At 35.3% G+C, this 72,089-nt stretch overlaps 1 protein-coding gene across 1 annotated transcript; it reads right to left on the bottom strand.

The window, feature by feature from the left end:
- Positions 1 to 41,145: 41,145 nt before the first annotated feature.
- Positions 41,146 to 71,455, bottom strand: LOC149558416 (uncharacterized). Its single transcript, XM_089832658.1, has 18 exons — positions 71,249 to 71,455; positions 68,914 to 68,956; positions 68,652 to 68,731; positions 57,501 to 57,566; positions 57,246 to 57,317; positions 57,016 to 57,088; positions 56,720 to 56,757; positions 56,510 to 56,620; positions 54,578 to 54,697; positions 54,358 to 54,438; positions 54,195 to 54,263; positions 53,875 to 53,952; positions 53,444 to 53,623; positions 53,185 to 53,286; positions 43,515 to 43,583; positions 43,345 to 43,410; positions 42,284 to 42,447; positions 41,146 to 41,658 (listed from the first exon to the last, which is right to left on the bottom strand). The coding sequence occupies exons 1-18, from the start codon at positions 71,255 to 71,257 to the stop codon at positions 41,346 to 41,348; spliced, it is 1,734 nt and encodes a 577-aa protein (XP_089688784.1). The 5' UTR covers positions 71,258 to 71,455; the 3' UTR covers positions 41,146 to 41,345.
- Between the last annotated feature and the right edge of the window lie 634 nt (positions 71,456 to 72,089).

The raw sequence follows: 72,089 nt of genomic DNA, 5'->3' as shown, positions 1-72,089 counted from the left end.
TTTCCTTCATGATTATCTACCTTAGGAAGTATTAAAGATTCATCATAGCTCTCAAAATCATTGTAGGCCAAAACCTCAAATTTGACTTCTCCTCGGTAGGTTTTGAACCCATGAAGTTTTTTTTCTGCAAAATGCAATTATAAAGGAAAGGAAACAAAAGGTGGGTCCCTAATGAAGCTCCACACTCCTTATGGACATCTCTAAACCCAAAGGAAGGAATAAGTCAAAAGGAAAAGTTAAAAGGAAAGCCTAAGTGTAGAAATGAAAATTGTCTTCTCCTTGGTGGGTTTTCAACCCATGAGGACAATTTTCCACATTTTAAAGAAAATCAAGAATGTAAGTGGATGGGACCAACGCATTGTACATGAAACATCTTTAGATAATAATGAAAACAATCTAACCATTGTGGGAAAGATTTATTAAGCAAAATTTGATTTGGTAGATATTTCCTTACAGAGTACTCTGTTCATAATTTCCCAAAACATAATGGGAAATGGGAAAGTAAATATAAGAGAATAGAAAGTTACCATTGGAAAAATGGAATAGTGAAAAGACACATAGAGATATGTAAAACCTTGCATTTACTATTTCAAAAAACATCTCCTTCAATTCATTCATGTGACATGAATTTTGAAGATCAAAGGATGAATTGAAGTTCCTATATAGATGGAAACATGAACAGTTACAAAAACTACCGCTCTTTCTTGAACTGCTATTCTATTAAAATTACATAACTTTTTTAAAAGCTAGTATTTGTGCATTTGCTATTCCTTTTGCTTCCTACATTTGAAATTCATCTCTAAACAGAATGCCAATCAGATTTGAGAGTTTTGATGGGTTGAATGGAATCAAGTCTGCCTTACAAAATTTCATGGACACCTCTCTCCATTTCTATGATATGCAATATTTTCAAAAGAGAGTGAGATCAAAGAAAATTCATCCCATATCTGAGAAGCTCTAAGGATGTGGGCTAGTTGAGGTAGTTGGTTTCCCAATCGTGGCCCAAGCTCCATAATTGATCTATGAATGCATAAATCATTACAACCCAAATACTAGACAGATTGTATTGCCAGATGACATAGTCTGGATCTCCATTAATAGGCAAACTATGGTAAATTGTCTCAGAGTTCCTAAATGAGAGGATTTTTCAGATTTAACAATTGGAGGAGCTATTTCTAAATTCTCCGCCAAGAAGATGACTTGGAGAAAGGAGATCATGCAATCATGGTTTCAAAATCCATGAGGCATCAAGAGTAAGGTCCCTATGACTCTATTTGTTACTAATCTCAAGCCTTAGATCGTCAACATATTGGTCCTTTTGCACAGGTTGAAAGGTCAAGTAGAAGGTTTGAATTTTGTTGAACAATATTTCTTCCTATGCAAGTTATTTGTTCTGATAACCAATACATTGATTGGGCCTACAAGGTAAGTGAGAATCTGTCAAATGTCCTTTATGATGCAAAGTTCTACAACGCATTCTATATGTCCTCCTTTCTCATTTACATGTTAGCTTCTCTATAGTTGTGGCTAGGCCTCCCAAGGGTAGAAAATTTCCTTGATGATGTAAAGTCTTATGAGTTCTACCCATTTTTACAACTGGAAAATAGTTATGTAGAATATATAAGAGTTAATTGTGTATTTACAATGAGAATTTATAGGGAGCTCCAAGGATTCCCAGAGATGAGATTCAGTCTAGAAGCAATAGCAGTTATTAGTCAGTTTGGAAGCTAATTCATCCAATTCTCATCTTTCTCATATTTGTGTCTTGTAGCTTTTGATGGGTTCCCCTTGACACTATCGATTTATCCAAGTGATATGATTGTGTTGACCAGGATCATGAGGCAAGCAATCCAAGTGAACATGCTAGGTGGGAGTTTGAAGAAGAAGGGATATGAGTTCCCTATGAACATGGGAGCTTTCAGTTGTGAGTCTCGTTCTAATGCAATGAACATGCTAAAGGCATTTGAGATGAAATAAAAATTGGAGATGTATGACATGTTAAGACCTATGTTTGACCCAAATGGAATGCAAGGGAAGTATTGTAGATTGGGGGCATGATCAAACACATCACCATAGTTGAAGACTACTGGGTAGATTGCAAAGATAAATTTGAGAGTCGAGACCATGATTTTTCCATATTCAAAGTGGATCAAGTGAAATTGTATTAAAATAATATTGATGTTGAAGGGGTAGAAGATGATGGGAAAAATATGTACAGTAATACATATATGACAAACTTAAGAGGCACTCCTATCAACTCTGAGCCTTATGAAGATGTTGGAGAAGAGCTAGACATCATGATGGCTAGAATCATAAAAAGGATTGAGAAGTGGGACAAATGGACCATAGCAAGAAGAATTACAAGTAAGAGCACATCCACTCAAGCTTCTCCAGTAGCTACAACTCCTTCTTCCTCCCAAGGTGGCACATCAAGTGTAACCTTGGCTATAAGTCAAGGACCAACTCAACCATCAGATGGAGGTGATCAACCTCTAGACAATAAGATTCCTATGGATAAGACTTTCCAAGATGGCTCTCTTCCAATGATTAGTGCCCAACCAAAAGTAGAGAAGAAGGTGGATGAACCAAAAGATAGTGTTTTTACTCTAGTTCCCTCACCTCATAGTTGTCTAGTTCCATCTGCAAGCATTGCACTTCTCCTACCCAGTAGCCCTCATGTGCAAGTAATAAATTTAGGAGATGGAGGAAGTAGTGATAGCAAGTCCACTAAGTTAGACGAAGTAACTAAAAAGAATACAGAAGCAAAGAAAGAACAAGACTCTTTGAAGCTTGTTTCAAAAACTCTAAAGAATCCCTTCTCTTTACCAGAGAGAGTAGCTAATCTAATCAAGAAGAAGATGTTCAGCATAGATTCTCTCAAGAGGGCTTCCAAGGTGATAGGCACTAATTCTTGGTTGGAGGACACTCTCGAGAAGAAGAGAAAAAGAAAGGATGAAGAGACTCCCAACAAGGATACCTTATCTCTTGCGGTCCACTCTAGATCCGCATTGAGTAAGGTCAAGAAGCAAAAAGCCTTGTCTATCCTTGGGAAAGACCTTGAAACAAGGCATTTAACAATGGAGATAGCCAAATGTACTAAAGAAGGAAGGATTGAGGATATGACTATAGATGATTTTGCCATGCATTCAGTAGGTCTCAGGGAAGCCAGACATGATACCAAGGTTGGCTTGTGGAAGTCAACAAACAAGGTAATTGAAGGACAACTAGAGAACCTAAAATTGTCAAAGATTAGGATGAAGGAAAAGATACAAGAATTGAATAGGTATATTAGAAAATTGGTCACTCCATTGGCAAGCCTCTGTGGGATGCCCATGACTATTAATCCTACTGCTATAGATGTTCAAGCACTTATCTCCCAACTTCAAGAAGATAAGCATTTTGATGAGATTGGTAAAGAATGGAGTCACAAGCCTAAGTCAGAAGGGCTCTCCATTATTGAGCAAATTAGAAATGTTATCTTAATACTAGAAACTGAGAAAGATAACATTTCATCTAATAGGAATACCCTGGCCATAGAGAGAACTAAGAGCAATGATTGTGTATCTCTATTGAAGATGATCATCCACATGAAACCAAAGGAGGCTGTTGAAGCTAAAATTATGCCCAAAGGAGATGAGCCTTTGTTTGAGTGGCTACAAAGCATGCAGTTTAGTCTAAAATGATCTTGGTGGCAGAAAAAGGCCTAAAGGAGACTAAAGATAAGGTAAAGAAAGATCAAGATAGAGATTACAAACTCTTGAAGGGACTACATACATATTCACAGAATAGTGGGCAAGGAAAAGGAGTGATTGGAATAACTGTCATGCAAACAAATTTCTCTAATTTTATAGATAGTCTGACAAGCATACCTTCAAGACACCAGAACAGAGTTTCTGAGCTCCAAAAACTTGGTGGATGCATACACGTGGCCATGGAGGGATTGCAAGATAGATTGAATTCTATCAAAGATTTGTCTAGAGAACGTTCCAGATGGCTCTTGAGATATACTAATGTGCATGTACAAAGACATGAAGAGTTAATTCCAATTATCATCACTGCTAAGGCCTATAGAGAAAAAGCAAAAAAAGGAAAGAAGGCAAAGTGATTCATATTCCACCTCTTTCACATTTTGATATAATCATTGTAATATGACAAACTTATTCCTTGCTATTTTCCATTCTTTTGAGGAGATGAATCAATTAAACTTCCATTGTAATGGTCATCTTGAAATCCTATATGTATTGAAATGAAAGATTAATAAAAGGTCAGCTAATTTTTGGTGTGAAGTACTTGATGTTGTTAAGTCAATTGAATGGTATTTCATATCAATTATTTTTTGTTCCATTCTATTAGTAATTAATGGTTAGCTTTCTCTTTTATCTGGATTAAAACAAGGAGTGAACAGAGCTTCATTCCCCTATTTTGAGACAGCGAGTTGAATGTGATAAGTATTGTCATCTTAGGTTCAAAGAGGTCCTTTAAGTGTTTTTCCTCCAAGTTAAGCTTAGTTTCTCTGCATTTTATGTTTCTAATTAGTTCATTTTAGCATCAATTGGTATGCACCATTGAATAATTAAATTTTATGAGGTCATAATATGTGTGAGTCCATAAAACTTAATTAACTTTCTAAATCATTTCTAGCCTCATTTGAACCTTGTATAGGTTTAGCTTGGTTTATCTCTCTTGTTCTCCAGTTAAGAACATACCATATTTAGATTTAGAAATAAACAAAATTCATTGCAAATCTGTAATAGGGAGCTATACCTAATATTTTAGAGGGAAGTTAGTCCTTTCAGAAGCAACTTTCTAATTGTTTTAATTAGTTATTTTTCACAAGTTAGGGCATCTAAGAGTTAAAATCATAAAGAACAATCTATTTACCAACAGATTTTTGGTGACTCCGCTAGGGAGATAAACAATCGCTTGACTAATAAGCTTATATCATAAGGAAAAATGTTACTACCTCATGAGAATAAATTTCCAATGCTCCAACCTAATCTTGGTTTTCAAGACAACCAAGAAGACATAATCTCATCTCTTGATACGTTTGTTTGAAGAAATAGGAGGAACATCAAACACTACAAAAATGCTAGCCAAGTATTTGAAGAAGAGGAATCTATGGCTGAAGCATAAGAAAGAGTTGTTTAGAGGAGAGAAATATAAAGGGCTAAAAGGTAGTTAAGATGTGAAGCTCAAAGATAAAATTAATCTAGCACCCTAGAAAAAATAAGGTTTATCAGAAGTACCAAAGAATAGGGTGGGCAAGACCCTATTTTGGATAAACTCACAAAACTTGGTTTTCCCATCTTAGATCTTCCTAAGCATAAAGGTGAAAAGAAAATTCAAAGTAGACCATCTTAACCTATTAGAAATTAAAGCTCTTCACATACTACTTGCCAGGTATTGGCCTTGCACGGAGTTATTGCCCCCCCAATTGTCAATTTTCCACCATACCTTGCTAGAACAATTATGGGTGCTCCTTGGGCTGCAGCAATAGGTCCATTAGCACTAACAGCCTATCACCCACTCCCAGCTAGTTCAAGGAATAATTTTCCTAAATTTTTAGGTGATAGGAAGGTTACCATAGATGAACATATTAAGGCCTTCTTCACAGCTACTCGCATCTTAGGAGTTGCACATGAAGATGTTGTTGTAAGATTATTTGTAGAGACCTTGAAAAAAAGTGTAGTAGATTGGTTTTATCATCTGGATGATGGATCAATCACCAATTGTGATACAATGAGAATAGCCTTTGAGACAATATTCAAAACTATGGAAGATGAACATGTCTTGTTAACATAGTTGACATCCATTAAAAAACAACTCACCATGATTATGAGGGATTTTGTTGCAACTTTCAATAAGATCACTAATAGAATCCCCATTGTTGGTAATCTGAAAACATTCTTCATAAGTGTGATGCCCCCAGATATCAATTATGGCTTAAGAAGGGCACATCCCATAGATTTGGCAGATGCACAAAAGAAGGCAGTTGAATTTGAAGATGACTTGATCTCTGTCGGAAAATGGACATGAGAACTTCAAACTAAAGGAAGTTTTGGTACTACCACATCATCTGATGAAATGATTCAAAAGCTATCAAATGAGTTGGTAGTAGTGAAGAGACAATTACCTGGATTTAATCAATCTTACCAACAGAACTATCAAAATTCACCGGGAAGGAATAACGATGGGAAATTTCTGCAAGGTTCACAACCAAGGTTGGCAATTGAGGTTGCATCAAAGAAAGGAAACATGTGTGTGTTTCGTTTGATGACAACTCATGATAGTGAGAGTTGTTCAAAAAATGCTTGTATGATGCAGTTGTTATCCACCAATGAATTGAATACTACAACTCCATGTTTAGATTCAGATTCATACTCAAATGGTGACTCTGGAAATTTATTTTTGGAGTATGACTTAGATTCTGAATCTTAGGGAAAATGCTATGCAACTATTGATGGAACATCATACATGGTACTAACCCGAGGTCCAAAACATAAGAAGTCATACTCTAGTCATGTTCCAAGAAATTACCCCAATTCTTCATCATAAGGAAAAAATTCCTTTTGATTTCATCCAATTCTGTGAAGAGTCAAAAATCCAAATTTCCCCTATAGATTATTTGAAATCTCATCCCTCTGAGTTGAAAAGATTGGTAGATCGTTGTAAAGGGAATGCTTTAGATTTGAATCACAATGTAACCATTGAAGAAGGGGATGAAACTTTAACATCTAACCTATTTAACTAAGAGGATTCCACTATCTTAGCAACTTCTCCCAAGGAAAAACCTGACCCATTCTATATTTCACTATATATTAATAGATGCAAATTGAGCAATTACATAATAGATTTAGGTGCGTCAAACAATTTGATGCCTTATTTTGTAGCTAAAACCTTGGGTCTCAATCTTACTAAATTTCATGGAAGGTGATACTCTATGGACACCAAACAAGTCCCCTTTCTTGGACAAATCAAATATTCTCAAGTAGCCTTAGCTTCTCATCTAGAAAAGAAACTATGACTGACTATTATGGTTGTAGATATTTTGGCAAGCTATGGAATGCTCTTAAGCAGAAGTTTTTGTAGAGATCTAGGGGGTGAGATAAAGTTAGATTTCTCTCAAGAAATAATACCTATAGGGAGTAAGAAAGTCAATTTGGAACCAAAGGAAAAGGAAAAATTTATGGTCTTGAAGTCAGATAACCCTAAGTCCCAAATTCTCTATCAAGAACTAGAGTTTGGAAACTACATGCTATTTACTGAAGATACCCTGAATGAGCAGGAAACTGAAGATTTAGAAATAAAAGCCCCCAGTAAGGAAAAAGAGTCATCATCCATATGGACATTGGAATTTGATGGAAGTTGTTCCTCATCAGAATCCAGCATCGGTGTGGTGTTAATACCTCCTGAGGGAGAACCCAAACCCATGGCCTTCAAATTGAAGTTTGGAAATACAACTAACATTGTAGAGTATGAGGCCCTACTATTCGGGATAATAGTAACAAAGGATAAAGGAATAAAGATCCTAAAGGCCCGAGGTGATGCAGAGCTCATTGTAAGACAAATTAAAAGGTAATACTCTGTAAAGAATCACAAGTTGAAAAACTATAAAAATAGAGTTTGGGATGAAATAGGAGCATTTGATGCTTTTTCTATTGAATTAGTACCAAGAGAGATGAATTCCAAAGAAGATTCATTAGTTGTTTCTAATTCCTTGTTGTTACCTCATCCGAAATTCAAAGATAAGAATTATCAGGTTGAAATCATTTATCGAGCCTCTGTTCTTGACAATGTAGAATCTTGGCAAGTCTTTGAAGATGACAAGAGTTTGCAGTTGTTCTTAGAAAATGGGAAGGATACTTGAAAACATCAATCTAACAAAGACAATAATGGAGACTTTGATCATGAGCCGAAATAGGATCAAATTGGTGAAGTCCAATTATGAGGTAATATCATTCTCGCATATTTTGTATTTTTGGAAAATTTGTTTAATAGACACGATGCCCACATAAAGAAAAAGAGGGAAAAAAAGGGTCCTACTACTAGTGAGTATGAAGGAGTGAATATTGAAGATGTTTATCATCCTAAAATGATCAATATTGGAAAGTGTTGTTCACCATAGGAGAAAGAAGCTGCTAGACAGCTTTTCATAGAATACCAAGATGTATTCGCCTAGAGCTATGAGTGCTTGAAAATTTATAGAGGTGGGAAGGTAAAACATCTAATTCCCCTAAAGTCTGACGCAGTCCCCTTCTAACAGAAATAGAGGAATTATAATCCTAAAGTAGTTGATGTTATATTCAGGGAGATAGAAAAGATGTTAAAAGCAAGGATAATCAATCTTATTCATCATTCCACCTAAGTAGCCAATATATTTCCAGTTAGGAAGAAGAATGGAGAAATACATATCTGTGTTGATTTCTAGAATTTGAACCAGGCATCTTTGAAAGACAATTTTTCCCTTCCCAATATGGATTACCTATTGCAAATAGTAGGTGGAGCTGAAATGATGTCCATGCTCGATAGTTTCTCAAGGTACAATCAAATAGAAGTAGAGGAGAAGGATCAACACAAAATGGCCTTCACTACTCCATGGGGTACATTTGCATACCATAGAATTCCTTTCAAACTCATTAATGTTGGAACTACATTTCGAAGATGCATAAGTAAAACATTTGCAGATTTAAAGGATCAGATTATAGTCATATACTTGGATGACCTCACCATGTTTTCAAAGAAAAGGAAAAATCACATAGAAGATTTGAAGAAAGTTTTACAAAGGTGTCGAGAACATGGAATCTCACTTAATCCCAAAAAGTCCATTTTTTGCGTTAGAGAAGGAAAGCTTATGGGTCATATAGTTTCCCAAGAAGGTATCAGAATTGATCCAAAGAGGGTGGAGGCCATTCAAAGGTTAATCCTACCAGTAAACAAAATAGGAGTTAAATCATTCTTTGGACAGGTAAATTTCCTCAGAAGATTCATCCCAAATTTTGTAGAAAATACTAAATGTATTGTAGATATAATGAAAGGGAATTCAAGTTTTAAATGGAATGAAGCTGGGAAACAAGCTTTCCAGAACATTAAGATTGCCATGGCTAATGCTCTAGTATTATGTCATCTAGATTAAAAACTAGATTTCATCATTTACTGTTATGCCTCTTAAGATACTTTATTAGCAATACTTATGCAAGATAACAAAAAAAGAATACAAGCCCCTATAGCTTTCATGAGCATACCTCTAAAAAATCATGAGTTGAAATACTCACAAATTGAAAAACATGCCTTTGCAGTAGTCAAAGCGCTGAAGAATTTTAGATTAGATATATCTTGAACTCGCATTTTTTGGTCTACGTTTCAGATGTAGTAGTAAAAAGTGTGTTGACACAACAAGATGTAGGGTGCAATGCCAAAGGGACATGGATGGGAAAAACACAAGAGTATGACATTGAAATCAAGCCTACTAAGCTAGTGAGAGGCAATGCTTTGTGCAAAGCAATTGCAAAAAATAGGATTGTTGAAGAAATAGAGGAATCAAGAGAAAGGTAGCTAGTATTAGTAGTAGGCATGCAAGATTCTTGGTTCAAAAATATTGCTTATTTGCTAATATATGAAGAATGTCCAAAAGGTATGACAGCAATACAAAGGAGAGATCTCAAATTGAAATTAGCTAAATATGTAATTTGGGATGAAAAATGTTTAAAAGGGCTATAGGCGGTACTTTTCTCTAATGCGTTGATAAGAAATAGCAAGAAAAGTTGTTAAGAACCTTCCATGATGAAGCATGTGGTGGAAATTTCTCATCTTCAATCACAACTTTCAAAATACTGAGACAGTATTACTACTAGTTGGGAATGTTTAAAGATGCCTACTCCTAGGTGGAAAAATGTGAGAAACGTAAAATGTTCATCGAGTGACCTCAATTAGTTGCTTTGCCTCTCAGCCTATCATCATTGGAGGTCCTTTTCAACAATGGGGTCTCAATTTCATTGGGCCTATCAACCTAGCATCAAGTGCTAGTCACCAATATGTTATAACTATGACTAATTATTTCACTAAGTGGGTGGAGGCCAAAGCAACTAAGAAAACTACTTCCGAAGTGGTATGAAAATTCCTTAAAGAAATATGCTAGTTAGATTTGGTGTTCCTATCAAATTGGTAATGGATAATGCGGCATATTTCTCTTCAGTTGAGATTACTCCATTTTGTTTTGAACATGGAATTATAGTTAGCCACTCATCTAACTATTTCTCGCAAGCAAATGGTCAAGCAGAATCTAGCAATAAGAATTTGATGAATATTGTCAAGAAATTGGTGTTGAATAATCAAAAGACTTGGCACAAGAAAATTCACAAAGCACTATGGGTAGATAGGGTGACACCTAAAAGGGAAATTGGCATATCCCCTTTCAAATTGGTTTATGGGACTGAAGCTAATCTCCCATTACCATTGGAATCAGCTACAAATCAATTGAGAACAATAATTGAAGATGATATCTATAGGGATGGCATAGAGAAGAGGATTTTGTACTTAAGCAAACTTGAAGAGGAAAAGGAAGCAATGGTGAATCATATCACGCAACATCAGATGCGTGTGAAGAACTTATTTGATAAAAAGGCAAGGATGTGGAAATTCATGATAAGAGATAGTGTCTTACTATGGGATAAGTGAAGAGCTCCAAAAGGTATGCATAATAAATTTTATACTTTGTGGAAAGGCCCTTTCACTATTCATTAGCCGTTCAAAAACAACTCACTTAAATTGGCATATCTAGATGGTGAGGTACTACCTCTGACCTACAATGGTCAAGATTTGAAGCTTTATCAAATTTCAAATTGAAAACATGTAACCCCTGTACTGTACTATAGTTACATTTTTTTTCTTGTTTGTGTTTTCCTAGTTAAGTTCCCCTTGCTTTCCTCTTTTCCTTGTTTTTCCTCACTTTAGTTTTTTCATGTGCCCCCTTTTATTTTTGCAAAACTAGAGATTTTGGATTCCTTGCTTGGATATAGTTTACCCAAGTCCCTAGTCAAAGCCAGCTATTGCTCCACTTTTAACCCTCTAATTAATTTGTAAAGTGGAAATTTGTGCTTTATCAAATTCCTAGGTATAGTCTAAGTCTAAATCCTCTTAAGTGAAGGGAGTCTTCATTGGATTTTTCATCTCCCCCTTCTCCACATTTCATAGCCAGATGGTTGTTCCTATGTGTTGAGGGATGTTAAGAGTAGTCTAGTACCTAATATAATGGAGATTCATGAAACATGCAAAGATCATTCACAAGAGTTATATCTTCTTGTGGCCTATTTTTTTCTCCATGGAAAGAGAAGCTTGCAAAAATATGGAATTCGCCTTCTCCTCGGCAAGTTTTCAACCCATGAAGGTGATTTCTTGCAAAGAGCACCAAATGATGCATACGAGCCACAATAAGAAGATGATGGCATACCTTATGATAAATTCTAGTTTCCCTTATGATTATCTACCTCAAGAAGTATTAAATATTCATTACAGCTGTCAAAATCATCCTAGGTGGAAAACTCAAAATTGACTTCTCCTCGGCAAGTTTTCAACCCATGAAGTCTATTTTTTGCAAAAGGAAATTCTAAAGGAAAGGAAGTGAAAGGCGGGTCCCTAAAGAAGCTTTGTACTCCTTATGGACATCTCTAAACCCAAAGGAAGGAATAAGTCAAAAAGAAAACTTAAAAGAAAAGCCTGAGTGAAGAAATGAAAATTGTCTTCACCTTGACGAGATTTCAACCCATGAGGACAATTTTATGCATTTTAAAGAAAATCAAGTATGTAAGTAGATAGGACCAAAAAATTGTATCTGAAACATCTTGAGATAATAATGGAAACAATCTAACCATTACAGGAAAGATTTATTAAGAAGAATCAGATTTGGCAGATATTTCCTTACGAAGTACTCTATTCATAACTTCCCAAAACTTAATGGGAAATGGGAAAGTAAATATGAGAGGATAGAAAGTTACCATTGGACCAACGAAATAGTGAAAAGACACCGAGATATTCGTTAAAACCTTGCATTTACTATTTCAATTGATCTCTCCTTCAATTCATTTGTGTGGCATGAATTATAGAGATCAACAGATGAATTGGAGTTCTTATATAGATGGAAACATGAACAGTTACAAAAACTACCGCTCTTTTTTGAACTATTATTCTGTTAAAATTGCATAACTTTTTCAAAAGCTAGTATTTGTGTATTTGTTATTCCTTTTGCTTCTTACATTTGAAATCCATCTCTAAACAGAATGGCAACTAGATTTGTAGGTTTTGATGGGTTGAATGGAATCAAGTCCACATTGCACAATTTCATGGACACCTCTCTCCATTTCTATGATATGCAAGATTTTTAGAAGAAAGTGAGATTGGAGTCAATTCATCCCATAACTAAGAAGCTCCAAGGATGTGGGCTAGTTGAGGCAGTTGGTTTCCTAGTGGCAATCCGACCTCCAGAATCAATCTACAAATGCATAAATCATTACAACCTGGACAACAAACAGAATGTATTGCCAGATGACATAGTCTTGATCTCCATTGATAGGCAAGCTATGGTAAATTGCCTCAAAGTCCTGAATGGGAGGAGTTTTCAGATTTAATAGTCAGAGGAGCTATTTCTAAATTCTCTGCCAAGAAGATGACTTGGAGAAAGGAGATCATGCAATCATGGTTTCAAAATCCATGAGGTGCCAAGAGTAAGGTCCCTAAGACTCTATTTGGTACTAATCTCAAGCTTGAGATCATCAACATATTGGTCCTTTTGCACAGGTTGAAAGGTGAGGTAGAAGCTTTGAATTTTGTTGAACAATATTTCCTCCTAGTGCAAGTTATTTGTTCTGATACCCAATAAATTGATTGGGCCTACAAGGTAAGTGATAATTTGTCCAATATCCTTCGTGCCACAAAATTCTACAACACATTTTATATGTCCTCCTTTCTCATTTACATGTTATCTTCTCTACAGTTGTAGCCAGGCCTCCCAACGATAGAAAATTTCCCTAATAATGTAAACTCTTATGAGTTCTACCCATGTTTGCAATTGGAAAACAGTTATGTGGAATATATAAGAGTTAATGATGCATTTACAATGAGAATTTGCAGGGAGCTCCAAGGATGCCCAGATAGGAGATTCGGTCTAGAAGCAATAGTGGTTATTAGTCAATTCAAAACCTATTTCATCCAATTTTCATCTTTTTCATAGTTACATCTTGCAGATTTTGACGAGTTCCCCTTGAAGCTGCCGATGTATCCAAGTGATATGATTGTGGTGATCAAGATTGTGAGGCAAGCAATCCAAGTGAACATGTTAAGTGGGAGTTTGAAGAAGAAGGGATACAAGTTCCCTATGAAGGTGGGAGCTTTCAATTGTGAGTCTTGTTCTAATGCAAAGAACATGCTAAAGGCGTTTGAGATGAAATAAAAATTGGAGATGTATAAGGTCTTAAGACCTATGTTTGACCTGAATGGGTATGCAAGGGTAGTGTTGCAGATTGGGAGTGTGATCAAACACATCACCAGGGTTGAAGACTATTAGATAGATTGCAAAGATGAATTTGAGAGCTAAGACCGTGCTATTTCCAAATTCACAGTGGATCAAATGAAATTGTCTCAAATGAATATTGATGTTGAAGGAGTAGAAGATGATGGGAAAAATATGTACAGTAATACATATCTAACAAAGTTAAGAGGCACTCCTATCATCTTTGAGCCTTATGAAGATGTCGGAGAAGAACTAGACATCATGATGGCCAGAATCATCAAAAGGACTAGGAAGTGGGTCAAATGGACCACAGCAAGAAGTTGAAGTAAGAGCACATTCTCTCAAGCTTCTCTAGTAGCTATAGCTCCTTCTTCCTCCCAAGGTGGCACATCAGGTGTAACCTTGGCCATAACTCAAGGACCGGCTCAACCATAGATGGAGGTGATCAACCTCCAAACAAAAACATTCCTATGGATAAGACTTGCCAAGATGGCTCTCTCCCATTGATTGGTGCCCAACCAAAAGCAAATAAGAAGGTGGATGAACCAAAAGATAGTGTTTTTACTCCAGTTCCTCACCTCATAGTAGTCCAATTCCATCTGCAAGCACTACACTTCTCCTGTTCAGTAGCCCTCATGTGTAGGTAGTGGATTTACGAGATGGAGGAAGTAGTGATAGCAAGTCCATTGAGTCAAATGAAACAACCAAAAGGAATACAGAAGTAGAGAAAGGCCAAGACTCTTTGAAGCTTGTTTCACAAACTCTGAAGAATCCCTTCTCTTTAACAGAGAGAGAAGCTACTCTGGTCAAGAAGAAGATGTTTAGCATAGATTCTCTTGGGATGGCTCCCAAGGTGATAGGCATTGATTCTTGGTTGGAGGACACTCTGGAGAAGAAGAGAAAAAGAAAGGATGAAGGGGCTTCCAAAAATGATACCTTATTTCTTGCGATCCAGTCCAGATCTACATTGAGTAAGGTCAAGAAGCAGAAAGCCTTGTCTATCCTCGAGCAAGACCTTGCAACAAGACATTTAACAATGGAGATAGCCAAACCTACTAAAGAAGGAAGGATTGAGGATATGACTATGAATTATTTCACCATACATTCAATAGATCTCAGGGAAGCCAGACATGATACCAAGGTTGGCTTGTGGAAGTCAACAAATGACGTAATTGAAGGACAACTAGAGAACCTCAAATTGTCAAAGATTAGGATGAAGGGGGAGATACAAGAATTAAATGGGTGTATTAGACAATTGGTCACTCTATTAGCAAGCATCTTCGGGATGTCCATGACTAATAATCCTACTGCTACAGATGTTTAAGCACTTATCTCCCAGCTTCAAGAAGATAAGCATTTTGGTCAGATTGGTAAAGAATGAAGTGACAAGCTTAAGTCAGAAGGGCTCTCCATTATTGAGTAAATTGGAAGTGTTATCTTAAGACTAGAAACAAAGAAAGATAACATTTCATCTAATAGGAATACCCTAGCCACAGAGAGAACTAAGAGCGATGATTGTGTATCTCTATTGAAGATGATCATCCACATGAAACCAAAGGAGGTTGTTGAAGCTAAAATTCTACCCAAAGGAAATGAGCCTTTGTTTGAGTGGCTACAAAGCATGCAATTCAAGTCTGAAATAATCTTGGGAAAAAAAAAAGGCCTAAATGAGACTGAAGATAAGGTAAAGAAAGATCAAGACAAAGATTACAAAATCTTGAGGGGACTGCATACAGAATCATAGAATAGTTGGCAAGGAAAAGGAGTGATTGGGATAACTGTCATGCAAACAATTTCTCTAATTTTATAGATAGTCTGACAAGCATATCTTCAGGTCACCATAATAGAGTTTTCAAGCTCAAAAAACTTAGTGGATGCATACACATGGCTATGAAGGAATTGCAAGATAGATTGAATGTCATGAAATATTTGGCTAGAGAACATTCTAGATGGGTTTTGAGATATACTAATGTGCATGTACAAAGACATGAAGAATTAATTCCAATTATCATTTTCGCTAAGGCCTAAAGAGAAAAAGAAGAAAAAGGAAAGAAGGAAAAGTGATTCATATTTTGCATCTTTCACATTTTGATATAATCATTATAATATGACAAACTGATTCCATGCCATTTGCCATTCTTTTAAGGAGATGAACCGATTAAACTTCCATTGTAACAGTCATCTCAGAATCCTATATGTATTGAAACGAAAGATTAATAAAAGGTTGGCTAATTTTTGTTGTGAAGTACTTGATGTTGTAAAGTCAATTGAATGACATTTCATATCAATTATTTTCTATTCCATTCTGTTAGTAATTAATGGTTAGCTTTCTCTTTTATCTGGATTAAAACAAGTGACTAGAGCTTCATTCCTCATTTTGAGACAAGAAGTTGAACGTGATAAGTATTGTCACCTTAGGTTCAAAGAGGTCCTTTAAGTGTTTTTCCTTCAAGTTAAGCTTAGTTTCTCTACATTTTATGTTTCTAATTAGTTTAGTTTAGCATCAATTGGCATGCACCATTGAATAATTAAATTTTATGAGTTCATAAGATGTGTGAGTCCATAAAACTTAATTACATTTCTAAACCATTTCTAGCCTGAATTGAACCTTGTATAGGTTTAGCTTGTTTTACCTCTCCTATTCTCTAGTTAAGAACATACCCTATTTAGATTTAGAAATAAACAAAAATTCATTACAAATCTACAATAGGGAGCTATACCTAATAATTTAGAGGGAAGTTAGTCTTTTCAGAAGCAACTTTCCAACTGTTGTAATCAGTTATTTTTCACGAGTTAGGGTGTCTAAGAGTTAAAATCATAAAGAACAATCTATTTACCAGCACTTTATTACCCATGATTTCTATGTTGATGCATTTCACATTTTTGTCTAAAATCAGCTTCAAACAATTTAACTCCTTCACAAGTTCAGAGCATTCATCCAAGCATTGTTCAATTACAATGTTTCTCTATTCCAAGTTAGTTATGGACACGTATAGGAAATCTACATCGATGTTAGGGCTCTATTTTTCTCTCATAAACTTATTTGTTCCATATTACTGGACTTTGGTTATATGAATGATGACTTCATCCCATTTTTCTTTCTCATCAACCCAAGCACTTATTTTTATTCCAGATTGGTCATCATTTGGTTGTCCTTTGACCTTGTTTCAAGTAGGTAGGAAATGTAGCTAACCTCGTAAGAGACCACAGATTTGATCCATTCATCAAATGTTCAGGAGACTAACCTATCTCTTTTCACTTGGTCAATAAATTTTTGATTGCTAGGGGAAGTCACATTGACCATAGAGATGGCTTGAGGTTGAACTTTTGTTTCAGCATTATGTAAGGTGTCAATATATCCCGCTAGAAAACAATTGGATTGTTGTAGTTCTTTCTTCTCTTTCCAATCTTTCCAAATGTGACTGGTGACCCTAGCATGGCCTACATCTAGAATATTTATATCAATAGCTCTAGAAGTTAGTCCAACGACTTTCTTCTCCATTGTGTAATCTTGGGGCATAATGTCACCTAAATTTTTATCTTGAGAAGGCTTATAGACATCAGTCACCTAATTCCTGTTTTCTCATCAACCTTGAGAAAGCTTTCTATTTTTTTCTTTTTAGCCTTAGGAGTTCTACCCAAGAATTTCCCAACCATGTCTTTGACTGAAAAATTTACAGGCATTATGCTTCTCTTCTTATTCACTGACAATTCAAACCAATTTGGTGCAGAGGAAGTAGTTTTGGATGAAGGGGTTTGTAAAACAAGAGAAGTGTCAATGGCCAAAAAATCTTAAGTGTTTCCACCACTTACTATTTGTTGGTTACCTTGGTCCATGACTTTGACCATCCAAAATCAATCAACTATGTGCTAGGATTCACCGTAGTAGCTCTTTGGGCTCTTTCTTTCCTAGTTTGGGAATAGGTTCGCTTTGCTAAAGTTGAAGGTTGAACTGAACTTTGAACTTTGGGGTTCAACTTCAGCTTTAAGGTTCAAGAAACCTATAGAGGAAAATGTGATAGCTTTGTCAATACTATGAATAGGAAAGTTGATTTAGAGCTAGTGGGGGATTCTTACAAATGATGTTCTACATCTACTATCTTAGATTTCCTTCTTTCTTTTAACCAATTCTTAGATCTTTTGATGATCGGATCAGTTCTAGCCTAAAGATCATCTTATTCAGGTGAATCACAATCTATCTCTAGCAAGAGGAAAGCTTCGACTTGAGCTACATAGAAAGGATCAACCACTTCTTTATCCTTATCTTCTTTCACATCCTTGACATTCATCTACAACTTAAACTCTTTTATCCATTTGAAGGTAAGCCTAGACCACCATCTTTTCTTCACTTCGTAATTTTCCTTGTAGTCATCCCAAAAATTGTCCAAAAGAGGAATATGAGAAAATGAGGGTTGCAACTCAAATAGGGTCTATGAAAAATCCTTGCTATCAAAACTATAATGAGTGAAATAGGCTGCTAGGTTCATTGTTTTTAACTTGAGCTCCAGACCAAAAGCACAGAAAAGTAGAACCAGAACCTTTCCTAGCTTTGCAACTCTTGTCAACCTTTGCTATCTTTCTATAGACTTTGATCAGAGCTTAATGATCTAGGTAGTATTTGGGAAACTTAAGAGGTTTACCTTCATATACACCCACTCAAATATATGTAAATTTATGAAATTGGGTGAAGAATCTACCATAGATAGTGATTAATTGTGTCACTTCTTCAGTCAATCTCCTATGTTCTTTACCCTGCAACTCAAAAACCAGCTTAGTGAGGAAAGTATATTGCACCCTTTTGATATCACTTGGATTCTTGTCCTTCTGTAAAGAAGGAAAATAGTCATATATGGGCATATCATTAACCCATAGGGAATGAAGCAATCTAACCCATTCTTTACAATATACTAGGATGTAAAACAAGTACAAAGTCATGTAAGTACCAAAAATTCTAGATGCTTGTGAAATTTCATCATGCAATCAGTATGTTGTGATTTTTGCCCAAAAAATACACTTCCCATCTCTCAAAATGGATTGAACAAACAAATACATACAATTTTCCCAATAAAAGGCATTTTTATTTCCTTTTACTATGTTCAGAAGGGTGATCACATATTTTATTCCAGGTATCATGTGTTCTCTTGTCAAGGGGTATGGAAGATGAGAACCTCCTTTCTCAAGCTTGAGTAGCCAATTTTTGGCTATGGAATTGTTGAATATGTTGGGGTATGATGCAAATTTGGAGTTTGAGAGACCAATAGTACAAGCCTCATATTCCTCATGTACCAAAATCCTCAGAGCACCCATGATTGTAACACTATTCACATATACCAAAACTTCCCCTACGTATGTCTTGATACACCTCTCGATAGCATCATATCTGTTGCTACATTCTAAAACAAGTTCTGGGAAAGAGCCACTTCTGGAAAACCTATGGCCTGCAATAATCCACTCTTGGCTATCTTTTTTTTGATGGACCCAGGCTTAGGCTTTTAGAATCTAATCAATAGCTTATTATTGTCCTCATCAGTGACAAAAGTATCTTTTAGCTCTAGTGAAACTGGTAAGGGTAGTGGTTGGCTTTTGTTTTGGTAACTTGGGGTAGGACATGGCCATGAAAGGCAAGAGAAACTAAAATCCATTTTTTAACTAGTAAGAAAAGACTGAAATGAAAAGGACTAATAGAGCTATTACACCATAAAATAGGATTTCCAATAGTAACTAATTAGGAGATGAAAGGGACTCACCATGAGAAAGAAATGACAAGGCCCCTCGATGAAAAATCTATGTTGCAGATCGCTTACAACTCCAAGGAAGGTGTGAACACTTATCTCATCTAGCAACAACAAAATGAACTATAAATAAAAAATTTAATACTCTAGTCAGGTAAAAACATCATAATTCAATATGGAAAGTATCAATTTGATAGGAGTATTCAATCATTAATGAGTGTATTTTAACCCCACATGTAGAAAATCGTCCCACCATCCTTTGTACCAATCATGCATTAAGTATGTCACTTCAACCTTTAGGAAAATATTTGACAATCTTTGTACCACAACTTGTCACCCTCTGCATGTATTTTAGACTAGTGAACTAAACCTTTGAACCGCTTTGAGGTTCAAGATTCAAATTCAGTAGCCAATAATATAGGGATTCTAGCACATCAAAACTAACTTGACATGAAAGGGAAAATTTCATGGTTAATGAACTATGAACTTGAACAGGCGACTATTCGATATTCAATTTCAAAAGAAGCATTGAAATCTAACTAATGATACAAGTCTCCTCTAGATTATGAAAATACATGGTAAGGAAAACAAAGTTTGAACCTTGAACTCAATTGGTTTGGAGTTCAAGTTAAAGAAAAGAGGACAAAACAAGCCAAACAAAAATATCCCGACAAGACCAAGGTTACTTGAAACTTGAACCTTAAACTTTATTGGTTCAAAGTTCAAGTTTGAACTTTAAATAGGAAGGGAAACATTATTAAAAGTTTGAAGAACAACATATAAGGCATTAGGGATGGTAATAGTAGTAAAATATATATTAATACAAATATCATTCAAAATTTTTAATAGGTACAAGTCTCACAAGAATTTCTTAATGTGGGCTAAAAGTCTCTAGTGAAAACTATATTGGATCAGCCAATGATTCCCAACATTTTTTGCATGATGCTCCAAATTGTGAATACACAACTAATATAACTATATTGCCCCAATTTTTTCCTACATTCTATTGTTATAATAAAACCAGGTTGAAGGTGTAAGCCTATCTCCTCTACAAAGAAGATGTTTGACTGATCATGGCTCCTTATATGCTTCATATTTGAGTGGATATGATGCATTGCACATTTGAAGTTGAGTATGAATTTGTCTTTATAATATGACGTACCTAGCATCGTGTTCTAGGGTAAAATTTTTGGAAGTTCCCTTGGTCTAGTGATAGGAATAGCTTTAGGTCTAGGTAATATGCCCTCTCCTTCAAACAATCCAACAATTATGACCAATAGAAAATCAAACCTCAACTAAGGTAATGTGATAAGTCCTAAATCATAAACATACAATTGTAACAAGAAAATTTTATAATAAAGGTCAGGATTTGATCTTACCCTTAATTTTTGTTAGGGTTTTCCTTTGAAAAACATAACATTAGAATTCAATTCCAAACCCACAACAAAACTTCTTTTTTTTCTCACAAAATAAAAACAAGTGCACAAATATAAATTGTTGAAGATTGTCCAATACTCTCTTCATTAAATGTTTTATTAGTTATAGCATCTTATATGATTAAAATTTAAGTTAATAGGATGTATTGTACATTTCAAGTGGAGTGTGTCAATTACAACTAGTACTATAATTTGTTCCTTGAATTTTTTTGGCTTATTGTTCACATATATTCAAAAACCTCACAAACTTCTACACTTCAATTTTATATGCATCCTCAAGTCTGATATCACCATGTTATAGGGTAAAATTATTGGAAGAAACCTTGATCTAGTGATAAGAAGGGTTTCTAGCCTAGGCAATATGCTCTCTCCTCAAAATAACCCATCAATGATGACCAATTGGAAATCTAACCTTATCTAGGGTAGCATAATAAGTCTTAAATCAAAATTTTACAATTGCAACCATAAATATCAATACGAAAGGGTAGAATTTCATCTTATACTTAGTTATTGTTAGGGTTTTCCTTCGACAAACATAATATTCAATGCCAAAATCACACCAAGTTTTACTTTTTGCTCCCAAAAATAATAATAAAATGTATAAATATATGTTGTTAAAGGATTTACAAGACACACAACATGGTTTTCCTATAATTTGAAATTTAGTTATTTTTATTTTATTTTCCTTTATCCTAATTATGCTTTTAAATCTTTATAAATTCAATTATTGTTAAAACAACTTATTTTTACTTACTTGACAACACTACGAAGGAACATGACATCATATGCATACATCTCTATTGATCCTTCTTGTTTGAGCTTGGTTAACTCTATAAAACATATATTAAAATATTTTCTACCAAACATGTAGTAGATCATTTCCATATTCATCATGTATATTAAACTATGAGCATGGATAACCAACTTATGGTATTACCATTCATGTCAACCATACATTTCAATAATATGTATCTAATGTTTGCATGCATGTGCAAGAATTATATTAGTATAACCATTAAGGTAATAATTATGTTGAAGATTTTTATCATCATAGAGAAGCGAATTGATTTTTTGCATAAAAAACTGACAACTTACTGACTTAAATCAACGTAATTAAAAAAAATTTCCCCATTGATGTGTTTTTGTCTAACTGCTTGGGAGAGGACTCATCTAGTCTAACAACTTGCAAATAACACATCCAATGACCTGTTGACCTTAAAAGAAATTATAGTATTGTTAGTTAGTGCAAAATACTTAGTCATTTACCAGGCAAGACTAGTCGGTCAATACAGTGATCGAGTCATTCTATATAGGTCAAGTGATGTAAAGAAGACGTGTATATATTAGTAGTTGTTGAGGTAACCAAGTGTCACCAAGTATTCTAGTGGTTTCCAATTTGTTTAAAAGCCAACATGTGTTGATTGTTATAGAAGCCAAGTAATATAGTTAAGGCTAAGTATAGCTTAAGTTGAGTGACAACATGAAGAACTGGTTTGCATCAAGCATCAAGAAGCTATCTATTAGTGCCGAGTAAGGCACACAAAATCTTATGTAAACTATTTTTCCTCATAAGGTAACATATTTTTATGATTGAGGAGTTAGATAATGAGGTAATTACACCTATAATTATGAATCATTAATCCCTATGTAAGGAGATCAGCCAATCAAAAAATTAGGAGTAAGCGACAAAAATGATGAATTTGGATCATTGGTTTAGATCCAGAAACTTTTTAAATAGCTATTTAAGCATGACCTCAAGCCATTATTTTGTGGTTGCAAGTTAGGAGTTTGGATGCAAATCTAAAGGTGAATTCAATGGAGTTAAGTGCTAAGGAGTTGTAAGGAAACTGAGCAGTGTAGAGAACAACTATTGAAGATCTATCTCAGAGAGGTGATATCGATTGTATAAAGATTATTTGTTATCAGCATTGAAGTGCAAACTGAAGGATTAGGTACTAATACATTTGAATAGGTTTTTCAAGGTAAAACTCTTAGCAAAGTGGTCCTAATAGGCCTATATAAATCTCGTAATCGAGTGCTCATTTAATTGTGTAGTTAAAATCCTTTAATCAAGATGAATTAACATTGTTATAATCTCTTAACATGGTAGACCCCTCAGAAGGCATATCATTAGAAGTGATCAAACTTTGTAGCCCTAACAAGAACACTTCACTTCTGCAGTAGTGAAGATTTTCTAGGTGTCATCCCCACCATTGTTTTACCTTCACCTTGGAGGGTTTTTGCATTACCAAATCTTTGTGTTATGTGTTGATTATATATTTGTGAGGTTTATACATGCAAATAGACTTTAGATCTGATACTACATTATAGTGAATGTTTGATTTAATATAAGAGTTTATGGTGAAGATATCAAATATGGATTATGTTTGAAGTAGTAAAAAAATTGAATATTCCCTCCCCCCCCCCCCCACTCAATATCTTACTTTTTCAATAGATTTCTAACAATTGGTATCAAAGCACAGTACTCTTGGAAAGAAGTTTAACCACTTAGGAGTCAAAGATCTTAGAGATGGAAGCCTACAAGTTGGGAGAGATTATTGAGAATCAAAAGATTGATTTGTAGCTTTCATTTGAGCAAGTCAAGATTGCAAAGGAGGAACTGAAGCAATCCCTTAAGAGAAGGAAGGAGATGGCAATTCAAAAAAATGGCACACAATACAAAGAAGAAAGCATTGAAGACCTATGAGATGAAGGAAGATCTAATGAAATTTATGCAGCAATAGCAGGTCTATTGGAGAACAATAATATTTTGAATGAATAAATAATAGCACTGAAAAGAGAACATGAAATACAATCAATGAGGTTGTGTAAAGTGACTTAAAGAAAGAAAAAGGTTGAAGAAGATAAGGTAATGACTAAAAAGATAAAAGGAAAATTTCTACAAGTCTTGATGAGAGGATCAATGAAGTAAAAAGGTTGACCCACAATCAATTTGACATGGTTAATTAGTTACTAAGTGCCAATCATGAGATTGCTACGAAGGTGGGAGATATTTCAAATCTGAGATCTAAGAATAATCAATTGAAAAATGAATTGAGATTTGAGAAGGAAATCATTTAAAGGATGAACAAACCTAAGGAGGCCATAAGATTATTTAATGAATAGATGCAAGCACAAAGAAGACCTCCTGATACTACAGGACTATACTGAGTTCATATCATCTATCGAGCAAGGAGAGTCATCAAAGCATGGAGAAAAAAGGAATGCTAAGAACAAGAAGCCTACATACTACTACTGTGGAAAACCAGGCCATACAACAAACATCTACAAGGGCAAAACTAGTAAGTCAAATCCTAAGCCTAAATTTAATGGTACTTGTTTCAATTGTAACAATCATGGACATCAAGCACATGAATGCAGATCAAAGACCAGTAAGACACAAACTACATCTAGATTTGAAGGCTATTGTTATACATGTCAAAAGTACGATCATAAGGCACAAGGTTGTAGATCTAGAGAAAAGAAAAGTTGGACACCTAAAGGTCAAGGCAATGCAAGTAGACAAGGTAATACCATAAATTGGAATTACAATTTACTTGGATCAATTGTTAGTTATGTAGAAAGTATGGACATAGTGTAGAAAATTGTGCAAGCAATCTTAGAGGAAGATTAGGGAATTGAAGAAATTTTGGACCAATGTATTTTAACTTTTAGAAGCTCATTCATCTAAGCAAAGGTTGCATGAACTAAGCATTGATATCAAATAATGAAGAGAATAATGGTAAGACAAAGGTCAATATTGAAGAAGTAAGAACCCAGATGAATCAAACTTGGAGACAGAAAATTGATGAAGGTAATAGTTCAAATGGTGAGATTTTGATCACTCAATCCAATGGATTAGGTGATTTCCCCACCTCAAACTAAGTAAAGAGGTATGTATGGAATTGTATTTCAATTTGTTAAATCATATATCAGTTCCTAAGATAATATGCATGAAAGTCCAAATTGGCATGTTAATGGATGCACAAGGACAAATAGAATTTTTGAATAGAGTAATGTATTTTTGTGTCAAGTTCAAGTATCAGTGATGACCAACTTTCTATATTAGAGTCATGAATAAGAGATTTAAAATTTCAGTAACGACAAAGCTATTGTTTTGACCAAGTAGGAGGAATTTATAAGTGTGGTGATCGAGTTTTCCTAGATATATAGAAAGTTTTATGAGTCATTTTGATCACACAAGATTTGATTTTTCTTAAGAGAAAATTATGTTTAAGAATCTGAGAGAATTTGAGCAAGGATTGTGAATATTTGGTGTGTGTCATCAATTGTTGAAGTGAATCGTTTGCAGTTGTGTAGAAATCAAGTTGCGCAACAGTTTGTGATGTAACCCTAAGTTTGAAAATGGCATCAAGTGTATCAGAATTGAGAAGAAGATGGATTTAAAGGTTAGTAATGCTCAATTATTTAGGAATGGAGCTTGTCTCCCAATGAAATTTAGAGCATATCCTAAAGTTGTGATGAAGGGTGATTCATCAAGTACCTTGTCATCAATCCCACCAAGGATAATCATGATTTATTATGTGAGATTATGTTATATTATAAGATTAGAAAAGTAGGAGAATTTAAAATAAGGAATGCATATGATAAGCTACGTGAGAATAGAATATTGAAAGATGAACACAAGATTATTGTCAAGAAAGGGTTAACTCGTGCCCTAAATTTCCCAAGGAACTTCAAGGTAGAATGGATTAAGGTTGTTTTGAAAAGAATTCACAACATGAAACTCTAGCTAGAAGATGGACAAGTTAGGATTACAAAGAAGATCATCCATCATGTCACAGGTTACCCTATTACAGATAGGGTAAAAACCATTTTTTGTCAAGTAAAATATCCAATTAAGGCCAACACAATAGCAAAGTGGAACAAAAGAGGAATGACAATATCTACTATTGAGGATGCAGAGATTGAATTCATTGTTAGAGTCATTACAAACAAATTTTATCAATCTAGTCATCCTGATAGCATGACATGTATTTTTGTTGACATAGCATCAAAGATTTTTATAAAGGGGGTCACAACTATGACCTAGCTGATTTACAATTGAAACAATTGAGAAACGAATTTGATACCAATGAGAAGACAAAGAACAGTATGTGCAAATTTGGTTCTTTGATTGTTTGTGTTTTCTTTTTATGTGAAAGAACATGTTTCCCACCATTGGTGATGTTATCTAGGATAAGACAAAGACAATTACCCATCATATCAACAAATTTATTGGTCAAATGGGTGATAATTTTGAAACTTGTACTTTGAAGAATTCAAAAAGGAAATGAAGAATAGGTCTAGGATACCACAATCCCTAGTAGACAAATATTATGATGATATATGTTTCTTGGTAGACACTAATCTTACCTATGCACAAGAATTTCTACCTAAGGTTACATGGTTGATACCTCTACCTTATGAGGTTAACATGGATGAAGTGACTACAATGATTACTACTTTTCTAGTTGATGAAGTGGATAAGGATGTTGAGTCGTTCGAAAAATACAAAACAATTAAATAAAGGATTAATGTACAACTTAATGCTCCAAACGTAGAAAATAAAAGAAACACTATGACTAAAAACCTAGAGAAGGCATTAAGAAGAGGAGTAGAGAAGGAAAAGCCACTACAGATTATAGAAGCAAGAGGAGAGGAAAAATCCAGCAATGATGAAGATGAATAAAATGAAGAAGAAGTGCAAGGTAAAGGTAAGGAGTTAATGGTTGTTGAGCCATAGGCAAGGAAAAGAAAACATATAGTCATTGTTGAGCCAAATTGAAGAAGAGTCAAGAAAATTGTAACTAAGACCTCTCCTAGCCCAAGGATCACTAGGAAGACAACTAGAACAACTACCACTACAATAAAAGTTGAACCAAAGAAAGAAGTATCAAAGGTTACTAAATCTTTTTAGAGAAAGATTCTAAAAAAGAGGAAGATTGATAATGAGGCAAAGTTGAGTAAGCCTGCTAAGAATCCCATTAGAAGGCTTGTGATTGATGATGATGATGATGAGGAAAGGATGAAATCTGAAGATACTAGTCAGTTTAGAGTGGCAATGCATAAGAAACCTTAGACATTAGATGAGGTATGTGAAAATATAAGGGGAAGTGCGAGATTGTCTAGTTTTCATTTTATTAAGTTTGATCAATTGAGTAAAGAAGAAAAGAACAAAGTTGAGCAAGCATTATTAGTTATGATGGAAAACTTCAAATATACACCATTAGAGATAGGGAATATGATACCCAATAAGTTCCATCAGAGAATAGATGGAAAATGGAAGTTTACATTAACAATAGAAAGACAAATAAGAGAGGGTATACTTGCCCAAGTGATGCATAAACTAAACAAGAAACATATTTTAAAGGGCGTGAAACAATTCAACAATATATTTGTCCTAAGAGGAGGGCTTTCCTAATCTTAAAGTATAAAGTTGAAAATGTTGTAGAGGAGAGAAAAGTAATGTGGAAGAAGATTAAATGGATTGATGTCTAATGACAAAAAAAAAGATGAGACAAGTAAAGATAAGTAGGAACATGTAGAACTTGACAATACTAAAGATATTCATGATGGAACATAAAACCTTCTTGATACACTCAACAATTTGTTACAACTAAGTGGAGAGTAGACTAAAACCATGGAAATTAATGATAAGCCCAAAATGAGCCCAAATAGGAATGAGTTAACATATCATAGTTGAGTCAAAGAAAAAAAGTGAAGAAATTGTACAGACCGAGTCAATATAGATACCACCTCATGAGAAGTTGATGGGGGCCATTCTTGTGATCATGCAAATAAAAGAGTATCCCAACATTGAGGCACATAAGTCCACGCAAAAAGTAGAATCCACACCCGTTATACCAATTGTTCCCATCTTTACAGTTAGTCAAGAACAAGGTCAAGATGAAAGTGATAGTTAGGCTGAGAAACAGAATATGTCAACTAATAAAGAAGTTAATCCACCTGAGTCTGAAAGGAAGGTTGATGCAACTAAAGGAAATGTGGACAGTGATGGAGAAAAAGGAGAGAAGAGAAAAAGTGTTCAAGAAAATATGTCTTCTACAGGTTTAAGATCAAGTGCCTTAGGACCTCAGCCAGAGGGAGATAAGGAGGTAGGAAGGATGAGTTCATTATGTGAATTCCAAATAATTGTGATCAAGGATAAGTCAGATGTTCCTAAGAGAAAGGTAAAGAAGAGAAAAGGTCAAAAGATGAGTCAAATAAAAATGGTGTGACCCAAGTGTCACGAAAGCCAACTCTAGAGATCCAAACACACAACCTACAACAGATTGTGTTGATCTCCAGCACACCAAATTCTAAGGGAAAGAAATTGAAGAAGGTGAAACACTCACCATGAGCAATAAGAGGTAAACTAGTCACTCTTGAAGAAGAAATTGTTATTCTTGATTGGGATAAATTTAACTTGAATAAGGAGCAGATGATAATATTAAGTGAACTATTCACAGGGAAAGCTAAGCAAGTCAAGATGAGAAGAAAACATTAAAGGAAACAAGTACTGTATGATATCAAACACATTTTTCTTGATACTATTTTTGTTGATGATTTGCATGAAAATGCTCCAATTATTGAGCAGTTGCTCAAAGTTGTGGAGAGTGAATGATCCTAATATATATATATATATATATATATATATATATATATATATATAGAGAGAGAGAGAGAGAGAGAGGAGAAGTTGATGCAAAGAGCAGAGAGAAAGTATGACAATAGAGTGTTGGAGAAGGTATCTAGTGAGATATCAATCCGGCAAATTGAGCTTGCCACTCTTGCAATTGAGCTTGAACAATTAGTCACAAATGAAAATACATTGTTTACAAATTTGTGTGATGATATTCCCTCTTACTACAAGACTATAAGGGAAAGGATGGACAAGATAGATGCAGATATACATAAAGAAAGCAAAGGATTGAGCATGGATCCAAGTTCTAGCTCATTTTATTATGCACATCAAATTTTTAAAAGGGAAGCAATCAAAACTTTTACAAGAAGAATGGCATATAAGAAATGAGGTGAATTCAATTCAAGCAAGATTGCTACCTCATATGGAAGCTATGCAAAGGTACCTACAAGCTACTAAGGATCCTGTAAAGGACCAACACGTATCCATTGCTAGATAATATGGTGAATGTGGCGGCCAAGATAGAAATAGAAAAACAAGTACTTCACACATTGAAGGCCAATTGGGACAACATACTAGCAAAAATTATTAGATTGCACCACCCACTTCTGAAGGAATTCGAGACCCTCCCAACACCACAATTAAAAATCACTTCAAGTCCTAAGTGAAAAGAACAAGGGGGAATGATGCATGATCAAATCAAGTAAGTGTATGTGTATGACAAAGGGGAATTATTTGATCATGCATGTATGTTATCCAATCTTGAGTTGAAACTTTTATTTATTTATTTTGTTTGCATTAATAAGGAGTTAGTCTAATGCTCAGATGTGAGAATTCAAAAGTGTTTGAAAAAAAATTGAAAATGTTAGTACAATAATATGTGTAGACCGACCTATAGGCATGGTGTACATCCTAAGGTGGAATACATATTTTTGAAGTTTTGGAATGTCAAATTTTGATCATGAAAAAGTGGTTTTTCCACTAATGCCAAAGGGGGAGATTGTTGACCCTAAAGGAAATCACAGTATTGTCATTTAATGAAAAACACTTAGTCATTTACTAGGCGGGACTGGTCGGTAAACATTGTGATCAAGTCATTCTATATAGGTCGAGTGATGTAAAGAAGTTTACATATTTAGTAGTTGTTGAGGTAACCAAGTTTCATCGAGTATTCTAGTGGTTGTCGAATTGTTCAAAAGGAAACATATGTCGAGTGTTATAGAAGCAAAGTAATATGGTTAAGGACAAGTACAACATAAGTTGAGTGATAGCACAAAGAACCATTCTGCGTTGAGCATCAAGAAGCTATTAGCGTCAAGTAAGACAGTTTTGTATATGTATTTGTAATGGGACAAAATCTTATGTAAACTATTTTTTCAAGGGAACATCTTTTTATGATTGATGATTTAGTTAAGGAGGTAATTATGCCTGCAATTATGGATCATTAATCCCTATGTAAGGAGACAAACAAATTTGAAAATTAGGACTAAGTGACAAAAAGGATGAATCTAGATCATTGGTTGAGATCTAGAAACCTATAAAACAACTATTTAAGAATGATCTCAAGCCATAATTTTGTGGTTACGAGTTAGAAGGTTGGATGCAAACTTGAAGGTGAATTCAGTGGAGTTAAGGAGTAGTAAGGTGGCTGAGCAGTGCAGAGAGCAGCTATTGAAGATCTATCACAGAGAGGTGATATCAGATTGTATAGAGGTGATATGTTATCAACATTAAAGTGAAAACTAAAGGACCAGGTACTAATACATTTTAATAGGTGTTTCAAGGGAAAACTCTTAACAATGTGGTCCTATTAGGCCTATGTAAATGTCCTTTCATAGTGCTCACTTAATTATATAATTAGGATCTTTTAATCAAGGTAAACTTAGTAGTCTTGTAAGCTCTTAACAGAGCAAACCCCTTATAGAGTAGATCATCAGAAGTGATCAAACTTTGTAGCCCTAACAAGCACACTTTATTTCTACAATAGTGAAGATTTTGTGGGTCTCATCCCCACCACAATTTTACCTTCACCTTGGAGGGTTTCTACATTATCAAATCTTTTTGTTATGTGTTGATTATGTATTTGTGAGATTTATTCATGCAAATAAATTTTAAATCTAATATTACTTTACAATGAATGTTTAATTTAATATAAGACTAAGCTTGAAAGGTTTTATGGTGAAGATGTTAAATATGGATTATGTTTTAAGTAGTAAAAGTTTTGAACATCTAGAGAAAACCAAGAAATGTCAAGAAATCTTGACAAATAAGGAAAAAGTAAATCAAACTTTTCTATTGCTTCTAATAAAGTTGTTTGTAATAGAAGCTTTGAAACTTGATCTTCCAACTAATGAAACCCCGTGGAATCCTCTTTTGACAACTACGATAGGAATTTTTCAATCTAAACCTTGCACATATCTTTAGATTGGCTTTATACAAATTTCTACAAACTTAATTTTGTTTTCCTTTCTTATGCAAATGTTTTTCAAATTGGCTTTGATCGAATCAATCAAATAATGCTGATCACAAAACAAAGAAATAAGCAAAAACCCCAAATTGCCTTGAAGAAATGAGAGACAAGAGTCTATTATATGGAAAACCAAATGGAAGGTGACACTATGAAAATCAAAAATATTCACCAATACTCCAACTACAATATTAAAGAGCTACAACTATCAACTACAAACTTAATTTCATACAGCCATATATTTTATAGATAACTGTGAAGTCAATAAAATCAGTTGGTAGGCTCTAATTAGGCATTATTGTTGTCAGTTGAATTAAGGTTAGTAGAAGCAACCTGGTACCTCCTAATATTGTCATTCTAAGTTTTATAAGCTTGAAGAAGTGTGTCAAGTCTAGCAATTTGAATGGTATTTTTTTATGGTAAAACCATGATTAGTTCCTTATTACTCAGGTGGACCTAGTGTGGTATTCTTACCCACACAAGTTATTTTGTTCCTTATCAACAACCCTCAACCCCTATGATGGTTCTCCCATGGCGAATTCCTTGTAACTTCTTGGGGCTAGTCAAACTGGAGGGAAATGATTCTAATGAATCTTATTTGTCCATGGAGGACCTGGAGGTAGATTGTTCTGACCTTATTATTTAGATAATTTAGTGTCTACAATTAAAAATTGGACTATTTCAGTGGATCTCCTCTTTTAGAGACAAAGTCAAGTGCTCTAGTGGGGTTAGAGGTTTTGGTTGGGTCGCTTGTCTTATTTGGGACCACTTTTTTAGTAAAATTTTCTTGGTTCACTCCAACAGCTATGCCAGATTCATGTGGATTCACATTGATCAAGGAACCTTGCTCTATAGAGATACCTATATCGGTGTTTGCTACTTCCTGCCAGCATCTTCATTCTATGCAATTCACAACACTAAGGGTGGGGACCCCTATGAGGACCTCCTTGAGCACATTACCAGGTTCTCTACCATGGGGGACATCATTATTTTGGGAGACTTTAATGCGCGGACCAAAGACCTACAACCTCCTCTCCATGACGCAGGTCTGATCCCATGTGTACGGCTACTTCTTATCCTAGTTCTGTGGGTCTACTTCGGCTCTCTAAGGATAGTCAAAGGCCCTTCACCACGTATGGTTGTAATTTGCTACAACTTTGTGATGCAGGAACATCTTGCATGGGAAAATTATTGGAAAAAAAAAATTGGAAAAAAACAAAAAAAAAAAAAAAAATCTGGAGGAGAGAGAAAGTGACGAAAATTAAAGGAGAAATAATAAAAAAATAAAAAGGGGAAAAAGGAGAAAAGAAAGGAAAAAGGGATTTTTATTTTCGAGGTGCATAGGTGGCATAATAGAAAAAAATAAAAAATAAATGGTTGTCATTCCATTTATCGAGGTGTGTGGGTAGAATTCTAGAAACTTATGAATATTGTAGAAAGTTGTGGATAATGTAGAAGGTTATGGAAGTTGTAGAAGGTTGTGGAGGAATTCTAGAAAGTTGTGGATAAGTCATGTATTGGGTGGTAAGTGCCTATTTAAGCAAGGCATATGAGCATTTCTAATCAAGCTCAAGGAGAAGCTTGAGAAGTGGAAGCTCAAGGAGAAGCTTGAGAAGTGAAAGCTTGGGGAGTAGAAGCTTGAGAAGTGGAAGCTTGGGAAGTAGAAGCTTTGGAAGGAAAGCTTGGAAAGCTTGGAAGGCTAGAAAGTGTGAAAGAGAAGGAGGAAGTGAAGAGTGAGTTTTCCTAAGTTTGTGGACAGAGCGCTGAATGTGAGGCAGTTTACAGCAAGATTGTGATGGACTTGTGAGTGTGTAGACAGAGCGCCGAATGTGAGGCAGTTTATGCTTGGATCTTGGATTAGGTTTGTGAGAAGAGCTAGTGATTACGGTTTAGAAACAAGGAGGTTGCTTGGTGGCTTGCGAGCACAAGTTGAGATCTCGGAGGTTTCTACCAGAGTGTGGATCTGGACTAGCTTGGGTTTGGATTGGATCTTGAGAGATCTTGTAGAAATGTTATTGTAATTGCTATTGGATTTTCAAGTATAATAAAATTGCATTCTTGGTTATGAGTTGGTAGGGTGGTGTGGCCCTTTGTCAGTGGTATCAGTGCGTCCCATCATCAGTGGTATCAGAGTGTATCTTCATCAGTGGTATCAGAGCAGGAGTTCCTGAGTGTACAAGCAGATCGCCGAAGTGTGAGGCAGTTTGTACCAGGACCTTGGTTGGGTGAAGTTTATTAGAGTGGGAGCTCCTGAGCGTGTAAACAGATTGCCAAAGCTGAGGCAGTTTGCACTAGGACCTTGGGAGGACATGCAGATTGATCGATTGATGCGGAGATGGAAGACTGAACTTGTTGAGGCATGATTGTGGAGAGCCGGTGGATTGCAGATCCGTTGTCCTAGACTTGTGATGTGGTTCCTGATTGTTCGTGCAAGGTGGCAAGTTGCGATCTAACTTGCAAACAATTTGGTTGTCACAAGGAGCGTGGGAAGGATTTGTTGCAGAGGGTTTACAAAGATCTTGGGAGATGGCTCCAAGAGGATTGGACCCTAAGATGATTGCGAAAATCCATGATATAGTGGAGAGGAATTTTTCTAAGATGTTTGCTCGGTTGGATGCTAGATTGGCTGATCAAGCTAAGAAGGTCAAGGTTGAAGAGGTTGGTTTTGCTAATCAGTTTGTGGAGTCTGATGCAGAACCTGCAGAGCAACTAGAGGTTGTTGCTGAAGATATTCCTAACGTTGTTGATGTTGGGACAGAGGTTGCTTTTCATGATCAAATGGTTGAGTCTAACATGGAGATTGTGGAGCACTCGGTCGTGGATGATCCAATTGTTGGTGGTGACTTGTATCTTGCAAAGCATCTTGTTGTGAGCAATGAGGTTGCTGGTGTAGAGAGTTTGGCATGTGTTGATGGAGATCTACATGTGGTTGTCGATGTGGGGTTTGTTGCTACGGGTATGAATTCACTAGTTGTTGAGGTGGATGAGGGTTTTTTAATGAAGCATTATGTTCAGTTTGTTCCTGGGAGTGAGCATGTTGATTGGATGTTTGAGATTCTGGTGTTTGATAGAGTAATGCAGATGTGGAAGATTTGCACGGTGGTTTTGTTGTCCCTGTTGAGGTGGAAACCTTTGGTGAAGATGAAGATGGTGGTAGATCTTTCTTTTTTGGAGTCAAAGTGTGGGATACACTTTTCTATCTACCAGGGGAGTCTAATGCAAGAGCATCTTGCATGGGAAAATTATTGAAAAAAAAAATTAGAAAAAAACAAAAAAAAAAAAAAAAATCTGGAGGAGAGAAAGTGACGAAAATTAAAGGAGAAATAATTTTTTTTTTTAAAAAGGGGAAAAATGAGAAAAGAAAGGAAAAGGGAATTTTTATTTTCGAGGTGCATACGTGGCATAATAGAAAAAAATAAAAAATAAATGGTTGTCATTCCATTTATCGAGGTGTGTGGATAGAATTCTAAAAAGTTATGAATATTGTAGAAAGTTGTGGATAATGTAGAAGGTTATGGAAGTTGTAGAAAGTTGTGGAGGAATTCTAGAAGGTTGTGGATAAGTCATGTATTGGGTGGTAAGTGCCTATTTAAGCAAGGCATATGAGCATTTCTAATCAAGCTCAAGGAGAAGCTTGAGAAGTGGAAGCTCAAGGAGAAGCTTGAGAAGTGAAAGCTTGGGGAGTAGAAGCTTGAGAAGTGGAAGCTTGGGAAGTAGAAGCTTTGGAAGGAAAGCTTGGAAAGTGTGAAAGAGAAGGAGGAAGTGAAGAGTGAGTTTTCCTGAGTCTGTGGACAGAGCGCCGAATGTGAGGCAGTTTACAGCAAGATTGTGATGGACTTGTGAGTGTGTAGACAGAGCGTCGAATGTGAGGCAATTTACACTTGGATCTTGGATTAGGTTTGTGAGAAGAGCTAGTGATTGTGGTTTAGAAACAAGGAGGTTGCTTGGTGGCTTGCGAGCACAAGTTGAGATCTCGGAGGTTTCTACCAGAGTGTGGATCTGGACTAGCTTGGGTTTGGATTGGATCTTGAGAGATCTTGTAGAAATGTTATTGTAATTGCTATTGGATTTTCAAGTATAATAAAATTGCATTCTTGGTTATGAGTTGGTAGGGTGGTGTGGCCCTTTGTCAGTGGTATCAGTGTGTACCATCATCAGTGGTATCAGAGCGTATCTTCATCACTTTGTGAGTCTACTAAGTTAGTGATCTTGAATGGACTCTCTACTAAGTTAGTGATCTTGAATGGACTCTCTTTCTTTCTTAGATCCGAACTCTTCACTTGTTGGACACATGGTGGTGATGCTAGCGTTGTTGACTATGTTCTCTCTATTGCCTCCTTCATTCCTCTCATTTTCCACTTTACCATCTCTCACCTTCCTCAAGCTGACCATTCCCTCCTTAGCATCACCTTTTGGGGACCCTTGACACCTCCTCCTCCTTGCTTATCCTCTTCTTCTTTCCCCTTCTTCCCTCTCCCTATGCTCGCACTTCTTTTCACTTCTCTAATGGTGACGCGGAGCTCTTCATCCATCACCTCAGACTACTTCTCCCCCAGGACCCCTTCTCCGACTTCGAGGACATCACCTCCATGTTCGACTCACTTACGTTTGCCTTGTGGGAATCTCTCTTCTCCCCATTCCCCACTTGCGAGTCTTGTCCCATGAACCAATGGTTCGATGAGGGTTGCAAATCCTTTCATCGCATGCTTCGCTCTGCTTCACCCCCTACTTCTTCCTCCTCTTCCTCTCAGTTGAGGCTCAACTATCGTTGCTTTCTTTGCCATAAGAAATGGAAGTTCACTTTATTGCAGTGTAAGTCTCTTTGTGTCATGTTCTTCGAGTCCCCAAAGCTCTTTTTGCACACCATATTTCCTCGCCACCTTCCCCCCTCCTCCCTCTACTCTGGACCTTCACTCCCTTGCCTCCCACACCTCCACACTCTATGATATTTTTGGCCAGCTCCCTCTCAATATCATCCTCCCCACAACCCGTTGTCACCTCTTCTCCTTCTCCCACATTAGTGAGGCCATTAGAGTTATGAACAGTAGCAGAACTCCAAATGGGGAAGGATTTCAAGTTGAATTCTTCAAGTTGGGTATCTCTGTTTTGGGTCCCTTTCTTATAGTGCTCTTTAATCGAGTGGTTTGTGTTAGCTTCCCTAACTCTTGGTCACAACATATTATCTATCTGATCCATAAATCTGGGCCAGCCTCTGATCCCATAAATTATAGGACCATAATGGTTGGGCATACCTTCGCCAAACTCTATGCGATTGTGCTGAACAATATCCTGTCTAGTGAGCTTGATCAACAACATTGTTGAGCTAGAGGTCAAACTGGGTTTTGTTCAAATTTTTAGACCACTGATCACATTTTAACTATACAGGTCATCATTGAGGAGGCTCCCCACCACTCGGCGAAAGTTTATTATTGTTTTGTTGACTTTCGCAAAGCTTTCGACTCTGTTCCTCAAGCAACTCTCTTTCAGTGTCTTAGGGACATTAGGATCTCAGAGATTCTTCTTACAATATTATGAAGTTATACGAGTGTGTTGAGGGCAAATTTAGGACTCCACAAGGATTCTCTAATCCTATCCAGAGCACTATCAAGGTGAAACTGGGTTGTCCTCTCTCCCTCACACTCTTTGGCATTTACATTGACGAGCTTGAGGCTTTTCTCTGTGATTATTCGCTCACTAGCGATGGTTGTTATCTCTATCAAGTATTGATCTCTATTCTCCTATTTGTTGATGATGTGATTCTCCTAGCATCTTCTCCAAATGATCTTCAATGGCTCCTTGATGGCTTGGCCTCTTTCTACGACTCATGTGAGCTAGTTGTAAATTTGGGCAAGACTCGAGTTATGGTCTTCAATTGCTTGAAGACATCCTATCTCCATTTTTACTTCCAGGTACCGAGATCAAGATTGCTTTTTCATATACTTACCTGGGGGTTATGTTTTCTGGACCTCGATTCAGCCTGAGACCAACCATGTAACCCAGAGTCAACAAGGGGCTCAGCGCCCTTGCTATTCTTAAGCGACACTTTTTTCGACATGACTTCAGTACACCATGACTAAGATGTCTCTTGTTAACTCCCCGGTCAAGCCAATTGTCCTCTATGGCTATTGTTTGGGGCCCCCCTCTTGGAGTTTGACTGAGCTTCTGTTGAGAGAGTCCAAACTCTTTTCCTTCGGCGCATTATCAGATGTCACCGATTCACACACACAACATCGTTCTAGCTAAGTTTAGCGCTCACCCTTTCAGATTGGGAACTATCTTTGATTTAGTTTGGCTTCTTCACTGGCTCCGGAGCTTCACTGATTCCTCTAACAATTGTCACAGATATTCCTAGTTAGCTTATTGTTCCTCTATGGAGATTGCGGGTTCAGATTCTAGTCACAGGTCTCGTTGTTGGTACACTCAGGTCTCTGCTCTCTTGGGCTCGATTGGTATTAGTTTGGATTGTCTTCCCCCCTTCCAATTTTCTCTGACGCTCCAGCCCATCTTCTTCCACCTCAACAAGAGTTGAATAATCATGTTAGACTTGATAGCTACAGACAGTATGTTATCACAACTTCAAGGAATCCCCTCGGTGGGCTTCCTCCACGCATGGCCTTATATGCTAAGTACTTTCTTGATATCTAGGATAGATCATCTTACATCCCTAGTACCTCACTCGTCATTGGACTCACGCTCTTCACATCTATTTGGAATTTTTAAGGGTCGGATCTCACTGGCTACATATTTAGACTGATCAGCAAATTCGTAGGGAGGACAGAATCAGTCAGCTTTGTCACCTCGAGGAGGTCGAGACTGAGTCTCACTTTATTTTTCATTGTCCCGTTTACTATGAGATCCAAGGCAGATTCTATTGTTTGTTTAGAGTGTCAAGTCTCTTCCCTCATTCTTCAGATATATTGACCAGCATTGTCTTGCACTCTACCTTCAGGGGACCATGCAACTTCACGAGCACACCATACAACTCCAGCTTTGGTCAACATTGACTCCTACGCAACTCATCACCTCTTTTTTCAATCCTACAATTCCTGCCCAAAGATCGAAGCAGCCTCTCTACACTATCTCAATTCACACCAGATCTGTGAGACCTCGCATAGATTACACTCGGCAACGTCCCTCTAGTATACCTTAGAGGCATCCTTCCAAAGTACTTGATTACCCTAATGTCTACCTTTCCATTATGGACTACTCGCCTGTGAGGAGTTCTTAGTTGTTGATGTTCTTTTTTCTTGATTCTTTTCTTGTTTTGCTTTCACATTGACGTGGTTTGGTACTCCCTTTGCTAGTGCTTTGCCCTCTGTATTGTTTCCAGTCCCTTAGATCCTCATTGGTCTCTTGTTCGACATTAATAAATTATCTTATCTTTGGTTAATGGATGAAACCAACAAGTACGAAAATCTTACTTTTAACTTTTAAAATTAAAAAAATTGTGATCAAGAGGTGGTGTGTGAGTGGGCTACAAATGAGATAGAAAAGAATTGTGTATAAAAATTCCTCCTAGTTTAGAAGTGGAAGCTGAGAAAAATCTGTAGTGAAGCTTCATACTTTAAAAGGTTCCTTCTTAGGTTATTCTTCTAAAAGAGGTGATTATATAGATGAAGCAACTATAGAGGGTCTTCTATTAAAAGAGTTATAAAGTTTTTTCTTTTAAGTGGAAATTGAATCTTTTGTATTTAAGTGCATTATCAATTGAAACTAACACTCATCTCTCATAAAGATTATAATCAAAATCATTTTGTGTGGGTCTCAATTGAAGGGATGAGGGTTTTAATTTGCAAATATCTACCCAAAGTTTGTGTGGAGTATTGCTTCTTTAAGACAGTTTTTTAACTTTCTTAATCACATATATTCATATTTGTTAATTGGATTTATTTGTTAATAAATATTTGTTAATTGGATTTATTGTATTCTTCCAAGATAAGACAAAGAGGTCTACTAATATACTAAACAACATAAGACAAAGAGTGGTGTACTAATATAATAACTCTTGGCTACTTGTATTTCACCCTTTTAATTATTATTTGTTAATTGGATTTCTTGTATTCTTCCAAGACCAAGACAATTCAAAGAGGTCTACTAATATATTGTATTCTTCCAAGAACAAGATAATTCAAAGATGTCTACTAATATACTAACTCTTGGCTACTTGTATTTCCCCCTTTTAATTATTACTGTTACTAATATCAACTCCCATAGCTATTTCAAAGTCAAAATCATAATTCCTCTATTGGTTATTAAGCAAAACAAGTGACATGTGGCTCATATTTTAAATCTCTCGACACCAGCTGTTTTATAAATCTTATTTGCGTAATTGCAAGTGTCACTCTCGCTATCTATGTGTTTGTATCTTTCCTCAAGTTCCAAAGAAAGCTTCGAACTCTTATCGTCTTAAATATGATGCCCTTTATATTGTCTCTCGACCATCTATCATTATTTTTGTATATAAGAAAACTCATAAATCTAATTCTCCAAATCATCTATCATTTTTCACACCCCAAATAATTAAATGCGATATCAAGTTACGAAGCAATTGAATTCGAACTTTAATTTATATATAGTATTTTGAACACATGGTTTGAGCTAAGTGTGTTAATTATCCCAAATAACCTGTCTTCCCTACAATGACTTTTAATGCAGCATACGTCTGTATTAATGGGCTGTCTTCCCTCTTTGAAACTTCACGGTATTTCAAATTGCTGAAAATAAAATCTACCTCTACCAGAAACAACAGACTGATATAAGACACATTCAAAGTGTGTTTCCTTTTCCCTTCCAATTTCTCTTATACACACCTTTTTTAGATCACAGTTATATGACCTTTTTTTATCTTCCATAAATTAATCGCTCATTGCACGGTTAAACCCAATTCTCATGCTTTCTAATTTCGTATTTGATCTATTCCCGTGCATTTTGATCTCGTATTTCATGTTAAATATACCTTCAACATCCTACATAAATATATCTAAATACCACACAGTTTTACATTCTTCATTAGAATATCTAATTATAACCCATTATTTTAACATTTACCACACAAACTGTAGAGCAAGTGTTTCTAAACCAAGTCATCTTGCATCTTTCAACAATATATTAGCCAACTGTACCACCAATTTCTTGGGTGTGGCTATCCTCCCTAAAAATTGCACCTTTGAAAAAATTTCAAAAAAACGATAACACAAGAAAGTTTGAAATTTTCGGCATTTGATCTTCATGACCTGTATATTTTGGAAAACAATAAAATTTCACTGTATTTTCCTAATTCTGAAAAAGAATCATGTTTGACTCTTTCTTTTTTTTTTGTCTTCGTTGCATTTTGTCTGGAGATTAGCCAGCACCCAATTTCCTATGTCGCTACTTATAGCACAAATTTTAGTAATTTTCAGTGATTCCAGTCTTTACCAATAAAAGACAATTCCTAACTAAACGCTAAAACAAATGGTGATTCCAATTTTAGGGGCTCTTTAACTGTTCAAAGAAAGCAATAAGGTAAACTCGTATGACATTAAGATAAAATCATATGAAGCTATCATTTCCAGATATACGCTGATTGAGTCCTACCCTGATTTGAGTTTTGATGCAAGTGTCATACATATACGCTGATTGTGTCCCTCCTACCCTGATTTGAGTATCTTTGATGCAAGTGTCAGACATATACCGCTGATTGTGTCCCTCCTTCCCTGATTTGAGTATCTTTGATGCAAGTGTGTCATACATGTCCAAGTAATTGCATACACTGTTAAATTTATATGAACTATGTGAAAGGCGTCATACATGTCCAAGTAATTGCATATATTGTTAAATTTATATTATTGTTAAATTTATATGAACTATGTGAAAGGCGTCATACATGTCAAGTAATTGCATATATTGTTAAATTTATCTGAACTATTTCAAAGGCAGCATACATGTCCAAGTAATTGCATACATTGTTGTCTTATACTAATCACCCCATCATAAACCAAATTCTGGTTACAGGATTTTTAGCAGACATATTTGAAAACAAATGCAAATCCTGCAGATGCTAAGCAGGATTAACCCCATATAACCAGAAAAGCTATGCCACAAGGCGTGAGCTCTATACATTTAGCCATTCAAGATAAATAGCAAAACCACTAACCAAATAGAATGGCCTCTAAGCAAGAACAGTGTGCCAAATATATACAGGGTAACCTTCTACACAAAAACAATAAAACCTCTTACAATGAGAAAAGCAAGCTAACTTAAAACATTTTAAAGTGGAAACATGGCTCTGGAAAGTGAAAAGGCAAGGTGTAGCTTCTCTAAAACCATTCTCACAATCCAGTACAATAAAACTACCAGATGAAAATAGTTTCTACACAGCATAATGAAATAAAAGAAAATGCTAATATTCTCCAAAGGATAAGTATCAAAGTGAAAGTAGCTTATCAGTAATGTTTTGCAGAAATTTACCATCTTCAATATCACTTGACCTGCTGCTCACTAAAATGTTCAAAAACACACTAGCCTTATGAAACATAATACTAGATCCTTGGTTACAAAACCTAAATCTTAACTTGGGTTATGTTCAGTAGTATTTCCCAGCAAAACGAGATGATGCCAGTGATCCTGGTTGCTGTATAGGCTCACCAGTAAAAGGATCAAACTTGTATGGCTGACCTGTGAAAGGATCAAACTTAACAGGTCGCTTGTCCGTGCCATTTACTTCTGGCAAGCTGGTCCCAAAACTAACACCTGTACCGGTCGGATTTCTATAAGATGACAGACCATATGTGTCATCTAACCCAGTTGAAAACCTTTCCAGAATCGGATCAGCTTTCAGTAATGGAGATACTTGAGAATGCCCAAGCAGTGATGCAGTGGTGCCATAAGGATCGCGCCTGCAAATAAAAGTAAAATTAGCGATATGATAAAAATGCATAATAAATTTACAAATAAAGCTGAAATAGTAGAGGGGATTTAAAATTTTCTAATCACAAGGACAAGCCCAAATAACAAAAAAATGGCACATTATTTTTTTTTGTGAACATTAACCAAGGACATTTATAATGCCAAAGCAAATTAAAAACAAGCTCCATAATTAAAAGTAGAGTCAAAATATAATATTTGTAAGGTGCTGCAGATTTTCAGAGTTCGTACGTTCTGTAGTCCTAAATGCAATGGAGTTGACATCAAAAACAGCAAGCTACAAGGTGGTAATCGCCAGACATCAGAGTTAAACTCAAATAGCCCATAGTGACCAAAATATTGCCTTTAGGTTCAGTAGTGAGTTATAACTGAATTCACATACAGCAGCAACCAAGAGATGTACACTGCAGATGTAGGGATAGGATAAAACATTTTTAAAATAAGGTACAAGAGTATATGACTAAGGGCGTGTGACCATGTTTTCATTAAGAGGTGTAAAAGCTATCAAATAGCCACAAAAGTATAGATAGCTGCCATTTCATATATTTCAAAGTAATGAAGAATAACACTCAGACAATAGCTTTCAATAAGACTCACCGAATCAGAGATGACCCTGGAAGTGGGTAAGATGCAACAAGAGGATCAATCAAAGATGAATGAGATGATCCAGGGACCCCTAGTAAACCTGCCTCTCTGGTGGGTAGCTCTGAACTTCGTGCTTGTTGTAAAAGAGGAAATCTAGAATTTCGCTCCTGCCCCGCCTGACATAGACAAACCAAAATAAGCAAAGAATGTATTGATCCATGACCTCTTCATAAAAAAGTGCGAGGTAAATAAATCTCCTCTTTCAATAAATGAGTGTTCTTGTAAATAAATTTCACTTCCAGAGGGGAGAGTTCTCCATGTCAGTAAGCGAACACAAAAGAAATAGTAATCTATCTATATCAAATTTGTGTCACACTCTTTGTTAAACATTCATGGAATTTACCTTAGTTACCGATTCGGGATACGAATCCGATTCGGGCACGTGAATCGGATCCGTGGATTCGTGATTTTTTTTTTTCCCGATTAGGATTCGTGGAGGATTCGTGAATATATATATATATATATATATATATATTACTGATCTTGCCCAAGCCCCAACTAGTAACAGATATATATATATATATATATATATATAGATATATTTATTTATTTATTTATTTATTTCTCTCATTTATTAGTATATATAATGCATAAAAAGGTCATTTTAGCACTAGAAAGCCAAAAAATATATTTAAAAAAGTCATATTAAATAATTTAGACTCACTTGAACCTGTCAATCCTTGAGGATTCACGCTGGATCCTTGAGGATCCGTGTCTGGATTCATGCAGATCCGGGCAGGATTCTTGTTTTACACAGTGGATTCGTCAGGATTCATGGCCCACGAATGCGGACGAATCCACTGTGTAAAACAAGGATCCTGCCCGGATCTGCACGAATCCAGGCACGAATCCGGATCCGGCCTCTAGGGCACGAATCCGGTAACTAAGGAATTTACTAATCATCAATATGTCATTATCATTGTGAAAAACAGATGGTGAAATCTCCATTTTTCTATGAATTGGATTCCCAGGGGGTAGCACGGAGAAGAAAAAATATTTGTTATTCGACTTACCATAGTAATGAGGCCTGCAAGGTAAGCACGCTTGTCTCTCCCATCTGCAAAGTTTGCTGATGCAAACTGGACAGTGAAAATGTACATTTAGTAAATGAATTAATGAGACAAGACACAAAAGGAATTCAAACCCAACTTGAAAGTAAAGGTGACAAATAAAATAGGTTGACCTGTTCGAGGATAGATACTGCTGTACTTTCTGGAAGAGGCCTCAGCGTTTCAAGGCATGCAAGGTCAATCTGGATAACATAAGCATAAATATCCCCATTAAGCCAAAAAAAAATTACAAGCATAACACATTTAATAAACACCAAGAAAGATCATATATATAATATATATCAATCAAAGAAATCTGTTCTGTTTCCAAATAAGGTGCCCTTGGATAAGGTGTTAGTACAAAGATGAAGAAAATAGTACAATAGAATAAACCAATTCCATGTGCAAAATGCTTAGAAAAAACATGAACTCTTCAGTTTAGTTTAACATTATATTTGCTACATAAAAAAACATTTAAATTGTATTTACATTGCTTTAGCATTCCTTGAAACAATTATTTTACTTCAATTTCTAAAGTTCATTAATTTAGATCTAATTTTTATATGAGATTCTAAATTTTTTATCATAATCATAAAATATAAATCTTTTGTACTGATTCCTGAAATATATGTTTTAACTGGACTAATAATTCTTAATGGATGCTGATAATTAAAAAATTGTTAATTACAAGATTTAGATTAATCTTTTAAAATAATATATTTATTATTAATCCGTGCCTTATCTCTAAGGCAGGAAACTAATGTTTTTGTTTGACCCCCCAACCTATTTTTTTTTCCCTAGCATGCATCATTTGTCTAAAGTTTTTAGACAATATTTTTTAATTCATTTATCACAATACACTTTTTCTGATTGGTGGAGGACTATTTTCCTAGGCCTAATTACTATTTTTCGAATTGAAAAATATAGAATATACTAGAGAGGATAAGTATGTAGTTAATGAATTTGTCAGACTTCATTTAATATCTTGTACAACTTTAGCAAATTGTCCAAAAGAAACTGGAAAAAATTAAAGCCACTTTGAAATTTTTTTTTGGGGCTATGAGACATTAACATGTGCAGCCAGCCGTTACTTATTCCGGTTCTTCTCTGACTAGGAACACACACTATTTTTTTCAAATTCGAAGTGCTCTGCCATTAAATTTTCTATTTAATATTGGACTTGCGGCCGTTATTAAATGCTGCGAAAAGATTGTTGTTTGAAGAGTGTGGAGATTGATCGAGTTTTGTACAGAACTTTCCGGCCCGTAACTTTTCTGCTTTTTTCAGTGTTACCCCGGCACGGGGGTGTGGGGGAACATTGGGACGAGTCTCGATTGCGGGAAAAAAAAGGCCTCAATTTGGAGACGATAGGGGGGACGGCAGGGGTGTGGAAGGGGGGGGAAGGAGGGGGAAGTGGTTGCATAATATATAATATATATGACAGAAAATGCTAATTATGAAATGATACTTCACTATATTATATAACATACCAAATATAGTTGAATAGAGAAAATTAAAATGTGATTCACAAACCATAAGTTCAAACTTGAAACTTCATAACCATTACCAATGACCATTTAACAAATTAACTTAGTTCAAGATGCAAGATTCAAAATTCATTGTTCAAATATGAATATCATATATGATATATCATAAAGATGCTCATGATGACAATGAGCCGAGTAGCATGAAACAGTGAAATGAAATAATTTATCGTAGCCATATCAAAGTGAGTACAATCAACAAAATGACAAAATGTCAATAATGAGAATGGAATCATCCCAACTGCTCTCTAAGCATGCATAAAAAACAAACTAAAAAAATAATTTTTTTTTAAAAACTATTTGGGCCATTCAGCCAGCTGCACCCCCGCACCAGAGCACCCGCGAACCACCCGGGTGCTCGACTGGTGCGGCCAAGGTGCGAGTGACGCACCCACACCAGGTACGTACGCGCACCAAGTGCTTCAGGTTTTTGACCCAAGTGCGCGCACCCAGGTTACACTGGTTTTTTTGGTTGACATGTTTCATTACAAAAATTTAATGATGATGGACCAGTCGTCTCTTTGGAGAATGAATCAATATACAAATGCCCTTTAAAAGCTAAAAAAGAATATGGAGGATTATTGTGAACTACTATGCAATACTTAAGGCTCCCAAGTATGTCTATTGTAGTCAAATGGATTAAATGAAGAAAGATGAAAGGTAAATGTTATAAATCTTTGAAGGAAGATTTGTTTTTTTATGCTTCTATCCAAGTAATATTAATACTAAAAATCTTCCATGAAATTAACAATCTGAGTGTACATGACCAACATATTATATTGATAAACTTACTAGTTAGTACATATAATTTTTTCAGTTCCATTGATCTATCAAAACAGACAAGCATCCAATTTTTATTTGAATTCTGCAGGGACTGAAACTCGTCATCATTACCCAGTAATTGTACATGAAAGCAGACCATTTGTTTAATTGAAAAAGTAAGCATAAGTTTAATTGAAAAAACAATGTACATGCAACACTTAACCAAAAAACTTGAATAATGTACAGAGATTAGTAGTTGGCATGTGTAACAACTGGCAAAAAAAAAACATGCAGTGGATGATAGTAGATCAACGTGGGGAATGATTTCCCAAAAGATTCCCATACCAGTTGCCATCATGTAATTGAAATTAGAAGCAAATTGACTGGGCATCTAAATGAGGTCATTTAGAATGTTTAGTTTTCATCTCTTAGTCTATTGTGCCTACTAGCAGCCCTCTAAAACCAAAAAAGGCAAATGCGGAGAACAACAATGTTTGTTAATCGTGAAATAGTAGCAATTGGAGCTTGTAACCCCATTGTCTGTATCAGATTTTGGTACCAAGAAGGTTCTAATTATGGCCACAATTCTTAATTTTCATGCCATGTACTTGAGAACTGTTGTATGCAAAATAGAAAATTCACTACTGGCCTTGTGAAACACAAATTGTTTTCTTAATCTTGTGTATAATGCTGTTAAAAATAATGCTTTAATTATTTAAGAGGTAAAAATCATACATTTATCATCTGCTACATTTCATGAGACAACATGAACTAAAAAAATAGGAGTCAGATTTATAAATCATGTACCATCTCAGTAATGTCCCAAGCCTGCGGACATTTCTTTTGTCGGACCAGAGGATTTTTCAGATAATCACATACAAAAATTAGAGATTGCCATTAGAAAATAGTCTTGAGCTTGTTTTTGGTCTGAGAGGCCAAATTGCCAAATTGACATTTATCTCAACAATAAGAGCATATGGCATCTGGATAAGCTTCGACACAGGAGTCTGACAATGTTCCTACAATTTGCTTACAACGCCCCGAGCACATCTGTATTGATTGTTATTCTGACCCCATTTGTTTGGCAAACAAATTCTATGCAACTTGGAATGCACAGAATTCACATAATACATTCTTTTTAATATAACAATGAAGCGCCTGAATATTAATATTGAGCAAAAATCTAAATACTAGGTGGAACTGTTGAGATTGTCAGTTCATTTATTTTGTGTCAAAAGTTTAAACTGCAATTATGGATTGGGAGCCGCCCTTGTCTGGTCGTATTTTGGAGGACCAGCTGGGGCCTAGTCACAGAATTCGGCGAACTTCAAGAATGAAGTTCGGAATTTGCTGAATTTGGGACATTCCCAAAATATGCGTCTAAAATTGCTAAAAATTCGTAGCAAAAAAATGGAATGATTTTTTTTGCTCTAAAAATTTAGAAATTACCCTATCTGTGATCTACAATCGTTCATAGGGTTTTTGGACCAATTTTTTTCTATAAGTGGTTGCTCTCGATGCCCATAAACGACAGAAGCCAGTGGTTCTGCAATTTGTGTGCAATCTGAGTGTGCTGGAGAGGCAAATCTGCAACCTGGGTATGCTGCAGAGACGAAGCTTCCATCTGAAGAAGTGAAAAGAGGTGAATCTGCAACGCTCTGCAACTTAGTCATTTGCCCACATCCAAGTTCACCATCGAGATTTGTTGCTCAGGAAAAAGTTTAGGCAGAAAAAATTTAGGTTAAATATGGATGTTGTAATTTTTGACATTTGCTTTTGACTATAGAAAAATCACAGGAGGTGTTTTTGATTTTTAGTTTTTATTTTTAGTTTTATTGAATCTATAACTTTAACTTTAGGAAATGGTTATCTAATATCATTAAAAAGTTAAATTTCTTATTACGAGACTATTCTAAATGTGGTAATTGGTAATTGTTTTAATCACAATTTCTCTTACAATAATTTGTAATGGTACTTGTTTTTTCATATAATAGTTTATAATGGTTATCTAATATTTGTTTTTAAAAAATTATAATTTAAAATATTGAAATATTCTTAATTTTTTAATATCATAGTTCTTTTATTTTAAAATATTAGAGCTTACAATGAATTAGATATACAGTAATATTTTTATTTTGTTTTGCTTTATTATGTTCAATTAAATTTTAATAAATAAAAAAATTGCACTTTATTATGTTTTATAAATGTATATTTCAAATAATGTAATTATAGAAGTGTAATATGACACTGGATTATTTTACATCGATATATTTTTACTTTTTTGGTCGGTAATAGGATTGATTTTATTAATAATATAGAAATGATTACATCATAGTTTCAAGGTCCTTTCTACTTTCTTGTGGACCATCTTTACAAAAAAATTAAGACCTATACAATCTAACAAAAAAGGACCTCTTATTAGGCCATTTACATCATTTACATATATACAAAAACAGACATCATCTTTCGACATACGCATACCCTCGACTTTCCATCCGAAATCAAAAAATCATTCTGCGCCAATCATTTGTTTTTTCCATTGTCTGGGCTCCGCCAAAAAGAAACTGCAGCAAACCAAAACTGCCTCTCTGCATGGGTGTATTACATGGCATTCTGCTTCTCAAAAACTTCTGTTTCTACCATCAGCTGCGTTCTTCACTGCTCTTATCGATCCCAACATGATTTCATCTGCATATCATTACTACTTCAAAATTTGAGCACACATTCTCCATGTCATGCTTGACATTTCCTCCTTGCTGAGCATTTGCCTTTTGAAAAATTTTGTGGCAGCATCATCCTTCTTTTCTCCTCATTAAAGTCCAGAATTGCACATTTGAGTGCCTGCCAAGCATGGCGGCACTCATTCGTGGACTTCTTGGTCGATTTGTCCTCTTGGCTAGTTCACAAATGGGAGAATCCCCTTTTCGACACCCTCCTCTTCAGTCACATATCCTTCACTAAAATCAAAAGCCCAACCTAGGTGAGCCCATTCCAGTAGGGCATCCATGTTCGAGATTAATGCTTCCTCAAACAGCTCTCTCATCACCCATCCTACCACTTGTTCATGCTCCCCAATCTACAGTCCCCAAGCCATTATCATGGCTGCTATGTCGACCTGCAACTTCCACCGATGTTTGGCCTCCTGAAAAAACGGCCCAAGCGTATCTTGCACAGCTTTAATTACCTCCTCTGATGATTTTACATTGATATATTTTAATTATATTTTAATTTATTGAATTATTTTGTTTTAAAGTTGAAAATAATTAATATTTTTTCATTCAAATAATGTTTAGTTAATGTTTTAACTTTTAGATATAATATATTATGTTGTTTTTAATTTTGCAGATTGTAATATGGCTCCCAATAAATCAACTTCGGAGGCGTGGAAGTATGTGACTCGTAATGGTGCTAATAAAGCTCAGTGTAACTTGTGTCCAAAAGTTATTACTTGAAGTTTAACAAGGGTCATGGATCACTTGCTTGGTATTTCGATGGGTAAAGGTGAAGGTGTTACTGCATGTCCAAGTGTGACCCAAGGGCTCAGAGCTATTTTAGAGAGAGCATTCATCTTCTATTGCTGAAAAGATGAAGAAGGCACAAAAGAAACAAAGAATTGAAGATCATGTATGTAGATTCACATCTACTATACCTTCACCTTTATGTCTACCTCAAGTTGTAATGGCATCAAAAGAGAGTGGAACATTGAACGGCTTTTGAAAACCACATGAGAAACAACAAGTGGATGATTTACTAGCTGATTTATTCTATACAAGTGCAATTTCATTCAATGTAGCTAGAAATCTACACTTTCGTGCTACATTTCAAAAGGTTGCAGAGTTTGGCAAAGGGTACATACCTCCCACTTCTGAGGCTTTGAGAACAACTCTCTTAGAGAGGTCAAAGAGTGATTGGGAAATTCTCTGTGGTTAAAGCCTCTTGGAAGGCAACAAGTTGCACTATATTGAGTGATGGATGGTTGAATATGTGTCAAAGGTAGTTGATCAATGGTTTAGTGGCTTGTCCTGAAGGGGTTGTCTTCTTGAAGGTTACTTGACACTATGAATCATAAAAAAACTGAATATATATTTCAAATATTAGAGGAAGCAGTTCTTGAAGTAGGGGTTGACAATGTGGTTCAAGTGGTTACTAATAGTGCAGCAAATTGTGTGAAAGTTGGAACGCTGACTGTAGAGAAGTACCCACAAATTTATTGGAGTCCATGTGTAGCTCATTGTTTGGATTTGTTGCTTCATGACTCGGCAAAATTCCCTTCGATACATGAAGCAATTCATAGAGGAAGAGTAGTCGTGAATTTCATACAAAATCATCGTCTCACGTTGAGTCTTTATAAGCAACATGCATCTAGGGAGTTTTGGAGGCCTTGTGATACAAGATTTGCTTCATTTTATATCACTTTGAAAAGAGTGGTTGAAGAGAAACCAGCTTTGAGATTTGTAATTTGTTCCAATGGGTGGAAAAATTCTACACTCTAAAAGTGCTAAGGGGAAGATCATAGAGCAAATTGTTTTAAATACCAGCTTTTGGGAAAGTGGGACAAATGTCTTAAATATATGCGAGCCAATTGTTGATGTGCTTTGTTTGGTTGATGGTGACACTCCTTGCATTGGAATGCTTTATGAAAGCATGGATCGCTGCAAGGAAGCTATTCAGAAGGCACTAAATAATGTGGAAGCAAAGTACACGGAGATATGGGAGACTATTGATTCTAGATGGAGAATGATGTACGCTCCTTTACATGCAGCAGCTTGCTATTTGGAGCCTAAACTATTTCGCATTGATAGACAAGGTGATGTTGAAATTATGACAGGGTTTTATGAAGCCATTAGTAGATTTGAACATGATCCACCAATTGCATCTCTAATTAGAGAACAATGTTGGAAATATAGGAAAGCGGAAGGGATGTTTGGAATAGGAGTAGAAAAATATGATGACACAAGATGAGGTACCTGGTTAAAGAGGGTGGATGAGCTATTAAATGTGTCATCGGTGATGAAATTCTTTACCCAATTTAAATTTATCATTATTTAAGTTTCTTATTATTTAAGTCATAAAAATATAAAAGTAATTTTGAAATATAATAAAAGATGATAAACATATTTAAACTCAATGTCATTATGAAGCACTTTGATACAAAAATTTTAATTTTCTTATAGAATTTCATAACTTGACATTTTTTTGTTTAAAAAATAATAATTTCTATGTGAGTTTAATTTAGTATGTGAATTTGCATCTAAACATTGAATTTGGCTATACCTAAAATTCAAAAAAGTATATAATATTTGTATAAAATTTATTCAGCCATTACATCATGCCAATGATCCACGATCAAAGATAGTTGCTTATACAAATTGCAGTTTAAACAGAAAAATAAGAAAAATATTCCTGCGTCCCTTGCAACAACTGCGCTAAACTCATCAAGATGATTTATGTTTTGAACACACACTCTACTAGCTATAACCCCCTCCACGATCCCAAAAGCAAGGGACTCAAGCTTGAAAAAAGCTCTTGTTATTATATATGTATATAAAACTCGTAATTTTTTAGGGTGATTTTTTTATGTATATACTTTCAAAATACCAAATTAATATTAATATTAATATTTAGACATGTAAATGGTTGTCAAATTTAAGTAAAAATAACAATTTTTGAAAGACTAACTGCACATAGAATGAGTGATGAAAATATATCCAAGTTACTGCTTCAGGTCAATGTATTGTGCACTCATTTGGGATCAACCCAAGTACCTTCTAAATTGCTTAATCGGGTGCATAGCCTGAATATTTCTTACTCGGAGGAGATCTTGATTGATTTATTCTTATTCTGGTCAATGCATGTTCTTGCTTTATTCGATCTCATTCTATCCTGAATTAGGTCCTTGCAAGTATCAAGATTCACTGATTTCTTTCTTTAATTCTGAAATCGTCTGTGAAGTTTGATGCTTCTTGGATGGATTGCTTAATCGGCTGCATGGCCTAAATATTTCTTACTCAGAGGAGATCTTCTTGATTGATTTAATCTTATTCTGGTCAATGCCTGTTCTTGCTTTATTCAATCTCATTCTATCCTGAATTAGGTCCTTGCAAGTATCAAGATTCACTGATTTCTTTCTTTAAATCTGAAATCGTCTGTGAAGTTTGACGCTTCTTGGATGGATTGCTTACTCTCTTCACAGTTCAATGCCCCTTGGATGATGCCTTTTCTTCCTCTTACATACCCCTCAATCTTGGTGGAGAGTTCAATGCCCCTTGGATTGATATCTATACCCTGTGCCTCTTTATTTATTTAATTGTCTTAACTTGGTTGTTAATTGTTAATTACTTTCTATATCATTGCCATCTTAAAATCGTTGTTTTATATTGTACTATCTTTTATTAATTCACAAAATGTATCTTTTCCCTTATTTCACAAAATGTGAGTTATCTCAACTGATGATTGGAAATTGAGAGGTTTGTAATTTTAAATTTATCTTTATTTCCCTAACACTAGTAAATGTTAGAAATCAATTTGGATTGACCCAATGTTTGCACAATAGCCTAGATCAACCATAATTAGAAATCTCATAATGATAGAAATATGTTTACAATAATCATCATCACTTAACACAGGGCACACACAAAAACACAAAATATACATAAAATCATGAAGCATAAACATAAAGACACGTATTTTTAGATGACTTCTCTTAAAAAGAACACATAATTTATTTTAACCTTGGTTTCAGGGAGGAAGCATGATAGGTCCCCCTGTAGCCGCACCCACACCAAGCCCACGAGCAGACACTTGCCCTCTTGGGCCCCTCTAAGTCAATAGTCCATCATCCTAGCTTCGGGAGAGGAGATCACTATGAGGGGCCTAACCCAACCTTAATGCTCCCAAGAGCAAAGAAGGGTGCCTAACCCCACCTTGCTGCTCATAAGTTTAGAGCCAGCACAAGGACATAACCCCTTGCTTCTCATAATCCATCTAGCACCAAGAAGTGGGCTAACCCAATCTTGCTGCTCATAAGCCATTTAGAACCAGGAAGAGGGGCTAACCCCATATTGCAACTCAAAAGCTATTCAGGGCCAAAAAGCAGATCTAATGCCATCTTGCTGCTCATAAGCCTTTTAAAGCCAAGAAGACGGCCTAACCCAATATTGCTAACTCATAATCCATTAGAGCTAGAAAAAGGGACCAACTCCATCTTGCTACTCATAAACTAATTTGAGCCAAGAAGGGATGTCTAAGCCCATATTTCAAGTTCGAGTAGAACATATTTAATACATGTGACAGGACTAAAATTGGGACCATATATTTTATATTTTTTTGAATTTTTTCCTTAACATGGACTAAATTTGTCCAAATTCCTAATGCATGTAATTGGTAAGATGATTATGAAGTGATTATCCTTGTTAGAGAACTATGTTTTAAAAGATACATAGAAACCAATGAATATGTCAAAAGAATTCAAAATTTCATCAAGGACTATCTCACTTACATCATAACGTGTGGCTAGACCCTGGCGAAAGATTCGAAGTAAACAATCTGTAACAGATGCAGGCAATGAAAGAACAGCTAATTCGTATGGATCTGCCACAGTCTGAACACATTGAATCATGCATAATGACATTAAATTAGCTGTGAAGTAAACATAGAAATATCAAATAACAACGACTCGTGAATCCATAAGCTTGACTTCAAGAGGATAGATAAATTGCTAACTGTTATCAAAATATTTACCGTAGCAGCATACTAACCTCTAAAGAGGGCTTGGTGTCCAGTCGGGGAACTTTCGTATGGAGATTAAAGTAATCTAGTGTGTGTCCTGCAACATCCAATGATGGCTTACCCTTTACAGCGAGCTTATTATTTGCAACATTTTGAGTATCTTCACGATTTCGTTTCTTAGCCTTCTCCGCTGGCTTTGCAACCGTTACCTAATTGAGAAAATCAACAATGCAGTAAGTATCTCCCAAACAACGGTTGAACAGCCACATAACTATATCAGTGAATGAAGCTAATGAGAATTCTAATGGACTTTATAATCTATATTTTGATATCAGGTGAACACTACAAACATAGGAGCTTTAAAATAGAAACAAAACTATCATGTACAAACAATAAAAGTGATGTTCAATGGAAGGGTGCACAAGAACAAAATTATTTGAATGGCACTTTTAAGAATAACCTGTATCTTGAACTTTGGACCTTTATCAGGACCATCAATAGTTTTGCCATCAAGTTCTTTGATTGCTTTATCAAGGTCCTGTTACAAAACAGATGATACCCATTCAGCAACGAACTGCAAAATATGCACCATACACACTCAACAAAGAACCCAAGCATAACAAACATTATAGAATGTGAAAAAATAAGTCAAAAGAATACATCAGACCTCAAATGCGTTCAACAAATGTTGTAATTTTATATCAATCAAACTGTGGCATCAAAAAAGAACAAAGCATACTTATGACAAATTATTGTTGCGACATCTGATTTTATACTTACTGCACGTGTCAAGAAGTGAACAAAGCCAACAGGCACATTACTCTTTCTGGATATAGCAACTCTTTCTAACTGCAGCCACACACAAATATCTCAAAAACCAACTGAGAAAATTGACTATTGTCAAATTTTCATTTTATAATAAAGAATGAAGAAAAAACTATACCTTCCCAAAAGGTTCAAACAGCTTTCTTAAAAAGTCTTCATTAGCATTGTTTGGAAGATTGCTGACAAAAGCAATTTTAACCTGCAATTCAAAAACCAAATCATATCAAGTCAGAAACACATGATAGCTGATACAGAATTGTTTATCTCAATCATGTATGAAAAGCATATAACCCAATATGAGACCTTGAAACACATAACGCAACGCAAAAAGCATTTACCTTTGCCAATTCAGCAGGGTCTGCCTCTAGTTCACTTTCAGCCCAATCCACTATAGGATGCCACTTGCCTCCAAGCTGAAAGTCTTGTTTGCTCCCAACTCGATGAGCACGAGCCGCAGCCTGTTATGGAATTTCCCAATGGACCAGATCAAAATGGGGGGAAGTTGGGATTGGACTTATGATTCTAAATTGAGAAGCCCTTGCTTTCTTGATTGTGAGAGAAAAATTTCAACCAAGATGAATGAGTTGAGATGAATTGAACACAAAGATGAGAACTTTTCTAGTGATATTGATATTTCAACAAGTTCAATATGTGCTGTTTCAGTTGTAGGATTGCACTTTGTCAAAGGAATTTGTACTTGAACTGCATCTACAAGAAAAATAAATAGAACTGAGACCTAGAAATATATGTTGCCACCAGATTGACCATGTCCCAACTTTCAGTCTCTAAAACAGTATGGCATGATGGAAAATTGATTGTAATCACCAGTCAAAAACAAATGAAACATACCCAAGCAATACACGTGCAGTACATAAAACTGAGGTTTCTACTATAACTACAGTCCGGCGCTGGAACTATGGTATTAAAAGTTGGCATACCCACTTAGAATTTAAGTATGCCCTAGACTGGACTAATGCAACAAGTTTTAGCATCTTCTTTCTTGATGGACAAAAATCAATGGCAACCAGTGTGCCAGTTGTAGCAACCATATAAGGAATTTGCAATTGAAATTTTTCACAAGAAAAACAATGAGATATAATTGCTCAAATTTTTGATGTAATTGGGTAGCAGAAAGACGTGACTTCGCACCAGTATTGTGGTATAAAAATTGGTAGATATCAACATGAAACATCCATTCAAATATGCCTTGAAGATAACAATAAATAAAGTGTGAAAAATGTATCCACTATAACTGTACTTACTTTTGATGTTAGAAAATGTGCAGGATCAGAGTCTGAGATCAAAAATACTTGAGCTTTCACAGATGTGATATATTGATAAATATTTTAACATATCATTTTTGAATGGGGAAAACTAGAGTGAGAATCACTTTCATTGAGAATGTATGTGCAACTAAATGATCAAAACACAATAGCAAGAACATGAATTGCAAGTACATACCAAAAAGAATCAGATTATATCAAGCTTCAGAATGAGTAGAGGGATTAATGTATTGAATTTGCTCAGCTGTTCCATATGGATGTATCAGACGTCAGGCTGGTATGGAAAAAGTATTCATGTGCGTGGGACACACTTCATAAGATTGCCTAGATATCCATCCATAAATAATGAACCATGACCATTAATGTATTAGATTTGTTCAACTGTCCAGGATAGATGTCAGGTTCAGGCTAGTACAGAAAAGAATTAATGTAGATGAAACACACTTCATAAGCATATCTAATGATTAGAAAAATGCCATGAATACAAGCACTTGTGCAGAAGAAAACAAATGCAAGGAGAATTGCTGCATGAATCAGACAATATAGAAAATGGCACGTACTAGCCATAATAGTTATGCCAACAGCTCCAAATCCTATTTTCAGAAGAAAAATACTGTTTACAAAAAGATAAAGCCGCATGGTCAGGAGAAGGTGTGACTGAGGACATGGTCCATGTGAGATGCTGTCAATAGCCACCCAGCCAAAAGGGAAAATAGTTGCTCAAATCAGTAATATACACAAGATCCATAAACAATGCATAAGAGTAATTTCCAAATTTGCAATAAAAAGCATGCCCTGTTTGTTCAACATTCTTCAGTAGGATCTTTCATGTGACAATGCATTTCCAGTTAATTTCAAAATCTAAGAAAAACATCAAATTCCCTACATTTAGAAGGTAGTCTTCATTAGACTCTTAATCAGCAGCTTCTGTGATGTTACTCGTTTTAGAACCAGAAAAATTGGTTAAGGATCCAGGCTATTTCTTACCCCATGTGAAGAAAAGCGAACAAAAGCAAATCCTCTGTTGTTTTTCTTCTTGTCCTTTTCAGTTGTGCTTAAAGGCATGGCAAGGTCTACAGATACAACATCCTGGAATGCCTGAGATTACATCCCAAAAGAAAAAACATCAATTAAAATTGGATGCAAACAAGCGAAAGGATTTAAAACTAAATAGATGAGTTTATGCAAATTACATACTTGACGAACCATAGAGTCCACTTCTTCAGGAAGCCAATCTGAAAAATGCAAAATGCAAAATACATTACCCCACAAACTAGGCACAACTTTTTCTGTTATGAATTATACATGAACACAAAAATGAAGAAAATACATTCTCATATTTATAACATTATTATCATGAGGGAACACCTGAAAGAGATGTCAAATTTTATAAAAGTGTGAGCAAATGCAAAACAATTTAGAATATAAAATATCTACAAGCAGAGCACATATTGTCAACCAGTTCCACAAAAAAAACCAGAAACATATATTACCCTTTCGAAGGTTTCCTATAAAGAGCATATCCCTGTCAGAGGAAGCAGCCACCCCTATCTTTTTGCCTTGGAACTACAATCATAAAATATAATTTAGAAGTTGCAGCTAGCACATCAAAACTCGTTATAATAAACCCAAGTAAAAATTGAAAAAAAACTTCACTCCATTTGTTCAAGCCATAAAACAAGTCAACAAGCAGAAGTTGAAGCAAGTTCAAATAAACACTCACTATAATTTTGTCTTTTTCCTTTTGAGCTTTTAATGCAGCTTCTTTAGTGGAAAATCGCACAAAACAATACCCCTGATATATTCCGATCATTTCAAGACAAGCTATTAGTTATATTATATTTGGCAAACAATAACAGAATCAGATTGCTTACCATGATTACTTACATCCCCACTTTGTGAATGATAATTTCATTAAATTCATCTACAAAATATCATAATTAGAAGATGTAAAGGAAAGAATAAGCAAGTGACCAACCTTAAAACCTCCATTCTGGTCTTTCATCATCCTAGTCTCTACAATCTCCCCACAAGAAGAAAACAACTGAATAGAAGACATCACAAATCCAAATGTCAATGAATATGTTTTCAGATTTTAATTGAAGAAATTAATAAAAAGGAAAGAAGATTCATATTAAATATATTCAAGCTTATGCCTATGTGCTACACTATTCATGCATTGCCTTCAAATCTCATTATAGTCCTGATTTATTAGAATCATGACCTTAACTTGTTGTAATATATTCTCCTGTTAATTGAATCACAGCACCTCAATCTCCTGTTAATTGTATCAGAGCACCTCAAGGAGGAGGAATCTCAACTGATCCCCTCATCCAAGAGGGCTTCCAAAAACAAGATCACATATTTCTGTAAGAGAAAACTCAATATAGATGTAGCTAGTTACACCTTCCACAATTGTTTAAGTAACTTTATGAGTGCAGGAGCTACTCACCCTGATTGCGTAACCAACAATGAAACAGAAGTCCTTGCTATTATTGAAGAGCTTAACTTCATTTGATCCATTCAAATTTAAAATAACAAACTCACAGTTCACAGAGCTTTCTCAAGGTAACTCAAACCATCATTACTGCAATAATAATAACACATACACCAGCTAGAAGCCAAACAATCAACTAGAGAATGCCAGAAGATTAGTAGCAGCATTCATCACTATCACATTAACATTTTCTCATTAATAACGGAGAATGATAATGAAGAATTTTAAAGAATTGGAAGTGGTAGTCAAGAAAGATGCTCTTGTACTCTAGTTCACTCCTTTGAAATACTAGTAGTCAACAACGGGCAGTACTAATCCATATTTTTATTTCCTTCCCACTTCTCTCTCAAAGATGTAACACCCCACTCAAGAACGCAAGAGAAAAAACCTAACATGATTCAATGTTTACTGAACTATTTTTATTTTATTTTATGATTAATTATTTTCAAAGAAAAATTTTTAAAAATTTAAAAATTTAATTATTTATCTATATATATATATAATTTAATAAATACTATTTTCTTATAAGAGGGTTTTTAATATCAATTACTTTTAAAACTCTTAGTAGGATATAACTTTTTATATATTTATTTATGAAGTGGAGTACAAATTAATAAATATATAATTGGATTTAGTGATATTTTAAGGTGGAGTTCACTACATAATCATGTAGTTATGAATATTTAATATTATGAGAGAAATTGTAGATAACTTAATTAAAATTATAATTTAAGTTTGAGTTGTCTCGAGTTGCATCATGAAAAAGTAAATATTAATATTGGATTTAAATAAAAGTCAAATTAAATATTTTAGTAATGAAATTGATATTAATTTTTTAATCTAATTATATGCATTTATGTTATTAATTAAATCTTTCATGATTTAAGTTTATTTAAATTAATAACATGATAATATTGCATGATATTTTATATGCACAAAGAGATTTGACATTAAAATACTTACTGATTTAAATAAGTATATTAGCATAACAATTTTATATTAACATGTATATTCTTACTTTACTTTTAAGCACATCTTTATGGCTCAAACTAAACAAGAACAAAAGATGGGATTAAATCATATGGCTAAAAACTATGTGTGTTTAACATAGTAATTAAAATACTTTCCTCCCGCATGCCTTGAGATAAATTAAAAAGATAAGTTCAATATTTTTTTCCTCATCTATGCCTTGAGTGCTTGTATAGGCTAAGGATGAGAATGGGATGATACCTTGGGACGTATGACTAGTTTCCTCATCTTCACAAGAGAGTATTCAAGTTCCGCAAAGAGTTACTAGGGGATCAGGGTCCTAAGAGACTGTCAATGTAACCTTAGAGTTGGCTCATGTGATGACACTCCATAATATGTACCCTCAGTCTCTTTCATGATTTCTTTATATTTGCCTCCAGTGGTGTACATGTTGGATATTACTTTTGATGGTGTATTTATTGTGAGTTATTATTTATTGATTGGATGTCAATTATCGTTGACAGTTAACTTTTATTAATGAATGCCAGTTATTCATTGGTGGTGTTTTTATTGTTGGAGGACATTGATTTGGAGGTGGTTGTATCTTTTTGGTTTTGGTATTTGATTTGTACTTGGTATCTGTTGTTGATTTTGGTATGTGATGTTGGTTTGGATGAGTGCCTTTTCGACTTTGGTTATTTTTCCTTATTGCTTCTGCATTGTTACTTTAATATTGTTTAAAAAAAAAAATTTAATAGTTTCTCTTGGGTTCCCTTAGCGGGGTTACCCACAGTCCCATATGATATTAGAGCCCTAAATGCTAAATTTGAACCTCTGTCATGTGCTTCTAAGGTTTGCATGTTGGTATGTGATGTTGGTTTGGATGAGTGCCTTTTCGACTTTGGTTTTTTTTTCTTATTGCTTCCGCATTGTTACTTTGATGTTGTTAAACTTTTTTTTAAATAGTTTCTCTTGGGTTCCCTTAATAGGGCTACCCATAGTCCCATATGATATAAGAGCCCTAAATGCTAAATTTGAACTTCTGTCATGTGCTTCTAGGGTTTGCATGCAACAGTACTTAGCTGGACCCAGATAAAAATGGTAGATACCATTTATTCTGAAAAAACAAGTATCATTTGCAGTATTTTTAATTGGACTAATACTGATTATTGGAACCTCTAGAATATCTGACATACTTATGAATTTTAACACCTCTACAATATCTAACGAAACTTATCAAAAATGGGCATTTGTCCTATTAATGTTGTAGCTTCAGTCGGATTGAATTGATCTAAAGATAATCCTTCTACGATTATTAGCTAAACATTATTGCAAGTGGTTAATCATAAATTAGACAAACTCAAATATATTGATTTATTTATTTATTTATTTATTTAATGTATATATATACATATAGTTTAATGGTGATTAACTTGCAATTTACCATAGAGACGTGTCTCCCCTACTCATATTTATCTATCATTCAAATCTGTACTTGGGACACAAAGAAATAATGGTAGTATTATTACGTTTGCAGCGATCATATACCTTAACATGTCCAAGGAAACAAGCAAATCTAATCTACTGATGCAGCTTGTTTTATCTCCACCTTAAAAGCAGAAAATCCAAATAAATATTTGTGTGGTTGGCCAATGTACCTCACCCAAGAGGCATTCAGTTCAAATTAATGAGGATTTCTGAATGTGGAAGAAAATTTTATGTAGTTATGGGAACCAAGCTTCCCATGGCTGATAATAAGGCGCTTCATTTCCACATCTGAGAAATTATAAGGTTTTGAAGGATAATTTTATTCCTTTCTAAGATTTTAATTATGCCATATGAATAGTAGCAAACAAAGGAGGCAACTACATACTGGTCAATGATCTCAATATGTCAGAATCCTTGATTCCTTCTGGACTGTTATCAATGAACAATGAAGGAAACAAAAGGAAAGGATGCATATCCAGCACCCTTTTGGTAAAATGTCTTCTCTATACTTATTGTATCTAATCTGGAAAAGATTCTTACAGCTCATTCCTGCAACTTGCTGGTCTCAAACCCCTACTTGGGTTAAGTTGATGTCCTGTCCTGGAAAGTCCATTATGTGCTAACAACTGTTGCCTGAATAAAATAAGCATAGAAAGGTTTTTCTCCGTGAGTTTAAACTTTTAAAGGTGACAAATGTGTTCTGGAATTCCAGGACCCCCTACCCTGCAAACATACAAAAAGTGCCCGAGGAAGAGGATGAGGAAGCTTCCGATGAAGAAGCAGTGACAGCAGAGCTGGATTGCAAACATAGGTAGTTCTGACAAATGCTTGAGAATTACATGCAGTTAACATGGAAGCAGAGGTGGTAGCAGGGGCCATCATGGGCAGAGGATCAGTAAGCCCATACAGCACAAAAGCTATTTTTTTATCTGGACAGTTTGAAACCTTACCCTAGTTGTACCTAGTTTCCCCTTGATTTATTTGATGGATTTTTCTTGCATGATTGTGTGTAAGGTTTTGGACTGCATTCATGTTTTAACAGAGTTTTGTTTCAATTAAAACCTATCTACTCAGATCTGGACACAAGGAAGAAATGCCCTCCCTTGGGAAGCAATATAATTGAATATTCTAAAATCGACCATCAAGGCTTCTAACGCCCCCTCACAAAAGACAATCCATCTACCACAAGAAACAAAACTAATAGAAAAAATATAAAAAATTGCAAACATTCGAAAGGGCAATTTGTGGAAGCCAATACGGCATCAAGAAGAATAGGAAATTATATTGGAAACCAAAACAAAAAAAAATGGATGCCATTAATTCTACACTAAATTAACAAATGAAATAAGCTTAAAGTTTCCACACTTCCCTCTAATTCATCATTGTCAATATATAAAAGCCAATTAAAACACAAGACAAAAACAAGTTATGTGACAGTCAACTCTCTCATCCCTTGAAGAAAATTATATGGTGGGTGACATTTATAATGCCATATTAAATCAGACCTAATAAATAGGAGCAAGTCAAATCACTCGAGTACAGAAAGGCATTCAAAACTTTACCACAAAAAACAAGCTGATCAACTACCCCCTATCCAATGGAAACTTCATTTGAAATAATAGGAATCGTTTACTTGTATAGCAGAACAATTCAGACATTTTCAGCTAACAAAACAAAGGCTTAAACAATCTAATGTTTTCATCATCCGTAATATATCAAGCCTCATGACCCGTTAATGGGCTTGGTAGGGATAATCCTAATCTAAAAAGGGATAAGATGTTTTGGACACAACCAAAGGAAGGATGGCTTAAAATAAACTTTGATGGTGTTACCAAGGGTAATCCAGGAGTATCTGGGTGTGGTTGTGTAGCGAGAGATCATAAAGGCAACATTCTTGCTTTTGTGGCCAAGAGACTGAGTGATAGCACAAATAAGGTGGCAGAGTGTGTCGTGGCAAATGAGGCTCTAGTATTAGGGGCTTAATTGGATATCCAAAGAATCCATATTGAAGGGGACTCTGAGATTATCGCTAATGGTATAAAGAAAGGGAAGCTGGAAGCATGTCATCTTGACAAATACATTCAGCAGATTAGAGGCATGTTAATGTTGTTTGAAGGCTTTAAGGTTTCCCATGTTTACAGAGAAGCAAACAAGGTGGTGGATAAGCTGGCCAATATGGGTGCAAATGCAGCTTTGGAGATGCAAAATGAAATATTCGAAGACCTTACACTTCTTGAATCAGATTAAAAAGAGGAAGAAACAATGAAGAGGCCAAATCAAAAAAATAAGGTGTTCTTGTTTATCATTTTGGAAGTACATATTTCATCATGATTCCATCCCCCCGATGGGATTCATAAAATTACGATTCTTGAGATCACATTTTCTAGCACATGTAAGAGAATGAAAAAATTTATTGACACCCCCACAAGAACTTGCTTCAGAGTGTTCGAAGCAAGTGAATTTGAGGAGAAAAAACAGGGTACTCCACAGAGTTTTTACAAGGAAGCCAAAAATGGAGGCAAATTTTGCGCTCGGATTTGAGAATCAAAGTCAAACTTATGAAGGGAAAATTACAGTCTGGCAGGCGAAGAATATCTTCATGTTCGATGATCAAGAATTCTTGGAGGGCATACAGCAAATGTACGGAGTAGAGTGCTTAGACTCTTACTGGAAGCAACACTCTAATCTAGATGTGGCTTCACTTTTCGTGGCGTTGGCACTGGTGGTGGGTGATTCCAAGGAGGAAGTTTGCAAGGTTGTGGCAGCTTGTGTCAACCCGCAATGGCTGTAGGGGTTGGAAGAAATAGTGCAATGCGTTGTGTTGAGCGTGGGATTGGAGATGGGACAAGAGTCGTGGCATTTGATTGGGGCTAGGGAAACTTCTTTACAACCCTTGGTCGTCTAGCCTTCTGCAAGCCCAAAAGGGGTGCATGCCCCATAGGTAGAGAAAGGATGGCAAAAAATAGTGGATTTCCTTGAGGTGAAGATTTAGGTGTCGGCTAAGGATAGGTGTGGTTTCATGAAGGCTACACCACACAATTTTAGCTCCAAGACAGCCCCTACGACATCAAATAGTGAAGAAGAACCAAAAGGGAGGGGGAGAATCCACAGTGCAAGGCATGTGGGTGGACATTTCCTTGACAAAAGAGGCAAGAGCAAGCAACAACAAGCGTCACCAAGTTGCCACTCCGCAAGGGAAGCCAAGGCCGAGGTCCATGCAAGATGATTGATCCACTCCAACCTTCACATGGGAGGAGGTGGCTCGATGGTTCAAAGATTAGCTACAAGTGGTTGATGAAGGAGGACGGTGTTAGTTCCTTGGGCACCAGAATGTTACTTTTTGGTGGTTTAGTTGGTTTGGGCTTTTGGTACTTATGGTAGGGTGTTTATGCCCGATTTTTTGTTCTTATTGTATGTTCAAACACTTATGTATTGCTAGGGGGTTGGGTAGATACAAGTGTATAAGGATTTTGGCCAAATTATGCACATGGCAATATATTGTAAATCCTCTTTTTTAAAATCAATACAAAACTGTAATGTTACCTATCAAAAATTTATATATCAAGCCCCATAGAATTAGATATCTCAAAGCACAACTTATGTCCAAATTCACAATTTAAATTCAAACATATGAGGCTGCAACATCAAGAATTAAAGACAAATCTCAATTAACATTAGGAGAAACCAAGAACGGAAACAGGAGTAAATATACATTTTTCATACGAGACTTATGAGAGTTAAATAAAAATAAAAAGTAACAGTAATTGGTAACATTTCTAAAGCAAAAAAAATAGATAGGCAATGGCACAGATGGAACTCGAGAAGGAGAAAACACTTATGACTAAATACAGAGATATATTGGAATAGGGAGAAAACTATTGGAGACCAAAATCACAAGAGGAATAGCTACATGGAGTTGAACACAATTCTCTCATAACACATCAAAAATGAGATAAATTCAAAACAAAATAACACAAATTGCCACAAATAATCCCAACCAGATACAAAAAGTCGTAGAATTCTTCCGAAATCTACTTGAAGGACAAGGTGAAGTAGACAAACTCCGCAATAAATTTACCCAAAACATCCAATAGCATATGATATCAAATTTCTCATTGATCCAATCACATTAGAGGAAGCTAAATAAACTACACTTGTTTGCATTTGAAAAAAGCTCCTGCACCCCACGATTTCCCAACCCTTCTCTTCTAAATCTGCTAGGGCATTATGGGGAAAGATATATAGCATTCACTGGAAGAATCTAGGAGAAAGACAAGTATGCTTGAGGACATAAATACAACAAATATAGCAATTATCCTCAACAAATCAGAAGTGAAAACATATGCAAAATTCAGACCCATTTCACTATGTAACACCAATAATAAAAACATCTCAAAAGTAATGGCAGGCAGACTCAAAATCATCTTACCTGGAATAATATCAGAGCATAAAGCAGCTTCGTACAAAGAAGAAACATTACATATGCAGTCCATGAAGTTGTTCATTCAAACCAAAAGGCAAACATAAAAGATGTGATTCTCGAATTGGACATCAACACAGCATACAACAAGGTAATGTGGCTCTCTGATGCAAATTGTGAGAAACTTTGGTTTTTGTAATGATAGCATAACCTAAATTTCAGCCGCATATCCATCCCTAGATATTCAATAATTATAAATGGAACCCCACATGGTTCTTTTCAAGGAGCAAAAGCTTTAAGACAAGAGGATCTATCACCTCAAATCATTTTTATTATTATTATGGCAGAGGCACGTAGTAGCAAAATTCATAGGCAAAAAGAATTAAGACTCTAGGACGAAGGTAGGATAATTCACAATTTCCGACACTTCACACAAAATGTTTGTTGATGACACCCCTTCTACATGTATCCACCACTATCACAAAAGCAAATAGAATCAAACAAGTTCTAATGACTAAACAGAAATATTAGGACAAGAAAAATGAAAGCAAATCAAGTTTCTTCGTATTCAATATCCCCAAAAGAACTCAACACAAAATTAAAACCATTTTGGGATTCACTGGAGAAAAACACCCATCTAAATACTTAGGAATGCCATTGTTCATGGAGCCATTAAAGGGTATCACAAGAAAAATACAATTGACAAATGCAAACAAAAATTTGAGGTGGAAAAGGAAAAGGTTATTTACACTCCTATTTACATTCTTCATGCCTAAACAACCTGTTTGCTAAAAAAGGAAAACTACAATCCAGGGATGATTGTTAAGGGAAGTATCAGACGCCGAAAAGAAAATCCCATGAGTAACATAGGGCAAAGTAACCCAAGTCAAAGAAAATAAGGGAATCGGTATACAAACTGCACAAATTCAAAATAGAGCTCTTGGTGCCAAATAAAGTGGCGGATGTATAGAAATTCAAACACTCTTATGAAAGGAGCAGGCAGCAAGCATGCTTTTTGAGAAATTTAGAACAGATTTGGTTCCCTGGATTCTATCGCAGAACTAGTGAATGTAAAACATCAAATGACAATATTAGATGGAGAGAAAGCTAAGAGACTATTTACATTTGAACAAAAGAAAGGGATTTTACATAATCAATTGAAATCCTTCAATATGATTTAAACAACAAGTATATAACAGACACCATGGAAAAAAAACCTTTTAGTGTTGTTTGTAGGTGCAAGGCAGAAGAATGACAAAATTGAGAAGTGATTCTGGTGCTTGTAAGACCCACTGGCCGAAGAAAACATGACTGAAGTACTGGTGAAGAACATATGGGGACAACAACATACCATTGTTTGTGATGGAGAAATTTCCTCCCAACTGTTCACTCCTATCATATAGGTGTTAGGGCACCGCATAGAAAGGATCAGTCTTGCAAAAAGGCTTGTAGTTGGGCAACACTATGAAGCCATTTTGGAAAATTTTCATATGGTGCAAACAAAACCCCATCCTAGGGAACTTGCAGCCATTTTTAATCTGGAGATTGAGTGTAGAAAAGTCAAGTGAGGTGTCGATTCCCCTTGGGAAGGGAAATTTAAAAACCAACATGGACCTCAATAGCTTCCTGCATGAAAATGAGGAATGTTTTCCAGCTTCTTAACTGGAGAGGATCTGTGAACTTGGTGGTGGTATGATCCGTCTAATCCAACTCTATGTGATGTTTTCATTTTATGATATTTAGGGCATTACCCCTAAGGTAGCAATATAACTAAAAAATGGTTAAAATTTAATATTTTGCAGTTGTAATTATTAATTATAAAACTTTTTCAAAAAGTGCAGATTTATATTAGTCAGACACATCACAAATATTTACCCAAATGTTAATACTGTATAATAATTCAGAATTTTGTCATCACTAATCTTGAACACAAACACAAACATGAACATGGTGACTTAGCTTTCCAAAAGAAACCTTCCAATAAAAATTCAATGCATCATTCTGAACACAAAGGTTGCAATATGCAAGATAAACAAAAAATACTTTCTAATTGTATGGACCCCTAGGGCTAGAGCGATCTAACTTAGAAAAATTCTTTCAATTTTGGGGTTAAAAGGTTCTACTTAGCTTACCAATTTTACTTCTGTGTGGCAACTTTATTCAGAAAGATTTACTGCAATAAAATTATGAAGCTGAAAAAAGGTTTTTGGTTATTGTGGTTGCAATAGGCAATCCTTTTAAAGAATTTGGAATTAAAAATTCGTACAGCAGTAATATACATGCCTACACAGATATAGATGTCCCTTTTTCGATGGATAAAGAATTTGGCATTAAAAGTCCATACAGCAGTAATTTACATGTCTATGCGGATAGATGTCCCTTTTTAATAGATAAAGAATACAATGATTCCCCGTCAAGCAGATAGTTAACAAATGACCAAATTTATTGCCATAAAGAACTCAATATTTAGGACATCATTCTAAACACAAATGTCTGCAAAACCACAAGATAAATAAAAATTAAATTCTAACTAATTGTAGGCATCCATAGGGTCAGAGTAATCTAACATAGAAAAATTCCTTCAATTATGAATTTAAGAGGATCTACCTAGCTTACTGATTTTGCTTCAGGCTGGCAACTTTTTTCAGTAAGGTTCACTGTGATTAAAATATGATGCTGAAATTCTGATTATTGTGGTTGCAATAGGCAACCCTTTCAAAGAATTAATGCATTTAAAATTTGTATAGCGGTAATATGTGTCTATGAAGGCATGGGTATCCCTTTTTGATAGATGAAGAATACAATGCCTATCATAATGATTCCACATCAAGCAGATAATTAACAAAAGACAAAATATATGACCATTAAGAACTCAAAATTTAGCATACATTACTACCACATCTGAACACCTTGTGTACAAAGAAAAAAGACTTAAGAAAATAGCCAGAGTCATGGACAATGTCCAAAACTTCCCAATGGGTACATGGGAATCATATACAATAAATTGGCCTACCCACTTAACTCCTGAGGAAATAAAATTAATTGGCCTGCTTTCACAGATTGATAAATGACTTCAATGACGAGATTTGTTAGCAATAACAAGCAAAGAAGAGGAGAATGAATGTCTCCAAATTTTAAGATTCAGTTGTAAAATCACTTAATTACATTAATCACCAATTCACCAGCTTTAGAAGCTATATACTCTAAGGGTCCGTTTGGTTCATGGAATTTAAAGACCAGGATTTCTACAAACCTTGGTTTAGCCAAATCAAGGTTTTGCAAATCTTCATTCCGATTTTTGGGATTTTACTTAAACTTTGTTTCACAAGGAAGATGCATGTGAAGACACATTTTTAAGCGTAAGCTTAGAGTTGAAGAAAAATTTCAAAAAAGTAGTCCAATCTATTGTTTTTACACTCCTTAAAAAACATACCCAGGTTTTGATTTTCAATTCCTACTTGCAAGTAGGAAAGTGGAAAACCTGGTTTTGAAGCAAAATTGGAAGTCCGGTATGCTAATTCCATTTTGCCAATATTGAAACAAACGCAAAAAATTTCAAATCCAGATTTTGAAAAAGTCAATTCCTGTCATCTTCCAGGTACCAAACGGACCCTAAAGAGTTTACTTTCTACAACCTCTTTATTACTTCAAGCAAAACATCCATTTACTTACCTTTAGAGTCTAGATACATATTAAGCGACCTCACTGTAATGGATTCCTAGACACAATCTATGCTTTTCAGAAAAGAAACAGACCTCTCGAAGCATCTTTTCAGTTACAGAGCGTGCCAGACCACCAACAAACACTTCCGACCCTTTTACTCTTGTCCCTTGACCTACAAGGCAACAATCATATTAGAAATGACTCAAGCAGTACAAATAGATACCATTGCATTTTATCTGCTTCGGAACAATTAGCAAAAAAGTATCCCAAATACTGATAATCCAAAGCACTATTGAATATTTAAAAAACACATTAATCAAACAAAGCACTCTTGATCTTTAGTCAATAGCACACCTGAATTTTGACCAGAACCATCATCTGTTTTGTTGGCTTTTGTCTGCAAAAATTCCATTTTTGTGTATCATCATCATGATCAGGAAAACAAAATTGTTGATCAACAAAAATCACTTCAAATGGATAACATTGATATTTAAAGACATTTCACAAAAATAAAGACAAATGCAATAGATTTCCCTTCATCCTTTTGTGATTTCAATGGTTATGTAACAGAATTAACTACAACTTTTTCACATACATTGAATTATAATGCCATAAACTGAAGAATTACTCATGTCATACAAATATTGAAGTACAGTTTAAAAGGTAAAACCCATTCTTCTGCAGTGCATACAATAATCCCATTGTTGCAAATCTGTATGTATTGCATAGTCCCTCCACATGCATTGGGTATTGCACAGTCCCTCCACATGCATTGGATTATATTGCCATAATCTGGAAAATTACTTGTCATACAAATGTTGAATGAGATTTCAGAAGGTGGAGCTAATTCTTGCATAGCTGTGCATACAAGAATCTCCATGTGGGAAATCTGTATGAAACCCAAGGTCCCTCCACTCCCATCTCAGCAAAGGGAATTCTTCATATCAATGTTCAAAAAGCTTGCTTGCATATTTTAGCATTATGACCAGGCTTTAAGCAAATCAAGCCTTGACACACCAACACAATGGTTTCTAACTTCTAACCAGCTACAGCATCCATCCCCACACCATATTGCACTAATAAGCATCTACCCCAAACATAAAAAGTATCTTTCTCAGCTATCATTAACTGTTTAACTGAATATTGCTTTAGGCAGGATAAAATTATAATTCAAGGGTAGCCTCAAGTTACAATAACCAATTTAACATCCAAGGCGATACTAGAAGGCAGTAAAAGTTAACTTGGATGAAGCTGCAGGATACCTCCAATGCAATGCATAAAAGGGTTGGATTTTCATTTTGACCTGAAAGAGTGGCAAATAGAACCCTTTTCTTCAAACATTCTTGGGTGAGATTTTAGACCACCAGCAATGTGATGGAACAATATTTGAGTTTTGTTTGCAGGTTACTTGCAATGCCATACAACTGACTCGGAATCTTAATTCAACCTGAATGGATGACAAGTAGTAGATCGCTTTCATTTGACCATTCATGGGTGAGGTTGTAGAACAACTGTAATGTAGCATGACCTAGGCTTAACGTTTTTATTCTTGTTTACTTTATTTGGTCTTCTTTGATCACTCTTTGATAAAGTTGTAAGAAGGCCTTTAATAACATGTAGTGTCCAGGTGGGCTTGTTTATTTTGGCCCCATGAGTGTCATTGTCCAACACTGATCACCGTCCACAGGCAATATAGTGATCATCGGGCTACATCTAACAGTGGGAGGAATGAAACTGCTAACAGTCTCACTCCTGTATACCCACAAAGGGGGTTGACCCACCTTAACATACATAGACTGAAGGATTTCCTTGCGTGGATTGAGCTAAGGTCGCACTCTTAAGATTTAGCAAAGGGTACTCTCAAACCTTCCCCAAAAACTCCCATATATCCTTAAATGTGTCCATGTTGACAACCAGAATTGCATAGTTGATTACTCACTTCTCCTCATGAGCAGTTCTTGTGATAAGGTTTACAGGCCACTTTTTAAATCTTAACGGTAGTCCGGATAAAGTGCAAAGTACAGAATCCCACGCATGAACTCATAAACTTTTCAAACAATCCTTATAACGAAGAGTTGATTCAAATAAATTTTGTAATACAATCTTCCTATTAATCCTTGCATCAACTTTTAAGCAAAATAAAGTTTCTTCTTCTTCTTCTTTCATGAAAAACGCTTCCCACATTTCAAAGCTAAATATAGCTTTAAAAAAAACCCAACAATGTAGTCTTCCAATCAAACTTATCCATAGACTGAGAAACAACTAATGGTTTTCGTGCGGGTTTTTAGCGTTGAGCTTAGGGTTCAGAAAATGCAGCCAACTGATAACCAAAAATCAAACAAGTTTTTTTTTCCTTTTTTTTAATGAAAACGCTTCCCACATTTCAAAGCTAAATATGGCTTTAAAAAAAAACCCAACAATGTAGTCTTCCCATCAAACTTTTCCATAGACTGAGAAACAACTAATGGTTTTCGTGCGGGTTTTTAGCGTTGAGCTTAGGGTTCAGAAAATGCAGCCAACTGATAACCAAAAATCAAACACCCAACAGACGAAATCCGTAACCTCGATTCGGAAAACAAAAATAACAAACAGGACATACAAATTAGAAAAGAAATCTATAACGGTAAAAAGCTACCCATAAATATTCACTTAAAATATCAAGGTTAGAAGAGCAGAAGAATTTTCTTACATCGGCCATTGTTTGATTGCAGAAAGGCTGAGGAAATGAGATGCTTCCCACGGGAAAAAAACCTGTCGCAACCCTAATGCAATCCACGGAATATCTACTCACTTCGATCAACTTGGTAAGCGGTCGGTGGTAGGAAGGGTTTTGTAGGGTTTGGGAGAACACTCGGGGATAGTTATCGACTATGTTCGAGGACCTCCAAACAAATCCAAGGGCTAATCACAGCGACGGCCTAGGTTGTAGAACACAATAAAGCCCTAGAAGGAAAAGGAATTTGGGTTCCTTTCAGTAGGAACATTTTTCTTGGGTTAGGGTGGAGGGGTTGTTACAACTTAACGTAATAATAATAATAGTTTAATAATTTGATATGATTAATTTTATTTTGTTGGTATGGGTTTATTTCGATATAATATGTTTTATGTTATGCTTATCACAACAATAATAGATTTATAAGTGATAAATTTGATGTAAATTTTGATTTATGATTTTATTGTATTTTATTTTCATGAGTATTCTTCTTTACAAACTATTCATTATTTTAGATCAAACTTATTGATGTGATATTGATTTGTGTTATTACAAAATACATAGATTTAACCTTGAACTTAGATTATATATTTGTAATGGTGAAAATTCAATACTTATATTTTTATATTCGTTTATTTCAATTATAAAGTCATTTGTATTGTCATTTATTTTGATTAGAGTGTCTTTACTACAATAATAATAATAACAAGTTAATTAATAGCATGTTTTAAAAAAATGACTTGTAACTTAATCATATTAAATCATCATAGCATTCACTTCTTAAAAATGGTTTTGATTTTTTAGTATGTCATTCACT

Source organism: Cupressus sempervirens, chromosome 5, assembly GCF_028749045.1.
Source record: "Cupressus sempervirens isolate cs-2001-9-10 chromosome 5, ASM2874904v1, whole genome shotgun sequence".
NCBI classification, from domain to species: Eukaryota; Viridiplantae; Streptophyta; class Pinopsida; order Cupressales; family Cupressaceae; genus Cupressus; species Cupressus sempervirens.
The sequence above is the reverse complement of the archived record's forward strand: the minus strand, read 5'-3'. Positions and strand labels throughout refer to the sequence as shown.

Coding starts and splice junctions, on each gene's coding strand:
- LOC149558416 (XM_089832658.1), bottom strand. Junction 53,287..53,443: donor ACACCAAGCCCTCTTTAGAG/GTTAGTATGCTG, acceptor CAATGTGTTCAG/ACTGTGGCAGATCCATACGA. Junction 41,659..42,283: donor CCAGGGTCATCTCTGATTCG/GTGAGTCTTATT, acceptor TTTTATTTGCAG/GCGCGATCCTTATGGCACCA.